General features: G+C 43.7%; 7 protein-coding genes and 3 long non-coding RNA genes across 23 annotated transcripts; 4 read left to right on the top strand and 6 right to left on the bottom strand.

The window, feature by feature from the left end:
• The first annotated feature begins 4,354 nt into the window (after positions 1 to 4,354).
• On the top strand, positions 4,355 to 11,950 carry LOC124190573 (kinesin-like protein KIF3A). 2 transcript variants are annotated; one of them, XM_046583325.1, is made up of 15 exons: positions 4,355 to 4,705; positions 4,766 to 4,971; positions 5,044 to 5,234; positions 5,300 to 5,427; positions 5,491 to 5,700; positions 5,770 to 5,944; positions 6,004 to 6,104; positions 6,161 to 6,276; positions 6,338 to 6,755; positions 6,825 to 6,950; positions 7,010 to 7,164; positions 7,235 to 8,279; positions 8,342 to 9,339; positions 9,400 to 10,318; positions 11,794 to 11,950. In XM_046583325.1, the coding sequence occupies exons 1-12, from the start codon at positions 4,475 to 4,477 to the stop codon at positions 7,242 to 7,244; spliced, it is 2,067 nt and encodes a 688-aa protein (XP_046439281.1). In that variant the 5' UTR covers positions 4,355 to 4,474; the 3' UTR covers positions 7,245 to 8,279; positions 8,342 to 9,339; positions 9,400 to 10,318; positions 11,794 to 11,950. The 2 variants fall into 2 exon arrangements, with proteins under 2 accessions (XP_046439281.1, XP_046439280.1); XM_046583324.1 differs by lacking the exon at positions 11,794 to 11,950 and having other exon boundaries at positions 9,400 to 9,661; positions 9,775 to 9,912.
• LOC124190319 lies at positions 8,605 to 9,645 on the top strand. The gene is made up of 2 exons (XM_046582943.1): positions 8,605 to 9,339; positions 9,400 to 9,645. The coding sequence occupies exons 1-2, from the start codon at positions 8,605 to 8,607 to the stop codon at positions 9,643 to 9,645; spliced, it is 981 nt and encodes a 326-aa protein (XP_046438899.1).
• Positions 11,951 to 14,239: 2,289 nt separating the features above from the next.
• On the bottom strand, positions 14,240 to 16,211 carry LOC124190575 (pancreatic lipase-related protein 2-like). The gene is made up of 8 exons (XM_046583328.1): positions 16,084 to 16,211; positions 15,938 to 16,013; positions 15,726 to 15,868; positions 15,516 to 15,633; positions 15,265 to 15,401; positions 14,938 to 15,165; positions 14,675 to 14,840; positions 14,240 to 14,549 (listed from the first exon to the last, which is right to left on the bottom strand). Exons 1-8 carry the CDS (start codon positions 16,157 to 16,159, stop codon positions 14,492 to 14,494), a joined length of 1,002 nt encoding a protein of 333 aa, XP_046439284.1. The 5' UTR covers positions 16,160 to 16,211; the 3' UTR covers positions 14,240 to 14,491.
• Positions 16,098 to 18,111, top strand: LOC124190579. The gene is made up of 5 exons (XR_006873013.1): positions 16,098 to 16,185; positions 16,675 to 16,885; positions 16,954 to 17,552; positions 17,641 to 17,899; positions 17,970 to 18,111. It is a non-coding gene; the product is annotated as an uncharacterized LOC124190579 (long non-coding RNA).
• LOC124190574 (pancreatic lipase-related protein 3-like) lies at positions 16,427 to 18,226 on the bottom strand. The gene is made up of 8 exons (XM_046583326.1): positions 17,959 to 18,226; positions 17,829 to 17,895; positions 17,624 to 17,766; positions 17,440 to 17,557; positions 17,230 to 17,366; positions 16,958 to 17,170; positions 16,699 to 16,867; positions 16,427 to 16,602 (listed from the first exon to the last, which is right to left on the bottom strand). The coding sequence occupies exons 1-8, from the start codon at positions 18,209 to 18,211 to the stop codon at positions 16,545 to 16,547; spliced, it is 1,158 nt and encodes a 385-aa protein (XP_046439282.1). The 5' UTR covers positions 18,212 to 18,226; the 3' UTR covers positions 16,427 to 16,544.
• Positions 18,227 to 18,303: 77 nt separating this feature from the next.
• LOC124190576 (inactive pancreatic lipase-related protein 1-like) lies at positions 18,304 to 19,988 on the bottom strand. The gene is made up of 8 exons (XM_046583329.1): positions 19,832 to 19,988; positions 19,692 to 19,761; positions 19,475 to 19,617; positions 19,293 to 19,410; positions 19,089 to 19,225; positions 18,814 to 19,026; positions 18,573 to 18,741; positions 18,304 to 18,497 (listed from the first exon to the last, which is right to left on the bottom strand). The coding sequence occupies exons 1-8, from the start codon at positions 19,899 to 19,901 to the stop codon at positions 18,440 to 18,442; spliced, it is 978 nt and encodes a 325-aa protein (XP_046439285.1). The 5' UTR covers positions 19,902 to 19,988; the 3' UTR covers positions 18,304 to 18,439.
• On the top strand, positions 18,566 to 24,572 carry LOC124190578. 3 transcript variants are annotated; one of them, XR_006873010.1, is made up of 11 exons: positions 18,566 to 18,697; positions 18,847 to 19,045; positions 19,114 to 19,243; positions 19,337 to 19,405; positions 19,492 to 19,600; positions 19,679 to 19,810; positions 21,344 to 21,460; positions 21,527 to 23,854; positions 24,121 to 24,237; positions 24,299 to 24,480; positions 24,537 to 24,572. It is a non-coding gene; the product is annotated as an uncharacterized LOC124190578 (long non-coding RNA). The 3 variants fall into 3 exon arrangements; XR_006873011.1 differs by lacking the exon at positions 19,679 to 19,810 and having other exon boundaries at positions 19,492 to 19,537; XR_006873012.1 differs by lacking the exons at positions 19,492 to 19,600; positions 19,679 to 19,810.
• Positions 20,016 to 22,653, bottom strand: LOC124190577 (pancreatic triacylglycerol lipase-like). Of its 4 annotated transcripts, none has more exons than XM_046583333.1 (8): positions 22,512 to 22,653; positions 22,368 to 22,416; positions 22,168 to 22,310; positions 21,920 to 22,100; positions 21,787 to 21,857; positions 21,530 to 21,711; positions 21,296 to 21,453; positions 20,016 to 20,245 (listed from the first exon to the last, which is right to left on the bottom strand). In XM_046583333.1, the coding sequence occupies exons 1-8, from the start codon at positions 22,585 to 22,587 to the stop codon at positions 20,188 to 20,190; spliced, it is 918 nt and encodes a 305-aa protein (XP_046439289.1). In that variant the 5' UTR covers positions 22,588 to 22,653; the 3' UTR covers positions 20,016 to 20,187. The 4 variants fall into 4 exon arrangements, with proteins under 4 accessions (XP_046439289.1, XP_046439290.1, XP_046439286.1 ...); XM_046583334.1 differs by having other exon boundaries at positions 20,016 to 20,290; positions 21,262 to 21,453; positions 22,368 to 22,425; positions 22,512 to 22,652; XM_046583330.1 differs by having other exon boundaries at positions 21,296 to 21,454; positions 21,531 to 21,711; positions 22,368 to 22,425; positions 22,512 to 22,652.
• An 849-nt stretch (positions 24,573 to 25,421) lies between the features above and the next one.
• LOC124190572 lies at positions 25,422 to 27,999 on the bottom strand. 7 transcript variants are annotated; one of them, XR_006873003.1, is made up of 6 exons: positions 27,879 to 27,999; positions 27,175 to 27,591; positions 26,958 to 27,087; positions 26,581 to 26,870; positions 26,374 to 26,518; positions 25,422 to 25,919 (listed from the first exon to the last, which is right to left on the bottom strand). It is a non-coding gene; the product is annotated as an uncharacterized LOC124190572 (long non-coding RNA). The 7 variants fall into 7 exon arrangements; XR_006873008.1 differs by lacking the exon at positions 27,879 to 27,999 and adding an exon at positions 27,690 to 27,865 and having other exon boundaries at positions 25,429 to 25,919; XR_006873005.1 differs by lacking the exon at positions 25,422 to 25,919 and adding an exon at positions 25,951 to 26,265 and having other exon boundaries at positions 26,380 to 26,518.
• A 3,245-nt stretch (positions 28,000 to 31,244) lies between these two features.
• On the bottom strand, positions 31,245 to 50,267 carry LOC124190571 (protein TANC1-like). 2 transcript variants are annotated; one of them, XM_046583321.1, is made up of 18 exons: positions 49,505 to 50,267; positions 38,797 to 39,243; positions 37,492 to 37,793; positions 36,761 to 36,854; positions 36,228 to 36,680; positions 35,989 to 36,147; positions 35,815 to 35,925; positions 35,294 to 35,745; positions 34,990 to 35,208; positions 34,718 to 34,911; positions 33,785 to 34,646; positions 33,121 to 33,702; positions 32,878 to 33,049; positions 32,629 to 32,810; positions 32,374 to 32,543; positions 32,099 to 32,303; positions 31,926 to 32,026; positions 31,245 to 31,852 (listed from the first exon to the last, which is right to left on the bottom strand). In XM_046583321.1, the coding sequence occupies exons 1-18, from the start codon at positions 49,575 to 49,577 to the stop codon at positions 31,627 to 31,629; spliced, it is 5,004 nt and encodes a 1,667-aa protein (XP_046439277.1). In that variant the 5' UTR covers positions 49,578 to 50,267; the 3' UTR covers positions 31,245 to 31,626. The 2 variants fall into 2 exon arrangements, with proteins under 2 accessions (XP_046439277.1, XP_046439279.1); XM_046583323.1 differs by having other exon boundaries at positions 36,761 to 36,856; positions 37,500 to 37,793.
• Positions 50,268 to 50,788: the final 521 nt, after the last annotated feature.

Below are 50,788 nucleotides of genomic sequence, written 5' to 3'. Positions count from 1 at the left end.
CGAATCAAAAGCCAGTCAAGTGCTCTATACTATGTACATACTCTCTCTAGCTGCTGTGCTGCCGGGCCTGTGTGCGTGTAGAGTTGATATGATTCGCTTTTGGCTCTGCACATCCATCCATCCTCATGTCAAGGACTTACTGCGTGGATGTCGTTCCGGACATCCGGAAATGGCGGCATCCACAGCAATCGCCGAAACGGATGAAAATCTCATTGTGTTTGTGTTTATGCCATCGATTTTGATCGACGTTCATTCATTATATTATATTATAAATAATCTAGTACTATATCGAATTGAATTGAGCAATATCGGTCAGGTTGATTAATGTTAAGCGGGAAATCAATAGTTTGCGATTGGGAATGATTTCGGGAGATGACGTCAGTTTGTGATGGAGGGAAGACTATTGGCTCCGAGCTTCTTCTTCTTCTTCTTCTGCTGGCCGTCGGCCGAGATATAGACTAGGATTATTTCCTCTCCCCCCTTCTTCTTCTTCTTCTATCAGACTTTCCACTTGGTTAGACGATCCATCTTTCACACACCCACACACACAGATCCAGCGAGAACCTTACCGCCATCCAACGGATCTGATTTTTCCTTTTCCTTCTATTTTTTGAATTTTTTTTATTTTTATTTTTGTTGTGTATTTTGGTCATGTGTATAACCCCACCCCAACCCTAGCCCGCTTTAGTGCTCTAGGATGTGCTGGTGGACCCCGCATAACCCACCCCGATGGAATCAGCCGTGATATGTGCCGCCCGATTGGATGCGCTGTGCTGCCCGGCTGATGGATTGCGCTAGCAATCAAAAAGCCTTTTGGGCCCTCTCGTTTTCTCTTCTTCACCGTCTACACTTATAAATTCTTTCTTATGTTATCGCCCCCAAGGCCAATGTCAATTTGGTGATTGACGATTTTTTCTTTTTTTTTTCAAAAAAGGCGCCTCAGCTAAAATGTGCGGAATTTGTTATTTTTTCCAAACGAAATGAAATTTAGATGGTCATCCTCTTTAATATCTTTTTTTCTGCTGGTCGTTTAAGTTTGATGCCAGTATTTTGAGGGGGGGGGATTATATTCATAAGGATCTATATAAAGACGTGAATGGCGTTTTTGAATGACTCCCTTTTTTCCTGCAGGATTATAGGAGCTGAGGGTGTCGAACGTCCTTAACTTTTTTCTTCTTTTTCAGCAGCAGGAGCTTTTTCTTCTCGCTTAATCTCTGCGTTCAGATGGAACCTGAAGAAGAAGAAGGAAAAAATCGGCGATGAAAACGAACGGAAAGCGTGCGGGATTGAAATCCTTTTTTAATGGATCCAGTCATCAGTGACCGAAAATCCTGCGATAGGAAAAAGAAAAAAAAAAGCAAAAGATGAGGAGGAGCACAATGGAGAGATAAAAAGCAGCGGATTGTAAATTCTTATTCCTCCATTTTGATTCCTGAATAGGTGAATTTTTTCCCCTCCCAAATACACACGTACAGAATCGAAGGAATATGTTGCAGCCAGAGAGGCTCAATATTCAACGGGGGATTTAACGGCGCCTTTACTTTTTGTGCCCATTATCGTCCCGCAAGACCGTATACTATGCAAATCTCTGCTGCTGCTGGGGTGGGGGGCCACTCTGTGTAGGTAAGTATATGTGTTTATTATACCTCAGAGTCTCTCAGTGATATGTATACTTTCTGGCTCTTTTCCTCCTCCTACTCCATAGGGCCGCCGCAACAATCGACACTGGAAATAGAAAAAGTCGTCGGTGAAAAGAACAATAATAATAATAAAGACGCGACGGCGGCAGCTCAGCCATCATCCAGCAGCAGCGATTGTTGAAACTCAATGAGGCAATATATATCCAGTTGCCGTCACAAAGAGCATACGCTCCGCCTAGCATTTATATCTCTCTTCCGCGCTCTATTCCATCGATGTTGTGTGTCTGTGTACTGTACACACACACAGCAAAAGCTCTATATAAATATCCATATTTATACTCTAGCTCTCTCGGCGAGCTTCTATTATGTGTCTTTCGGCAGGGACGGATAGAGCCTTTATGGCGCAGGCAAGGCACGATTCTCCACCACAGCTCCAGTGTGTCCACATCCAGTGGAAGCCCGTGATGTCGCCAGGGCTGGAGGAGCTATATAGTACATAATATTCCGGAGGATAGACCGCGAAAGCGTCCAGGATTTAAAAGAGACCGAAAAAAGAAAAAAAAAACTCAACATTACATAAGTTTCAACATTTTTCGTACTACTTTCTACCGCTTGCGCTCTTGTGTGCTGCCAAAGTGTTATATCGCCGAAAGCTGCAGCTTAGATACTACTACATTTTCCATCGGGTCGTTGCTTTGGAAACGGCACACCAGATCAGCAGCCTTAAAGGCCTATATCCGCCATTAGAAACTCTCTATACAGTGAGAGAAACACGGGTTGGGCTGTGCTGTGCTGTGCAAAGGGTAAAAAGAACGGGGGGATTAGACGAGATATTCTTTTTGAATGAGCACCAGAGGATCCCGAACGTCTTCTTCTCGGGTTTCGTTGCCGTTCCAATATTGACATGGTCCCGCTCGCCCAGCAGCACCCGCGGCCAGTGATCAACAGTGATGAAATCTCAGCTGCTGCTGCCTCCGCCCACCCTTTTGTTTGCTCTCCGGCAGTTCAGAGAACGTAGAAGAAGAAGAAGAAGAAGCTCGGCATTCAAAATCGTCTCCAACTCGTTTTCCGAATATTTGCTGACAGCTCTCATCCCGCCCGCTTCGCATACAAACAGTCCCGACCGGGATCGATCGGCTTTCCCTCCCCCCAACCAATAGAGTCGAAAAGAATTGGCTCTCTCTCTCTACTCCGGGAACTTTTTAGACTTTTTCTCCCCCCTTTATCTCTGCGCCAGCCTCTTGTCTCTCTCTCCGCCATATCGGCCGACAACTTGATGACTCGTTCAGAAACGCAAGAAAGAAAAAGATGAAAAGATTTGACAAAAAGACGATGCTGGCGACTGGCGTTCCACTGCCGGCAGGACCCCGCCTCCGATTATACACGCTGACACGCGCTTCTAGTACACACACACACACACACATGTAGTACTGGAAGCATTACGTAGATCTTCTTTCCCGATGACGGAACACGCGGAGGAGCTTACACGGGAAATATCGACGAGGACTTTTTTTTTAAATATTTTTCAAATGGAAAAAGAGGGTGTGGCAACAGTGAAATTGACTGGAACACACTCGAGACTTTTTTATTTTCGGGTGGGCTGTTGAGAAAAAAGTGCGGAAGGGGGAGGCAATAAATGCTCCACTCCCGCAGCAGTTTTCGGTGAGATGGACGAGTTACTAGAGTGGCTGCATTCACGCGTGTCAAACTGATCTATATTGCTCTGATGTGTACATCCTAGCTCGATGGATCCTCGCAGCAGAAGCAGCAGCAGCAGCAGCAGACTTGTTCTTTGATGTGCAGCTGCCACTGTTGGTCGACCGTGAATCGACTCTGCCGCTTTTATTCTCCAATCCCGATAACCGCTTTCCCATCTTACAGCGTTCACGTTCGTATCTCTCCGCGCATTTCTCGTGAAGTTTGGCGGAGCCCCCCGTCCCAAACACGCTTTTTCCACCTCATGAACGGCACCCGGGAAACGGCAGTCACCTGGTGAACCAAAGAGGCTCACATAGGCAACAACAGGGACCCCCCAAAAAGATAATTGTAGTACACGGGCGATGAAGGAAGAAGCTAATATAAGCTTTATAAATTACACATGTGCACAACTTAGTCACTATAATGAATAGACGACATATTCCCGTGAACGAAACTGTACTGTGAACACACACACCATGTAGTACATAACCAATCAACGGTTCGACTTGTTTCTTCTTCCGTCCCGCGATGACGACGACGATCGAGAAAACATATTAGAGAATCTGCAGTGTGCATTATTGTGTTGACATTACTTCCCTCCTCGTGCTCATCGTCCAACCCCCTCGAGCTGCAATAAACGATATCCGTTTTCCCTTCAATGTTGATTCAAGAGATTCTCTCCTATTATTAAACGGCTAATGTACTCACTCGCCGTTTGACTTGGAACTTAGGGGGACGCCAGGGAACTCATTTGACGAGATTTCCTACCCAGCAACGTCGTTTTCAACCATCAGCTCCAAAGGCGATTTGTGCTGACCGTGATTTCGGGTGAAAGAATATATACGACGACAATGTCGTTCCTTTATTTCCTCCGAGAAGACGACATCCAGCGTTCGTGATTGAACGATTTCATTCCAGGAGAATTGCCACAATATTTCGCTGTCAGATGGCGGCACCGATCAATTACTTCTGAATCTCCCATAGCAACGCAACGTCAACAGTATCGATTAATTTGTCTTCTGCTAGAATCTGGTAGAAACATGCGATTCTCAATTTCAGTGATCTAAAAGGGTGGGGTTTTGATCTCATATAGATCTCATTTGAGAATTGCACCAGTTATTTTCATGTACTGGTAAATGATGGACACCAGCTCTATATCGGAAAATGTCAAAGTTGTGGTCAGAGTGAGACCACTGAGCGAAACTGAGAAGACTGCCGGTTACAAAACCGTCGTCAAAGTTGATTCAGTTAATAATACTATTATTCTTCGAGCCCAAAACAATGGTGCTAATGGGACTGGTCAATCGTACAATGATGTGGACAGAAGCTTTGTGTTTGATTCTGTATTCGGACAAGAATCTTCTCAGGTATTGTCGGTTCTTTTTTCAGACTGAAACAATGTTCTTACTACAACATTTCCATTCTAGATGGAAGTCTACAACCATGCTGCAAGACCTCTAGTTCAGAATGTTCTGGAAGGATATAATGGCACAATATTTGCCTATGGGCAAACTGGAACAGGCAAAACATTCACCATGGAGGGCAACCCTCAAGCCCCTGAACTAAGGGGAATCATTCCAAATTCATTTGCACACATCTTTGGCCATATAGCTAAAGAATCAGAAAGAAAAAAGTGTGTAGTAGATATAGCTCAATTAAATAATCAGAACTTTTGATTTTATGAATTGGCTGGAATTTTCCACAGGTTCTTAGTTCGTGTCTCTTACCTTGAAATCTACAATGAAGAAGTCAGGGATTTACTGAGCAAGAACCAAAATGTCCATCTGGAAATCAAAGAAAGGCCCGACGTTGGCGTCTATGTCAAAGATCTGTCTACTTATGTTGTGAATAATGCCGAGGACATGGAGCGTATAATGACGATGGGAAATAAAAATAGTAAGATGCTTCCTTTTATATTTACATTGAAGATTATAATCTGTAACTTTGATCGAAACTATCAGGATCGGTGGGTGCTACCCAAATGAACATCCATTCATCGCGTTCTCACGCCATTTTCACGGTTGCCGTCGAGTGCAGCGAGAAAGGAATAGATGGAAACAGCACTCTTCATGTCGGTCGACTGAATCTGGTTTGTAACGCATCATCTTTGTTCCTCGGTTGAGAAGAATTTACGATTATTTTGTCTTGAAAGGTGGATTTGGCTGGAAGTGAACGACAGACCAAAAGTGGAGCTTCAGGTCTCCGACTGCGAGAAGCATCCAAGATCAATTGGTCATTATCTACATTGGGAAATGTAATTTCATCTTTGGCTGATGGCAAGGCCTCTCACGTTCCATACCGCAATTCCAAGCTAACTAGGCTGTTGCAAGATTCTCTTGGTGGAAACGCCAAAACCCTCATGGTATAAAACCTGAATCCTCAACACGTTCTCTCAGTTTAATAATGACACCTTGGCACTTGTTGGAGATAGTGCGCAAATATCGGACCCGCATCTTTCAACTTTGATGAAACTCTGAACACACTTCGCTATGCAAGCCGAGCCAAAAATATCCGAAACAAAGCTCGTATCAACGAGGATCCTAAGGATGCGTTGCTCAAGCAATTCCAAAGAGAGATTGAAGAGCTTCGTAGACAGTTAGAAGAAGGTTTGAATATTTAAATGAGAATTATTGTTTGTTGACGTAATCTTATCTAATCCGTACAGTTGGTAGTGCCAGTTCGGACGAAAGTGGCGAAGAAAACTACGAGCTGCGCAAAGATAAGAAACGAAAACCGCGGACGGAGAGTGAACGAGCTGCCATCAAAGTAATCCTATCGTCTATCTGATAAATATTTGGCAACTGAGAATTCATTATTTACAGGCCAAGATTGATGAGGAGCGAAGAATGGTTATGGAAAGTAGCCAACTAGCGGAGGAGGAGCGCAAAAAAGTGGCCCAAACTTTGGCGGAACAAGAGAAAGAATTGCAGACTGCTGCGTAAGTTTCAGCGTCACAGATTTTCAAATAAATCCCCTGATTCAATATCTGTGTCAAACAGGGAAGAAGAAATGCGTCTGAGACAGAAACTAGCTTCACTTGAAAGCAAAGTCATCGTAGGAGGTGAGAATTTGCTTGACAGGGTGGAACAACAGGCCAGTTTGCTAGAGGATGCGAGAAAAGAGCTTGAGAAACGAAAGGCCAAAGAAGATTTGCTGCGCCAACAGTTGCAAGAGAAAGAAGCCGAGCGGATAGATATGGAAGAGCGTTACAGCTCGTTGCAAGAAGAGGTGCAGGGTAAGACGAGAAAGCTGCGCAAAGTCTGGACGCTACTTCACTCGTCCAAGAGCGAGATTGAAGATATGAGGCAGGAACATCAGACACAAATGGAACAACTCCTCGAGGGTGTACGACAGCTCTCTAAAGAATTAAAGCTTTCTACTTTGGTCGTCGACGAATACATCCCGGCTGCGTATCAGGTATTCCTCACATTTTTGTCATCAAACTCTTGTAAGTTGTCAATGATAAAATTGCAATGTTGTCATTAGCAAATTATCGAACAACATGTCAACTGGAGTGAAGAGTACGGTGAATGGCAACTGAGAGGCGTGGCCTATGCTGGAAATAACATCAACCAGTACAATTCTCCTCGGCGATCTGCTCGCTCCACCTACGTACGTCTTATTACCAAGCTTAGCGATCTGATTTCACTAATGAATTTGGCGATCCACAGAGACCTGAACTGGATCTCAGTTACGTGTATCTCTCATATGACGACATCATTGGCTTATCTGATCCTGTTCGTCCTAAATCAGCGAAAATGAAATCTCGGTCGGCGACCAGTGCGCGCCTTACAGGAAAAGGTGCTCGCACCCCCTCAGCTCAGCGGTAAATCGATTTGTTGACCTCATTGTTCCACTCGACTTAAAAGGAACCAACTAAATCTTGTGCATTTCAGGACAAAATAAAATTTTCCTTGAATACTCGCTAGTCAAAACTACACCCAAATGTGCTACAAGTCTACAACTATAATTTGATATGCCTAACTTTTCAGCTTATGGAACAAAATACAACGCAATTGTTCCGTGACAGGCAGTGCAGTGCCTTTTTTATTTGAATTGCCATCTGTTTACGTAAGTAACAACACATGGGTTCTAATGAGTTGATTTCTACGTGTCACCTGGCACGTTCACCGTTTGTTGACTTTTATCACGCTTATCGTGAATTGTTGTGGAAAACAAATTATAGAGATAAAAACCCCGAATATAACGAATTTCATGCTGGAAGATCCCGATTGGTCAACGCAAATTCATAAAAAAAAATGTCAACAAATTGTCGATTCATTGTTGGTATTCATTGATGACGAAGCATTCTGACATCAGATCAAGAAATTTCGACTTGTCGCTTGTTGCATGATATTTTGTGCGTGTTACATTCGGAAAACTACAAGGGAAGTCCCTTGTTTGTTTGAATTACCACTGGAAAACTATCCACCAATAGGAATTGGCTTATGCAATTGTTTTGACGTCATGATGCTAAACAGCAACTTTTCTTCAAGGGCTTCCATTCCAAATCCATCATGGCCGACACTACAGACATTCTCTAGCATTCAAAGAGTAACATCATAGCACACCATCAGAAAGATTTCCTTGATACAAATTAGTGTTCTTCCCAATCGTACCTACTTTTTAAATTAATCAGAGAATCTGGTTCGACCAATCAGCAATTTTAAATCGGAATACAAATCCTGGTTTTTGTGATTTAACGTTTTTCAATCGACATAGTTATTTCAAAAAGGAATGGCTGTATCACAGAAAGTTTCGAACGTTATCATACCAATTGCGGACAAAAAATTGGCTGCCGTTTCCATGTTTCACCTTGTTGATTGTGGTTATTTCTGTAAAGACTTGATTGTTGATGTATTTGTTGCTGTAGAACCGTGGCATTCTCAAAAGTACAGCACTGTTTTGGGACAAAACAAAACCTTCCATTAAATTGATAAGGTATGTCCAATTATTTTGTTTTTTTATCAGGTTTCATTTTCTTATGAAATTCTCTGCTGTAGATATTTCCATGGATTACATTAGAGGCCCTGATGCCCGTTTCAGGGCTCCATCATTCAGTGGATGTGTGAAATCAGCCTCCAGTAGGCCTAACAGAATGTTGTCTCTAAACAACTATGGGTTTGATGACTTAACATTTCATGTGAAAAAAGGATTGGATCCTGGTACAAAGCTCTTTCAGGCTCCACCTTTTGTTGTTGGCGGTTTTGTTGGCAGCAAAAGTTGTGAACAAAAAAGTATATGTATATCGTTTAATTTCAAGGATATGTTTGAAAGTTTAATGGACACAGTGATACCTAATGTCAAATCATCTAATCATACTCAAACTAAACCATTTGGTGAAAAGTATTGTCAGAAACAGACAGTGACTATTCCTAATAGTTGTGCGAAAACGAAAACATCGCCAAGTAAAAGTGAATATCTACCACCAAACGTAGTGATATCGTCCCCCGCAGTGACGCAAGTCGTATCTGTTTCATCACCTACTATGCCGAATCAGCAAGAAAATCAACTGAGTCCTGCCCCTTGCCGGACCGTTAGTGAAAGCTCGGAAAGCAGTTGGGCTAGTGTGAGTCCGGAAGCGAATCAAGATGTGCTCTTATCTAATCCATGGCTGAGAAACATTGTGGTTTGTGTTGGGGACAGCGACGACTCTGATGAATCTGACTCAGATTGGGACTGCGTCGAGGATTTCCAAAGCGAAAACGGCGAAGTTATTAGTGACTTTAAATGGAACGGTGATTCACTTTCTCCAATTTCGTCACCCGTTAGTCAGACGCCCCCAGTGCCTGCTGCTGCTTTGGACGACTACGACAGCGACGAGAGTGATGGTGTGTTGATCTCTTGCGGAAGCGGGTACGTTTTTGACGATGAGGAGGAAGCCAGAGAACGCAAACTGTCTGAGGAGCGTATCCAGGATGCTAATCGCAGATGGGATCGAAATTTGTCGACAGCTGTTGACGAAACGGACGGAATTCGGAAAACCAGTCGATCCAAGCAGGTACTCGGAAGATGTCGGTTGATTTGTTGCTCTTCTACTAAATTCTTTATTCGATCATAGGTACATTTCCCTGTCGATAGCAAACTTACTCGCATCCGTCCAATGCTCACCTGGACCCACGCTCATCGAGCTGCCCGTAAAGGGGATTGGGAGAGGTTTGCTCGTGATGCAGACCGATTCCGGGAAAGAATTGACTCTACTGCTGCCATTCTAGCCCCTATTCTCGATCCATCGCATCGCGATCGTGTTCGCCGGAGAAACCTAAAATACGATGCCGATCATACAGACGCGAGCCATTTGAAATGAATGTTGGCTTTGTAAGGTATCCCCCGATGCTGCACATGTGTCTAATATTAAAATTCGAAAAGCATTTGTACATTTCTTATTTTCTTTACGAAAAATTGAAATATGCAATTCTTGTATTATTACGTGTAGGACCATTTTTGGAATTTGATTCCAACCCCATTCAGATTTCTAATGTTTCTACGCATCTTGAAAACCCCGCACTCTTATGAAACAAACTAAACATGTTATGGAATTTCTTCACCTTCCGAATTTAGCTTCTGTAATAGAGAGAAAAAAAACAAGTATCACAAAAAAAAATACGAAAAAACCTGTATTTATTTCAAATGTATTCCATTGGGTCAAATCATCTAAACCTTGACCTTAATGATTCTCCTTTTTTTTTTTTAGATTTGTGATTCCCAAGTGATTTGTCAATAGGTCTGTCGATTTCAAAATTTGAAACTTGTTCGGAATGAAGACCCATGAGATGGAGGCGGTTCCTTTTAGATTGGACCGTTATTGACAAAAAAAGAAGAAAACAGTTATTCCCATTTTGGTCGTTTGTTCTGGTGTTCTTCTCTCACTCTTTTTATTTCTTATCCAACCCCAGACAGATGGTTTTTGAATGCATTTCTAGCATGAGGGGAATTACGTACGAGAAGTGCACGCACCTGACGCCAAACTACTTCTCAAGGTGAGTTTTTTTTTCTTCTTCCTTTGTGTACGGCGAAAGAAACACGCGCACTAGTCGAATACTGTGCAAAATACCGTGACAAGATGACTTATGGAGACGATTTGAGAAGAGGAGAAAGTAACTGTTAAAAAAGAGAAAAAACGTGGTAGTCATTTATTTGTGGACCAGCCAATTCATTCTGACATTTGAAATTGTTTTAATCAAACTAATAACGTAACTGTTTGGTGTCTGGTTTCAGCCAACGCTAGACGCCACCGTGATAAACTGATAACGGGTGGCGATCTTTTTCTTTTAAATTTGGTTTTTAGTGTTTTTTGCTCCCTCTTCATTACGCGTCGTTTTAACGGCACGTAGGAAGGTGCCGAGTGAGTTCTGGTTGGGAGGACTAGGGAAAAAGAGCCGCTAGTGTGGATGCGTGCCCACCTGAGGCCACTCGGCTACTGCCTAGGTACGGAGAGAAAAGAGCGGGCCGTGTGTTAGGTTCAGTCTTGTCTCGCCAGTCGTCCTCGATGGCCGTGTATCGAAACAGCTGAAGAAAAATCATCGAAAGAGAGGGAAGCTCACCGGTTCATCTGGTTGATGCCCTCCGCTCTTTCTATCTTCTATCCCCAAGAACGACAAGGACGTCATCTCATCACTTTTTATATATGTATCGGATTATTCGACGGCTTTCTTGGGTGTGTGTGTGTGTACCTGTGTACGGCGATTCTTCGTTGCTCTGTGAATGGTTCTACTCGGATTTATTTGGGCCATATGGTCCGGATTACAGGTTACTTGTAAGTTTTATTTTTCTAATTATTTTTAAACGTTGTCCTCTTCTTTTCTTTGAACCTTTTTTTTTAAATTGCCTTAACCTCTCTGGTGTAGCTTCCATCCTCCAAAGTATACAGGTAAATGGCACAGCGGGAGTCATTTAAATTGCTGATTTAGAGAGAGATCGTTGAGATCACCATTCGTATGTCCTGTTAAGGCGAAACATATTTCGACACTCGCATGTCGCTTTCCAATCATGCTTTTTAAACGTTGCCTATTGATTTCAAGTTCCCCTTACTATATCCAAGTGGTCAGCTCCAAGAAATATGAATGGATAAAAAGAGAGAAAACGTGATTGGAAAGCGGCATAGGGTTCGGGTAAAACCGTCTTTTTAGTTTTTACTACCCAATGCCCCTGACCCAGCCAACGGAATTTGCCAAGCCCTTATTGTTCCGACAGTCTGGCCCAAAGCAGAGAAAAGTGTAATGGTTTAGCCATTAGATACCACATATAGCGAGAGAAGAGAGAGTTACGACTATTATTCAACTGTACTATAAATGGGATCTGACCCAGACATTCGCAGTAAATTGCGTATGCCCTTGTCTTTTCTTTCATAAAATTTCACTTTCCCTGCCAAGAAAAAAAAAATTTCCCTTTAGTTTCCCTCCCAAATCTTTTGAACAAGTGACGTGTTCTGTAACGCTTTGAATCTTTGAAACAGTTTTAGCGTTACGTGGCCAAGTCAACCCAGCTACCAGCATTTTTTTCGTTCCTGATTCTGATGGCTGGGTCTATTATCCTGCCGTGATGGATGACCCATCAATGGATCTTCGACCCTCACTCACTCGACGCAACATTCGCTTTTTCCTCTGGACCAGGTAAATTTGATATCAGATTGAAAGACGTAATAGTGTATCCTTCGGCTTCTTCTTCTCTTCACACTATCAGATCAAGAGTGGAAGGTCAAGGTTGATGGACGGAAAAGGAAGAAACTGAATTGACCTTTTCCGCTTGACCGACTGACGAATTTTTTGTTTTTTCTTATCGCCAACAGACAAAATGCACACGTGGCCCGCGAGCTCTTTGTCGACGAGCCTCGGCTCCTCCAACTGTCCACTTATTCGCCGGCCAGGTACACCAAGATACTCTTCCACGGGTTTACTAACGACGTTGTGTCGGAGTTTGTCATCCAGACGCGCAACGGTATTTCAAACAAAAAAATCTTCTTTTCATCTTGTGTCAGATCTTGTCGGATTTGAAGCGCCGCATTTCGTATGCAGAGAGCAACATTTTCCTGATGGCTTTTTATTTTAATGGGTCGTCACAGCGTACCTGTCAGTTGGAGACTACAACGTCATTGGAGTGGATTGGAGTGAATTGGCCCGAGCTCCGTTCTACAACTCTGCTGCAACTAACACACGTGACGTTGGCAAAGCAGCTGCCGGTCTGGTGGATTTCCTCGTTAACGAAGGGACGCCCATCAACTACATTCACTTGCTGGGATTCAGTCTGGGTGCTCATGCTGCCGGATGGGCTGGAGCAAGTCTCAAAGTCGGTACACTGCCGCGAATAACTGGTACATAGTTTTTCACGATTTTTCTTTCTTTCTGTATTTGCGGTTCGACCGCCATTCTCTCTGCACTCCAATTTCCGTCTACTACGCACTCGTCTATCCGCCCTGTTTTCTTCTTTTTGATTGGTGTCAATTTCCTTTTTTTTACCCTCACGCATTTCATAAGCATTTGTCACGGTCACGATCTTCAGTGCGTCGTGATGTCTTGCCGACAATCACAAGAGGTTTCTTTATTCTTTTTGTTTTACTTTAGTGTCATCTTTTGTTTGTTTTGTTATTCAGCGTTTGATCCGGCGTACCCTGGATTCGATGGGCCTAATGCCCGACGTCGGTTGACCAAGTCGGACGCCAAATTTGTCGACGTCATTCACACGAACGCTCGCACCGGCCTCAGTAATGCGGTTGGCATTGAAGCGCCTTTGGGACACGCCGATTTCTATCCCAACGGTGGCTCCCGGATGCCTGGTTGTATCGGTTTCTCTTTTCAAACAAGTGAGGATATATTCCCTTCCGTCAAAAAGTTAATTTGGGATTTCGTGCGAAAAATGTCGGTGATTAATGATGGGATTTGATAGACAAATGCAGTCACGTGCGATCCAGGCAGTACTTTGTGGAATCGATCGTCCAGCCATACGCTTTCGCTGCAGTACCTTGCTCGTCGTACAAAGAATTTTTGAAGGGAAGTTGCGGTAATTGCAGCACCAATTCCACGACGAAATGTGTCTACATGGGTGAATATCTCACAACAAGGTAATTCGATTCTTTCGAATCAAATGAAACAATATTTTTTTTATTATTATTATTTTACGCGAGTCCGTTTGCCTTAATTCTCTTCTTTCGGTACTATTTATTTATGATGCCCTTATTCAGTGCTTCCGGGTTGTATTATCTAAGGACGCGGTCCTTTCGGCCTTACTCGTTGGACTAACGCAGCCCATGAGAGGAGAGACGACGAACGGTTTTTTTTTTTTCCTTTTTTTCCCTATTATTTCATTTTTTTTCCGTTTACACTTTCACACATCCACGCATTTTGTTATTCTAGTCAATGACCATGTTAGTAATCTCTCTTCTTTTTTTCCTATTTTTATCTTTTTTTTCTTTCAATGCTGTCATCCGAGCAGAAAGCATTCGGTGACGTAGTGGGGGGCCGTTTGCGCACGTCTGCGTTTCGTTTGCTACTTTTTTTTTTCTCATCTTTTCTTTCTCCCGCAAGTGAAGTGTTCGTTTTTTTTTCGAATCCATTCAGGGCTCCCGTTTTGCCATGTCGACGACTGCTCTCCGCACTCTCTATTTTTTAAAAAATCTTTACAGACCCGTTCATTTTTTTATGATCGTGTTTTTTTAAACAAATTGACGAAATGACTATGCAATCTGTTCGAGTGCGACAGTTCTTTCCTCTCTCTTGAAACGTGTCACGATTTTTTTGCCACTTGATGTTTTTTTTTTCATCTTCAAAAGTGTCCATAAATAAAAATGCCAATCGAGGCCAGTTGCAAAAAAAAAAAGAAAAAGAAAATCGCGTGCGTGACTCGAGAAATTTTAGGAAATCCCACGAGACTTGCGTCATAGTTGGAATTAAGATCGGGTCAAGCCGTCAACGAAAATCCAGATGTATACGTACGTACAACTCTCGTCAAAGGTACAAAAAAAATGAGTGAAGCAAACTCTTTCCTTTTTTGACATGTACCTAACTGTTTATTTGATTTATTCCTCCAGTCGTTTTCTCTCTCTCTCTCTCGCTCTCCTTTCTTTTTTTGTTCTGTTGTAACAGTTTGTGTTTTGGGACGTTTGGTACGGTACGTTTATCTCCTGCAACGCACGGACTTGTGCAACGGACGGGATTCTTCTACCCCATGGCAAACGGTTCCACGTCGTTCGTTATCAAGTAGAAGATGCCTCGGGTTCTATACATGAGAAATAGAATGAGAAATCGCACATTAGTGCGGTAAATAGAAACAGCCATCGGCTGATTTAATCACAACAAATTAAAAAACTTGTGGAAAGAACTTTTTTTTATTTTTTTATTTACGTGACTGGAGTTGGCTCTCCCATCAAAGCTGCGGGGTTGCTGTCACAAAATCCCATTTGATATTCTTCGAGAGAATCGCACTGCAGGGCTCGGAAACCGATCCTACTGTTGATGGATTCGTCAAAGTACATCACCGCCCGACTATGGTTGCAGTCTCTCGTTTCAGCTAAAAGATGTTTGAATATTTATTTGTTTTGTTTTTTAGGTTTAAGAAAGAAGAGAAAGGTAAGGTAAAGTTTCTTTTTGACATATTTCTGGCTTACCTTCTTGGAAATCTACTTCTTCTTCTGATTTGGTTAACAGACAGCCGGGCTGCTGTTGACCTCCGTTCGGGTAAAAGTCTGCATGTCCGATGGGTTCTATCATGGACTCCCCACCTTGAATCAGCGACCCACTGTTTGTGTGTACAATATCAACAAAGTCCCCGTCTGTCGGATCCAATCGCGTTTCTGTGTCGTTAACGGAGAACCCAGGGGCGGCCGGATCCAGTCCTTTAAATAACACAGGTAGTGTAGTCAAACAGTGTTCTGTTCATCCCTGGAGTGTCGTCACTTGTCTCGAATTTCCATTGTGTGCATTTGCAGACTTACCTGTAATGCGAAATACTTTTCCCAAACCTATTGCGGCTCCGGCACCGCCTGCGACGTGAGCCCCCAAGCTGAATCCAATCAAGTGAAACGATTTCAACGACGCACCGGTATTTTCACAGAGAAATTCGACAAATGCTCTGCAATCCGACAAAGAAGGTAGGTTCCGCGTGTATAGAACAAAAACATATTGTTCTTGTTTGTTTTACAACGGTAGAAATTATAGATATTGCGTCTTGATAATGTTTACGTACCCGATTTCCGAGGCGGCCAGTGGAATATTGCGAACAACAATCAAAGGGTAGTCGAATCCAGAAGCCAACTCAGTCCAATCGATGGTGATGAAATTGCAGTTCTCACGCCTAAGGAACGCTGTTGTGTGGGGGGGGGGGGGGGGAATGTTTGTCCTTTTAGAGAGCGGGTCTAACAGTTGGCAATGCCGGAGAAAAAAGAAAAGAGGTTACCATTTTTGGTGGAATTAAAAGTTCCCGGATCGCCGTTATATCCGTGGGCAACCATTTTTGTCGGAAGAAAAGATTTGTAATTCGACTGTTGGAGTGATTCCAAGTCGCCAAGTCTCAGAATCTCAGGCTCGAACGGATTATTCCTATCGTGTTTCGTAGGGGGCTAAGAGATTGTACTCCCGAAATATGCAAATGTCGTTTCATTTTATTACCTCGTATACAGGTTGAAAAAGACCGAACTGGCATTGGCGAGATACGAGCCGGGCACTTGGACGGATACATCGCTATCTGAATAGATTTAAAATTAGCATTTATAGCACGAATACTCGTGCCCTTATTACAAACGAATGACAATTACCCATGACGTAGGATCGAACGGGACTTGCTCCAAGAAGAAAGGCGCAGGCTATAAACCAATGCGGGAATGGAGCCATGTTTTTCCCGTGGTCTCTCCCAAAACGTAAGAAATAAGGTCGTGGTTTTTCACTTTATAACACGAAAACAAAATTCAATGTTTAATATTTTACATTGCTTATCGCTTTCTAGACACCCTAATCGTCTGTCTGCCGTTTACTATCTTTTATTTTTGTTTGAATAAAGAAAAACGACGCATTTTTTTACATTTTGATCAAACAGTTTGTTTTGACGGCAGTCATTTCTTATCAATCTAAAAATAGTACTTCGATTAACGAGTTGTCAAGACGGGTTCAAACTAGTTTATTTGTAGTTGATTTGAACTGAGTTGCTAACATATGCATTCTAAAAGGTATATAATTTTAGTCAACGATTCTATTTTGGTTTTTCAAACGTAAATAGATATTATCCCAAAGCGAACGGTGGTGTGTCGCTCGTCGCCAAGTAATAGATGCCTCGAGCTCTGGACAAAAAAAGAATTCGTTAAAGATTGAAAAACGGACGGCGCTAATGATTTTCAATATTTTTTTTAAAGAAGGAACAGTTTAAGATTGCTTACGATGAAGGAGTTGGATCGCCCATGAGAACGGCTTGATTATCATCGCACAGTCCAGCAACAAAATCCTCCTCTGTTGCGCATTCAACAGCTCGGAATCCCACGTCACTTAGGATAGATTCGGCAAAGTAAGTAACCGATCGTCCGTGATCGCAACCACCTCTCCCCTGGGCTACGTTTAAAAATAAAGGTATTATAACAAAACTGAAGTTGTAGCTGACTATCGATTAATGGTGTTTCTTTTACTCCTTTTACTAGGTACCTGTCAATCCAAGGAAATATGCAGAGCAACCAGGTTGGAATTGACCGCCGTTGGGATAAAAGTCAATGTGCCCGATTGGTGGTAAGAAACCAAGCTCGTCGCCCAGTAAAGTGCCTCCGTTTGTGTGAATGATATCGACAAAGTCACCGTCGGACGGGTCCAATCGCGTGTCCGTGTCGTTGAGTGAGAAAAAAGGCCCAGCCGGATCCAAACCTGCAAGCGAATTTACAGTAAGTTTGGTCTCGATTCATACGATTTCAGTTTTGTGTAACCAGTGATGCGAGGCACTCTTCCCAAAGTGACTGCCGCTCCTGCACCGCCTGCGACGTGAGCCCCGAGGCTATGGCCCATCAAGTGAATGGAGCTAAACGGCGTTCCCGTATTCTTGACGAGAAAGTCAATGAATTGTCTACTCCGAAAATTTTTACAATCAGAATTGTTTTATGAAGTTATCGGAAGAATTGAATTTTTGATTTACTGACCCTGTGTGGATCGCTGCTCGGGGTACGTCGCGTTCAACAATCAGAGGATATTCGATACCCGAAGCCAATACGGACCAATCAACTGCTATGACATTGCATGACTCTCGAGTCAGGTAAGCTTTTTTGAAATCAATTTAATCAAATTTAATTTGTTTAATGATCAAATTTTTTGGAAACGGTTTACCATCTCTTGTGGAATAGGCCGACCTTGGATTAGCGTTCCAGCCATGGGCAAAGATCTTTGTCGGCAATAACGGATCAAAGTAGGACTGTTGAAGCGATTCCAAGTTATCGAGCTCGAGAATTTGAGGTCGAGTCGGATTAAATCTGAAATTGAAATGTACAGTCAAAGGGTACAGACTGCTTAACTAATGACAATTTCTTCTTACGGTGTGAATAGCTCGAAGACAACCGTGGTGACGTTCGGTTCCCGTGCTTCCAACGGTTCTTCATATTCTAAGTATTACAAATGATTCAATTACATAAGTAATCGTGTTTAAAAAAGATTATTTGATTTACTTATGACGTAGGACCAAGTGGGAGCTAATGCGAGCACTAAACAAGCGATCAGCAATTGAAAGGAGCCCATCTTTGGTTGTCGTATCTCTGGAGCTGCAAATATCTGGACTAACTGGAGCAGCACTGCTGATTCAAGACAAACATTCGCCTGCCTCTGCTGCTGATCATATAGGCAAGTACAATCGAGGTTTGATTGTTGCAAGAGGCGTATTCTCTTAGATAGTGATCGCTCGATAAAATATGTGACGACCATGATAATTATTTGGTCTTGGCTATTAGGTTCACATTATTTGATAAAGCAACGATAACTCTAGTTTTCTTTTTCAAAATTTTGATATTGTGGGATAATAGGAATAGGCATGATTTTATTTAGAAGCGTTTTGAACTATTTTATGACAAGGTTTCCACGAACGTATGTTGCGAAATATGGAAGGTATACATTCAATTAACGAGGCTATTATTTTTGTATCGATTTAGGGCGTCATCCTAAAGCAAATGGGGCTTTGTCGCTTGTCGCCAGATAATAGACGCCTCGAGCTCTGTTTATAAATAAAACCATAAAACAGGATGTGTATCCCCAATAGGAAATTGCATGCAAATGTAAGTATATTTACGATGAAGGAGTTGGGTCGCCCATGAGAACGGACGGATTATTGGCGCACAATCCAGCATCAAAATCGTCCTGCGTTTCGCACTCAACGGCGCGGAAACCTATTTCACTGTTGATGGACTCGACAAAGTAAGTTATTACTCGTGCGTGATCGCAGCCACCTCTTGATTGACCTTTTCGATAGGGTGTCAGCTGTAAAATGAAAGTCATATTTTGATTGGATTTTTAAAGCTCGTCTTTTCTACCTGTCGATTCCATTTGATTCGCTGTGCATCCAGGTTGAAATTGACCGCCGTTGGGGTAAAAGTCAATATGTCCGATAGGTGGTAAAAAGCCTTGCTGGTCGTGCAGCAATGTGCCGCCGTTTGTGTGAATGATATCGACAAAGTCACCGTCTGTCGTGTCCAGTCGCGTCTCCGTGTCGTTGAGGGTGAACAAAGGTCCGGCTGGGTCCAGTCCTGCCATGCGTTTATTTCGGTAATTCAAAATTATGTAAATTAACCAACAAGTTGTTACTTACCGGTGATACGAGGCACTCTTCCTAGACTGACTGCCGCTCCTGCACCGCCTACGACGTGAGCCCCAAGGCTATGACCCATCAAGTGAATGGAGCTAAACGACGTTTCCGTATTCTCGACGAGGAAATCAATGAATTGTCTTTTCCAGCGCAAAAATGTAAGTTTTATTTGGTCATAAGCTTTTTCAGTACTATTGATTTACTGACCCTGTGTGGATCGCTGCTCGGGGTACGTCACGTTCAACAATCAGAGGATATTCGATACCTGATGCCAAAACGGACCAATCAATGGCGATGAAATTGCAATGTTCACGTTGTAGGTAAGCTAATGAAATTTACCCTGTTATTTTTCTTTTTTTGGTTGGTTTTTCTAACTTTAAATCACTTGCCATCTCTGCTAGAATAGGCTGCGCCAGGCGTATCATGCAGGCCGTGAGCGAACATCTTCGTGGGTAATGATGGCTCATAAAAGGACTGTTGAAGTGATGTCAAGTTGTCGAGTTCCAGGATTTGAGGTTGCGTCGGATTCGATCTAAGTTTCGAAATTGCAACTAACAGTAGTTATAGGAGATTAGTTTTTAATTCGTTATCAGACATTTTTCTTACCGTGTGAAAAGTTCAAAGACTACTGTGCTGACATTCGGTGCAGCTCGTCCCTCGATGGAATCGCCCATACCTAGACGGAGATGTTTTTACATTGATAACGAAAAAGGAATTCAACTCGGGTATAATTGGTTATTTAATACTTGTGACATGACACAAAGTAGGAGCAAGAACTAGCACTAAAATTGCGCCCATCGATTGAACAGAGGCCATCTTTTTTTTTACGTATTTCTCGAGCAACAATCCCGCAACAATCTCCGCTTACTGAGGTGACACTTTTATTTAAGATGCAGCCCTTGGCGTAAGTGTAACATTTGATAATTTCGCTTTATATTATCACTTGAAGTTTTTATTTAATGATTGACAAGTGATTGACAGTAACGCACGATAATAACGGGATCTATATTGTATGGAAACATAGATAGCCTCAGAATTTCTGAAGTAGAAAACGTTTTTGTTTTTTTCTTTAATTTGCGATTCAAAAAATAATTCTGTTGGCCTATCCCATTGCGAATGGAGACACTTCGTTGGTAGTCAGGTAAAAGGCGCCAATAGCTCTATAACATTTTAAAAAATGTTCCATTGAATATAAGTATGTTTAACAAGCGATCTCCCACTCAACCGGACCGAAATGGTGGGGGTACTTTTCGGATCGTAATCCGGAAAAGAACTTTACAAATCCGGACTAGGTCTAATCTGTTCAGAATCGCAAGGCGATTCCAACGGAATTAAGTCCGGATTTTTATCTTTTCCCGTTCACGAGATAATCACGGTTGAAAATCGTGAAATATCACGAAAACCCAAAGTCTCCACGTCCGACTACATCGCTTTTAGCCGTATATTCGGCTTGTAAAAAAAAACTAATTGTTACAAAATGTAGCCCTTTCATCCCTCTTTCAGAATCCAAAAGGATTTTCTATAATTCTGTGAGATGTCCGAGATATCACGATTTTCGTGATACCCCCATTTCGACACATTTTTCAAGCATTTTATTCGGCGTTGCCGATTGCCGTATATGTGACTTCGCCCCCACTCCTTCGCTTTTTCCATTGTTTCCTATGTATCAAGTCCCATCTGTATCGATATACAAGGCCTTGATACATAGGAAACAGGGGAAAAGCGAAGGAGTGGACAGGAAAGGGGGCGAAAAGCACATATACGGCAATCGGCAACGCCGAATAAAATGCTTGAAAAATGTGTCGAAATGGGGGTATCACGAAAATCGTGATATCTCGGACATCTCACAGAATTATAGAAAATCCTTTTGGATTCTGAAAGAGGGATGAAAGGGCTACATTTTGTAACAATTAGTTTTTTTTTACAAGCCGAATATACGGCTAAAAGCGATGTAGTCGGACGTGGAGACTTTGGGTTTTCGTGATATTTCACGATTTTCAACCGTGATTATCTCGTGAACGGGAAAAGATAAAAATCCGGACTTAATTCCGTTGGAATCGCCTTGCGATTCTGAACAGATTAGACCTAGTCCGGATTTGTAAAGTTCTTTTCCGGATTACGATCCGAAAAGTACCCCCACCATTTCGGTCCGGTTGAGTGGGAGATCGCTTGTTAAAATAATCTACGACTGATTGATTAATTATTGTTACGATGTATCGACGTATTCTCCCATTAAAACGGATTCATTTTCATCGCAGGCGCCAGACAAGTAATTATCCCAGGAATCACAAAAAATAGAACGGAATCCTATCTCGGTTGTTATGGATTCAGTAAAATAATCGACAGCTCGGCAGTGGGCGCAGCATCCTGTAAAAGTAAAACCAATAAGTTTAAGATAAAAGCTTTTTTCTTTAAATATTTTGAACAATTTTTTTTAACAGAGCGCTGACACCGTCACATCCAGGTTGGACAAGTCCGCCATTTGGGAAAAAATCTATGTGGCCAATGGGTACCGTGAAGCGACCTTCCGTGTGGATGATGTCGACGAAATGAGCGTCAGTCGTGTCCAGCCTCCCATCAGTATCTTCTAGCGGATAAAACTCGTCAGTGTGAGAGGGATCTAGACCTGTATTAGTATTTTAGTTATTTTGTACCTTATTTTGCATTTGCATTAAATTTAATAAGTACGATTATTGATTACCTGTGATTCTGGCTACCCTCTCTCCAGATGTAACTGCGGCTCCGGCAAACCCAACCACATGCGCCCCAAAACTATTTTAAATATTTCAAGAAAAACTTTTTGAAGTCCGCTAACATCGTAATCGGAGTAATACCTGTGACCAATAAGGTGAAAATCGTCTAGTGTTGCCCCTTCAGTCACGAGAAAATTGATAAATTTGCCGGTGAGCATTCCAGCTAGCGGCACGTAATTGGTAGAGACATAAGAATAATTCCCTGTTGCCATGGTGGACCAATCGATGGCAATAAAGTTGCAGTCCTGCCGCTCCAAATATCCTTTGAAGTAGGTTGGCATCATATTTTCAATAATCTAAATAGATTCCCTGCAATTAAGGTCTATTACCGTCTTTTGTGGGGTAGCTATACGTGGGAGAACCGTTGAGTCCATGAGCAAAGAACTTGGTTTTCAGACTGTTGTTGTAATTGGATTGGTGCAGTAAAGTGGCATTGTCCAGTTCAAGTATTTGAGGCTCATTGGGATTTTCCCTGTTGAAAACTACCGTTTCTTAGGGATGAACGATTTTATTAATAGTTTTTCTATACCTTGTAAACAATTGGAAGTGAATTTCCTCTATTAGTTCCTCGGTTGTTCCTGCTTTCACTTTCAATTGAATGTTTCTCCATTAATTTCACTTTTCCCCTTTTTTTAAATTGTGGTAAGTTTTGTAAGTTGAGAAAGGAACTCACCAGAACCAACGCGAGGCAATTCAATTAGCCAAAAAAGGGAACTAACACCCAAAAGCCATCTGTTGATAAAAAGCATTCTTTTATTAGTTTATTTATGCTGTTAGGTATTGTGATTTAGGGTAAAATAAAGAATTTTCTAATGAATTTCAAGTTGGTGTTAGACTTCTCGTTACGGCGTCTCGGTAACAGTTGTCATTGACTGAAATAATAAAGTTCAGCAAAATGGTAAAGAATTCTTATCAGTAATGGAGAGACGCGACAAGTATAGATTGTGTGAATTGACATAATCACATCGGAGATAAAAGAACGAGATCACAGACGGGACAGGGATATATAAACGCTACGGGACAGGGATATATAAACGCAGCTCCACTTAATCGTCAAATTAATTCGTTTTAGCCTACTTTTCAAATTGATACTTCATTCAAATTTTGTACTTCATGGTTTGACTGTTTGAGACACTTTTGCTTGCAGCATGAGGTACAGTATGAAGTATGAAGTAAGCAACTTACCCTTATTAAGATGTGTATTGTGTAACTTGGGAGCAGACAAAGTTTCCCAAGAGGATTCCATTTAGTAGGGCATTTAGCCCAAACAAAGCTGTCACATTCTTAATGCTGCTCTCCAACTATCAATGGCCATCGAAACCTACAAAAAAAAAGAAAGGTTTATCATAGGTAAGGCACAGTGCAGAGTAACAGGGATAAAGTTAAAATGGTGATACGTAGAGGTAGCAGAAGACGATATTTCGTCAACAATCTGGAATCACTAACAGGGATGGAACTGGAGGTGGGGCCAGGTGAGGCTTGAAAGAAAACCAAGATGGCCGCCCTGGTTTGCGAACCCATCCCCCTCCTTTTCTTTGTCAGTGATTCCCCCTCCCTTTCCATGCAGAATGGGCAATGTGTGTGTTGACAATTCGTCTGTGTCGTGTCTCGTGTTATTAGTTCCTTCGTGTTAGTTAGTTCCAATAGGGCGCCATTGGTTATAGACTTATAGTTAAGTGTTCCTAGTTAGACTACTTTGTAGTCTGTGGTTAAAAGTTAAAAGAATAGCAAACAAATGGTGAGTTACAGTGTTGACTGTGCAAGTGTCGTCGGCCAGGAATTTGGTCACTTTTACGCTTGGTGTTTCTTGCGGATTGTGAATAACGTTCGTGTCTATTATTTGATCGAGTGTACGATTGTCAAAATCTCAGTGACGATATTCATGCTGCGATGCAACCTTACCTACTTCCCTCAATTTCAGTGGAAATTATTCAGAATGGTCACCGCCTAGAGTGTCTACACTCTACACTTGTGGTGGTGTGATTGTGATGGTAATTCTCAGCATTTTGCATTTTGGTAATTTGTTTTATTTTTCATGGTTATTAACACTATTGAAGTATAGTTGTCTATCGTGTATTAAATTTTACCATGACACATTTCAACCAACTTGAAATATAACTTGAATGGTGTTAAAGCAGAGTATCAAGAGTTGTTCACGAGATAAATTATTGGTCTTGATTCATAAAGTTGGGTGGGATAAACTAATCATTGAAAATTTTAATGATAGATAACACAACCTTAAGCTAATGACTCTTATTACCTTCTTGAATAAATGTTTTCAGATAATTACAGCTGAAGTTTTAATGAGACCCGGTGGTCATGACAATAGAAATAAAATGGTCTAATCCAATAATGCAAGCTAATTCTTCTAAAGCTCAGGAGTTTCTATTTATTGCGAGGTAGTTATTTTGACCAACATTTTGAAAAGCACTGTGGCATTTAATATGTAAAACATTTCAGGTTAACTTTTTGCTGTAAAGGTTGTAGTAAATCTCCAAGTTATTGATGCCTTCCCCGGATCCAATACTTTACTGCTACCTGCTATCTGTTTTACAAACAACATGAGAAAGCTGCCGCTCAAGAAGTTGTGGTGACTATCGCTTAGTTCAGATTTAGGAAAATGTAAGATTGACAGATTTGAGGTATTGTTTGCTGTCAATACATTTGAAAATGATATCTAAATATAATCTCATTTCAGGTTAATCCCTCGCCGCTGTGATAGTCGTTTGGAAACCGACGAGAGAATGCTGTAATTCAAGACTGATAAATTGTGTAGACATAGATAATTTACAAGTGCATATCTGGGCTCCCTTCTTTTCTGTGGCCCCGTTTCCCTAACTAACCACTAACCAACGCCCGCCGGTGGTCACTCACCCGCTGTGATAACCAGGAGGAGGGGAGGACTCTGGTCGAACGGTGACTTGGAAGGCCCATGATCCGATGAAAACTTTTGGAGGGTCATGAGTCTAACCCGGAAGCCTAGTATGACTACATCTCCCCGGAAAAACTTGCCTCGTACTTCTCTCTTCTTCTCGGTCCAGATACTATCTCTGGGGGCCGTAGACAAATCCTATAACAGCATGTGCGAGTAAAACAAAGCAACCCACTACCCAATGAAACAAAAAACCGTGGTTTATTATTTGCGCAAATCTCCATCAGTCAAGTTACAAATTTTTCTAATTCAACAACTCGCGTAGAATTTTGCATCTAGTCTGTTAGTGCAAATCGCGATTCCATGTGTTTGGTAGTTAAGAAAATGGTCGTTTAAAAAACAAACAACTGTTCTGAGTAACCAAAAAAACTCACCATTGTTTGTTTTTTAAACAACCATTTTCTTAACTACCAAACACATGGAATCGCGATTTGCACTAGTAGACTAGATGCAAAATTCGACAGAAGTTGATGAGTTTGAAAAACTTGTAACTTTAATGACGCAGATTTCCGCAAAACTAAACCATCGCTTTTTGTCTCATTGCCGCAGCGGTGGTGGCGGGTTGCGTTTAACTCGTACAGAAGAAAAACGTCTTGAACCGGACGCTCTGTTTATTGAATTTTTTGGACATTTTAAAAAGAAAATAAAAAATTGGTTCATTTAATATATTTATTTTTATTTATTACAGATATTACATGGTTAAGGTTTAACATTGGTTTATAGGGTTAAGGGTATAAATTTAAGGGTTAGTAGGTGTATGTTTTCGTGGTTTGAAGGATTGGAAGGTATATGTTTGTGGGGTTGGGAGATTAATTGGTAGGGCAACGTTTGTAGGGTTATAGATTAACTGAATTTTTATCCATATCCTCCCACCCCCCTCCAACATCCTCCACTTTCCTATCCCAATCCCAGAAACATGTTAATTATTTGTTGACATTACATCCCATATTTGTTTTTGTTGCTTCTGAACTTATAAACGGTAAACTGCAAGTCACGATGAAAATTTAACAAAATATGATACAACTTCAGTAACACAACATCAGCACCAAGAAACGGCCAATTGAACTTGATGCAGAAGGATCTATCACCAGCATAGGCTGCAACAACGTACCACAGCGGACAGCAACTACGCGAACATACAAGATAAACCTGTAACCAAAATGGAAAGAATTAATCTTCAACATCAATGGAAATGCTGTCTTGAATTCTGAAATGAAAAATTCATGTCACTATGCTGTTTTCAATAGTTAAGCCAAATATTCTGAAAACATTATAAATCTGATAGCTATTGTTGAAATAAACTTTTAATGAAACTAGACGACTCATTTAAGATTAAATACAAATTGGAACATTTTACTCTCCACTGCTGTAAGAAATATTCTTTCTGTATCAACCTATCGAGAAAGCTACAACTGCAAGCTTGCAAGAGGAACACCTTTCGCCAGCTGGCAACAACAAATCCATGTCCACGTTGGACTGAATGAAGAAGCTCAGACTTCAGGTTGTTAATAGAAAAATAGAAACACAATTACTATCAGAAACAAACCATCAAATAACGAAATGTGTGAAACCTTAGGGTTAAAAAATTGATTAACATAATTACAATTACTGTTCTGAAGTATTTCTGCATGAGACGAAACGTAGAGCCGGTACATGCAGAAAAGACGACATTTTGGGTAAATGAACACCAGTTTCAGGCCATGATCAGATGGAATTGCCAAGTATAGATTGTAGGGTAGTTATGTTACCTGTTAATTTACCACACAAAAAATTACATTTGATAACTTTAAAGAATACAAGCAGGAATTACCATTAGTATGACGACAAATTTCAGGAAAAAGAGTATCCCGTAATAAACCACATCGAACTGTCAATCAAACATCGTCTTCTAAAAGAAATGGCGAAATATCGTCTGCTCTAAAGAAGAGACGGACTTAATTTTAGCCACCAGCAACCTAGTGACAGCCACGGACGGCATCCACGGACGACTGGGCTGGACGGAACGGATGGATTTTCAGCTTAACTGCGTAAGCACTTAGCAAGATAAGCTGAAGGGCTGTTTGTGATTTTTTTCCATTTAAAATCCAAATAGCATATGACCTACAAAAGTTGAGAAAAAAAAAAAAATACATTAAATTAGAGTAACAAATAGCCTTTTCATTAAGGTTTAGTTCACAGTTAAAATACCAAGTCTGTGATTTATATCTACATAGTTTTCCCCCAAGAAACCACCATCACAAATCACAAACTGCCAAAGAAGTGTTTTGCAATGAACCAGCATTCGCTTCCAAGATGGTCATAACTCAAAGATTACAGTCTGAAAAGAGAAATAAGGAATTTCGTTAAAACATTTAAAAAAGTTATTTTCACCAAATCACACAATCACGAGTTGTTGAATTCTTACTCAATAATATTGTTGTTCACATTGTAAGGGATGTCTGTAGAAGATGTTGAACGAATATCCCGATTTTTTCCCGTTGAATCTTAAACACGTAAGCAAAACTGGGTTGCCTGTATCGACGATTCCACACCAGCATTGACGTTCTTCTCAGTGTCTTTTCTTCAACAGATTTTGTTGTTGTTGCCGATAGTGGAACTGTAATCCACGCCAATCACCATGTAGACTGGAGATTGGAATTCTTCTTGTTTCAGGCAAACATCCTGCTGATGGCAGTCCACATATAGATGAGTGTTGGTGTAGCTTTAAGTATTTGTTCTACATTGCTGGCGTCTCCATGGGCAGAGGTAACTTTGGCAGTCACACTGCACTTGAAAAGCTTAGATTTGTTTCATTGGAGCCTAGTAGTAGGATGATTTTGACCTAATGAAAACACACAAAACAAAAGTAAATCTACTTGTAGCACAATTTCAATAGGGGAGATTGGAGATCCAATCCAGGAAAAATAATCCATGCCTCACTTTTAGCACCAATGTGATCTAAAAATGGGCTGTTTCAAACATTTACTTCATTTGGCTGCTTTGTTACAATCACGTTAGAACTTAGAAGGTATAACGAGACACCCGTGGCCGCGTTATACCAAATGCTCACTAGAATCATACAACTCAGATTGCAACTTGGCAGCAATATAATACTCATGCCAGCCTTACCGTCAATGCTGTTTGTGTTGACTGTGACACCTAAACCTTACAAAAACAGCTTTTGCAGTCCTGCAGAGTGCAGACGACCTTCCGAAATCCGAACTGCGAAATGCGAATGTCGTTAATAATGAGCGGTGTTGTCCTATTACCAATTACCAGACTGTAGAAAGCAGGCATGTGTGAATGTGTGATTAAACACACAAATTTGTTTCTACTTTCTTATAATTAACACAAAATTTTAATCGCTTTCTGTTTGAGTAAATTGGAAATGCACATGCACTGACATAATGTCGTAATTGTTGCACAATTCACCCCAAGCGGCCATATTACGCACTATAACGATCGGCGCGAATTAACTGAACGAATCTTGAATCGAAACGATAATTAAATAAAACTGTATTACTCTGCCTTAAATAAAACAACTGATTAATATTTGAATAATTCAAACGGAATCACTGCAACAAAATTCAAGTTAATTGGTTGACACAATTTCGAGATATAGTCGTAATTGTAGGAGAAAGTCGACTTGCAAACAAATATTTGCCCTTCTTTTTCATAAATAAGGGATCGCCACCGCATATGATCCCATTGTACACCATCTGTAAGGTACGCCTTCTAGATAAAGTTACTGTGATTAAAACCAGCAAGCAAAATGGAAGCGAATGTTGAAATGGTAGTGAGAAAGGTTTGGAAAAGATTCTGGTACGACGACGATGATATGGGAGTGGTCAAGAAATGGAGAAGAGTGTTGACACAAGTTCCGAAAAATTATTCGCCACCATCCTCGTACCCGCACCCCGCGACGAATCCTCAGCTGATAACTTACGCGGACTGCGAAGCATTTTTCGAATCTGTAACCAGAGGCTCCAGGGAGGATTTGATTAAAACTCTCAACATCCACGGACCGAAAGTGACTACCGAATTGTCAAAATCGTACAACGAACATGGGCAGACCCCTCTTCTGGTGGCCATCCGCCGAGGAAACTTGGACATGGTCAAATTCTTGGTCGGCAAACTGGGCGTTCCCATCGAGCAAATTGGACGAATGGTGTGGAATGGTGTCGAATACCTGGACGTTCCAGCACTGTACGCGGCTATCGTTTGCGGAGAATTGGACATTGCCGCCTATCTTCTTTCCATGGAAGTGGAATCGGATCAGCAAACCGCCCAAATGATCGAATCCATCGTCTCAAGTCCCAACGGCCGACAGGAAAAGATCAACATTCTGGAACTGATGGGTGCAGTCAATTTTTACTTTTACGAAACGCATCCAGCCCCGCAAAACGGCCTCATGTACTGGAGGGCAGCCACGCATCTTCGCCAGTCGACGGTCGATGGTGAACCGGACCTAATACCTAAAACGATTCTTCCATCGGACGCTTATGGCACGGCTTTCGGCTTGACTTCCGAGTTTACCACATTAGAACAACTGGAGCAGCTGTCTAGACTCGAGCTCTTCACCCAAGCAGTTTTGGTCAGCCAGCGAGTCCTGGACATGGTCCGTCCTGGTGTCCATATCTTCAATCTCACCTTCTTGTCCCAATGGGCTTCGATGTGTTCCTTCCGCCAAGGGCAGAGCGGCCGCGCCATCCACATACTGACGCTCGTTCTGCAGCAATCACAATCACTTGAGTGGAAGGGATTAAAGACGAGTCGAATCATCAACTGGGCCCTGGACATCATGTTGTCGAGCATCACCAATCTGCAAGAGAATCCGGAACAAGAAGAGTTTCCGTTTGCCAATCTGATGGCCACCTTCGATTTTGCCACTCAGTACATGGCGCATCTCCAAGAAAATCCCCGACAGCAAAAGATTGACCCAAGCACTCGGCTCGGTCTGGCAAGTTTCATCGTGGGATTGATTTATTGGGCCCACCAGCTGGTGCCACAATGGAGTGTCGTGGATCGTCAACAGTTCCAGCGCAGCCTGTCCCTTTTCATAGCCAAAGATCACCGATGGGGAAACGCCAATCAGAATCTTCTCCACGCGATTTGCCATCTGGAGAGTACGAGTCACGCGTTCGCTGAAATTCACGAGTTGATGTTCAGAGACAGCGACTCTGTGACTAGCGACGACATGGGCAGCAGTGACCTGGATGAAACAAGCGACTTGGATCATGGCGAATTTGAAAACAACAGCGACACGGTGAACGATCTGCTGGACAGCAATGACGACTTGATTGATGACCCTGCCGGCGAGAGCCAATTTGACTTTGACATCATTTGTGCGTCCAAGGATGAAGATAGCTTCAGTGATTTCAGTGACGACAATAGCGTGTGGGGATGTCCGTCGTGTGGACACGGCGAAGACGAAGTGATGTCTGCGGACGAAATGGACGACGTGGACTTTGAACTGATTCGAGATTATCGCGACGAAGACGACGAAAGCGACGATGATTCAGACGAGGATTTCCAGCTGTCTGTGACCGAGTGGATCCTTCGACTCGGAGCCGATCCTAACGCGGCCGACTCGCACGGAGCGACTCCTCTCCACTTGGTGGCCTTGAATCGTGGCAGCGTTGCTCAAGCTCGGCTGCTGCTGGAATACGGGGCTCACATAGACCAGACGGACAACAGAAGTACGACCCCCTTGATGACCTTCCAGGAATGGCAAAGCCTGCTCTCCCAGGAACGGCCAGACCGAATAATCGACCGTGATGAGGATAACGAGCTTAACCTTCATTCGCTCAACAGAGACGCTCTGCCACTGCCTCTGAGCTGCTTGGCTGCTCGAGTCGTACGCCAAAGTGGAATTCCATTCGACGATGCAGAGAAGGTTCCACCGACTCTACAAACCTTCATTCGGCGACATTAATAAGATATTTCCGATGGAAGATGAAATTTCATGTGTTTGATTCTTTTGTTTCACTTTTGATACTTGTCGCCACTGTTCTGTCAGTTGATTTCAATAAATTTCATTAAAATAAAAAAAATTGTTTCGCCTATTCATTTGTTTGATTGTTTAAGGGCTTTGTTTGCCAAGTACCAAGTTGATTGTAATGAAGCTGTTGAGCTAAAACAAGGTTCAAATTTGCTGCTTCTTCGCTAGTGTCACGACGACCTAAGGCACCTTCATCATTACCGTACATCCAAAATAAGTTCAAAGTTCGCCTAAAAATAAAATAAGAAAATTAGACTGAATCCGAGAAAAAAAAACAAGTAAATTGTAAACTTACCTTTACTAGTAAGGCAGCACCGGCAACTACACCCTTTATAAAGTAATAACCGTAGCCTTTATTCTCTGAATATTTGATCAACAGCAATCATCGTAATCAATGATTATTGTTCGAAATACACTTTTTACTACGATCCGATTAAATCTTTTAATCAACTTGAAAAGGCTGCTGAGAATAACTACACCCGAGTCCATTCTACTCAGTTCTATAGATTTCATTTATTTCTTTTACATGTCACTTAGTGAAAACATTTTGTTTCTATAAACCGTCACGCTTTTTTAATAGAAGATACCTTTTACAAATGTCATTATTTGATTGAATCGCCAATAAGTTAATAATCATCAAGAGCTGGTTCTAAAATTGATAGAAATGAATTGAATTTCAGTTATGAGACGTCTACTGAGAATTTGATCCGACGCCAAAGCGGATGAAAAAAAAAACAAATTATCTCGGAAGAACGAAACACGCCAATTGCAAGACTTACGGTAAGTTAAAAGACGAAAATTACATTGAACTAAATATTTTAACAATTATTTCACTAGAGGCACGGTCAAACGAACAGTGGTGCCCAGCAAAGGGGGTTAACCTCGTTCGGAAGTGGAAGTCAAACTGGAACCAACTCCGCTGCTGCAGCAGTCTTGGATGGTGTCAGAAGATGTTTCCATTAAGGCCAGGGTGGAAGTTCCAGGGAGCCGTTGGGCACTTTCGGTCTCTTCGATGGCCTTCAGCAAAACCTTTCGCACATCCCTACCAGGTGGGGCTACTTTCATGGCCTCATTTAAATCCGACAACGCCTGTTCAGTTTGTCTATTTTTTAAAAATAAAAAAAAAATTATGAATTGGAATTCGAATAGAAACTTGAACGACAAGGTGAACTTACCCAACGTCACGCCTTGCCTTGGCTCGGACATAAAGAGCCTCAAAGGAATCCGGTCTCAAGGCTAGCACTTCCGACGCAATGGTGATGGCTTCATTGGAATCCTTTTCGGACCAAAAAGAAAATGTTATGCAATTTCAGTTTCAACATACGTCTCTTTCTCTCGTCAATCTTACCCCCATTTTGCGCTTGCATCGAGCAAGATTCAGCGTCAGATGAATCCGCAAGTGTTGGAAGGCCGACTGGTATTCGGCTCCGCCATAGTCTTCCGCCGGAGGGAATTTTTTCAGGGCGTACTGGAATCGTTGGGTGGATTCCTGCAGTCGTTGCTTCTTGTACAGCGTGTTGCCGTCGTCTAATAGTTTGCCCATCAGAATCAACCTGTTGCATAACAATGTTGCGTTAAATCTTTTCGATAAACTGCCAAATCGTTTTAAGACAAAAGACTTACAATATGTCGTGTTTGCCGGCAGCAAGAGCCCAGGTGGCCGGCCCAAGTTTAGCACCGCGCCGTAAAAAGGCCTGAACGACGGGCGTGTTGCGGCAGCTGATGGCTCGATCGAGCGGTCTCATTCCGTGCAAATCCACATGTTCTAGAATTGCACCTTTCTCCAAGAGAATCTGTTTAAAAATTTAAAAAAATTAATCAAATAACCCGCCAAAACTCGTACTATTTAAAAAAAAAAATGATTGAAATTTGTTTTACCTGGACAATTTTAGGGTCGGAGCAAGTGGCGGCGAGATCCAGCGGCGTACGTCCGTTTTTATCAATGGCATTGACACTAGAGCCTTTGTCCAGCAGTGTCATTACGGCATGACGATGGCCTTGATGACAGGCCCAGCTCAACGCCGTCAAACCTTCCTTGTCAGTTTTCTTGACGTCCGCTCCTGTGTGGTTAATAATTTGATTTAAAATAAAATCCAATTAAAAGATCAACGTGAAACAGGTACACACCTTTGGTAAGCAAAAGTTCCATAACACCTAAATGGCCCTCAGCGGCCGCCACCATCAAGGCGGTGCGGCCAATTCCGTCCGTCTGGTCGACTGAAGCCGTCGATTCTTGCAGAAGCGACTCGGCCACTTCCCAGTGGCCCTCCTGTACGGCGCAGATCAACGCGGTCACATCCTGTCAACAGAAATCATCAGATCTCTTGTCCATTTGTTTTAAATTTCAATTCAATTCAATTAATAACATACCGTGAGATTTGTAACAGCGGGACTGGCCCCGCGCCGAACGAGGATGCGGCAGATGTCGAGGTGGCCGGCTGTGGCAGCAGCTGTGAGGGCCGTGTGCCCGCGCAAACTGTCCGGCAAATTGACTCTGACTTCGGCCATGTCCAGTAGAAATTCCAGGACCTGGGCGTGCCCTTGCCCGGCGGCTACAATCAACGCTTGCTGGGCCGCTTCGGACAGCGTCAGCTCGTTGTCGCTGAAACCGTCGGCCGGCCAGTCGCACGACAGCAGGTAGCCGACCACGTTGAGGTGGCCCATCTGGGCGGCGTAGAGCAGAGCCGACGAGCCGCCGTTGTCCACCTGACTGAGCTGGGCGCCGTTCTGGACCAGCATGCGGACAATGTCGCAGTGGCCGCGCTCGGCCGCCAGCGACAGGGCCGACACTCCGCTGTTGGTGGTGACGTTGCAATTGGCTCCGAATTCCAACAGGAGCGAGACCATTTCGGTGAGACCCTCCTGGGCGTAGAGGCACAGCAGCGGACTGTTGCCCCGCATTTCCGTAATGTGGTCGGCGGATGCACCGCCAAGGAGCAGCAGTCGAGAGACCTGGGCAAAATAGACAGAACCAAAAAGTTTGAACAATTTGGCAATTTTCTTTTTGACGGGATCCGATCAAATTTCAAATTACCTTGACGTTAGGACTGAAGAGGTTGCGGATGGATCCGAGAGAAGCGGAAACATCGTCGGCGCTCAGGGCGACCCAGACGGCCTGGAGATCTCGGGGGGGAACGGCCATCTCTGGGCCGCAGCTCTTGTAGAGGTGGGCTTTGAGAATGTGATGGCCCAGCTCCATGGTTTTCTCGGCATCCAGCGGAGCCTCCAGACGTGAGAGCCTCAAAGCAATGGCAGCGTGCCCGGTACGGGGATCGCACAAGAACTTGGTGTTCTCGCCGTCCTCACGCCGGACCAGCCACTCTCTAAACGACGGATGGAAGAGCATGTACGTGTCGTCGGAGCGCTGGACTAGGAGGCCCTTGAGGAGTTTGACTCGCTGCATAAACTCCTCCCAGGTGAGCGGCTCGGCGCCCAGCAGGGCGTTGACCGAGTGGTAAATTTCCAGGAGGCTCATGGGATTGAGGCTGGCCAGGCAGACGCACAGGATGGGCTGGACTCGCTCGTAGGCCCGCAGACTGGCGAAGCGCAAATTAAAGTTAAGCAAAAAGATCTCGGAGAGGGTGACGGGCAGGACTTTGAACGAGGCGGATTTCGTCACCAGGTGGCCTTGCTCGATCAAATCCAGGGCCATCTTGGCGTGGAGGAAATTGCCTCGAGACAGGCCGCTCAGGTGGGCGGCGAAACGGGCCACCTGACCCTGCGAGCCGGTCCCGCTGATTCCGTTGCCGACCGTCCCGTAAATCTCCGAGCCGGAAGAACTCTTGACGCCGGCCATGGCCACGTTACTTCGAATGGTGGCGCAATTGTTGACTCGATGGCACGTGTAATCCATCAGATCCTTGTTGGGCCAGTCGCCGGCACCGGGTGCATCCAATCTGGAGCAGGTAAATCAAGAAATTAATTTAAATGCCAATTGAATTCATTTTTAAATGGCGAATAAAATTACGAGATCGAAGCGTATGGCAGGAGCTGGGTGATATTCTGCAATCCAGACCGGACAGTGACGACAACTTTCAGCCAATTGGGGAACTGGAGGGCGTGTCGAACCAGGAAACTGCTGACGGTGTCGCCGTAATCCGGCCGGTGGTACTCGGCTTCGCACAGGCCGTCCACCACCATAAGGCACGTTGGAAAACCGCCCTGGAAGAAAAATAAATCAAACAATTTAAATTTGGTTCATTTATTTTCTCTTTGTGAATGAAATCGGCAGTCGATTACCTCTTCGCCGGATCGTTTCAAGGAAGACAGCGGCTCCAGGATGCCGTTGACGAATGAGCTGTGAGGATTGGCAATGCACTCCTTCAGACTGAGCAGCGATTGCAGGTGAGGATCGGAGAGGAGCAGCTGCCGGAAGGCCACCAACTGGGGCGCCTGGCACAACTGGGCCGCAATCGAATGAACGAAATCCGGAACCAGACACGTGCTGCTGTTGTCAGCCTGTGGCATTTCATCAAATTCAATCAGATCCAGTCAGAAATTGCGTTGAAGATCAATTAGATAATCATTAAATTAAGTTTCATACCTGGCAAAAGTGGTAGGCCACCACTCTGGTGGCCAATGACTGGATGGTTTCGGCAGCCGGAGGGACCGGAGTGTGAATCCGGCCGTAAATGGATTCGCCGGAAGTGCTGGAGTAGGGATTTTCGTAGATGCACTCGGCCCGAGTGGGAGCCGATGCGATGGGGATCCGCGAGCGGCCGAAGCAGCTGTATTCGACCAGCTGGAGCGCTACGCAAGTTTTCCCGCTTCCGGTAGCACCGCTGAGGATGACTCCGCGACGATTCGAGCCGGCCATTTCCATCGGCTGTCCGCCCGACGACGACGACGACGTTGGCGGAAGCAAATGCGACGCCATGTCGCGGAAAATCCAGGATCGACCCCAGAAGAATTGCGACTCGATATTTTCTTGCTGCGGCACCTGGAAGAAAAGCGGCTTGAGGGCCAGCAGCGGCGGCCGGAATTGGGCGAATCGAACTGTCAAACAAAACAAGGTCAAATGACAAATGATTTTTAATTCAATTCTTTTGGTTTCGATCGACTTACTCTTGGGATCGATGGGGCCGAGAACAGTTCCGTTGCGGGCGGATCGGCGAATCAGGGCCTGTCGCTGGCCAAACATGTGCGAGTCATCCGCTTGTTGGCCGGCTTGAGAAACTGAAAGCCAAGCAAATATTACAAACTGTTTGCTTGTTAAAGAGGAAAAACTTGAAGTTTTACCGGTTAAAGAATGGCGTCGTGACGCTGCGAAACACGGGCCGGGTGAAACGGAAGCGCTCCGGCCGCCCAGCGACATGGAAAGGGACGAGCCCAAGCTGTCGGAAGAGTGGTCGTGAACCTCTCTCAAAGCCTGCGACTGCATCTCGGCCTCAGACGATCCTGTTCGTCATGGAATACAAGTTAATGTAATGGCGGGAAGAAAATTCAAATTTTAAAAAATGAATTTGAAAAAAAAATACCGGTGAGCGTGGAGACGGGACTGGCGTTGGACGAGGTGACCCGATTGGCCGGAACGTCAAGACTCTTCATGGACGAAGAGGAATCCTGGCTGCGGGCGCTCATGAGCGTGGCGCTTCCGCGTCCGCTGGATGGGCTGCGTGAATTGCGGGCCTCGGCCCCGAATAGGAGCCCCAATCGGCTCATCATTTCGCTGCCGGCCGACGGAGACGGACTGGCTCGACGTCTCCTCGACGACGACGGACCCTGGGAACACTGTCCGTAGACGGACTGCTGCTCCTGCAGCTGCTGGTGGTGATCGGAGGCATCGGTGGCGGCCGAAGAGCGGGCCGGCGACGGCGAGCTGCCGTTGTGACGGACCAGCCGGCGGGAGCTCCACATGGAGCGGCTGGAACGCGGAGATATGGAAGGACTAGAAGGCATGGTCTTGCGACGGACGAAAGGCGAAGTGACAGCTAGAAAAATTCAAAAATTAAGACAATTGATTCATTCCGGTTTAAAATGAAATAAGAAACGGAAATGTCAAATCTCTTACCACTGCTGGCAGGAGTCGGGGAACGGCAGGAAGTGCCGGGAGCTGGAGGCAATCCGGTCACTCTCTCTGAAGCGTTTCTCGTTTCGACGTAAATCTAAAAACATTTCCAGTTAAAAAAAAAAAGATAAATGAATTCAATGAAATCCACGACCTGTTTCTTTTTTTTATCATGAATGATTAAACATTCGTCTAGTATTTTTCTCATAGTCATTTGCATAATCTCCTTCCGTTTTCTACCACACACACACAGACGGGAGGAGGGGGGAGACAACGGATTCCTCCCAAAGGACCCACTTATGGTCAACGATAGCATCAACAGGTTTTATTTTTATTTTTGAAAATACTAATAATGAATAGCTATTCCCAGGGAGAAAAAAAAAAGTCCAGGAGCAGCAGCCAACAAAAACAAAAAAAAGGAGTGCGGATGCATCCGAGAGAGAATGAGATATAGTACTCTCCCGTCTGCCCCCATCGATTTAGAAATGCATGACACAGATTGAGGAATATCTCATGCGAGCTCAGCTGTGGGGGATTTCTCCCTCCTCGCCCAGTCTCGACAGTCTTCTCCCGTCTGCTTGTCGAGTGGGGGAGAGGAAAGGGAGTAGAGGGTTGTTGTATAATGGATGAGCTCAGATGTTATTTTGATTAGTATATTTAAAAATAAAGTTAAAGAGAAAGGAAGGAAGAAACAAGAGGCTAAACACGTGACTCGACTGAATGATAAAAGTTACCTGCTGCTGCTGTTGCTTTTGCTGCATGTAGGGGATCAAATGGCCGTTGGTTTTGACTTTGGAGCGCAGTGGAGGCGGCGGCGACGGCGCATGTTGTTGCTGTTGTTGCTGGTGGTGGTGGAGGGCGAACGACGGGTGATGGGCGATGACAGTTGCAGTGGCAGCAGCGGATGCAGAGCCCTCGTCGTCGTCGTCATGTTTAACATTCAACTCGTGGCTGCTGCCCACCGTCCTGGATTTCAACAGGGCCAGACGGCCATGATGCTGATTGCCGCCCACCAATTTCTTACCCGGTGGATGGCCTTCGCATTGATCCAGCCCAGTGCACAGAAGAAATACACCAAGGCGGACAGAGCCAGAATCAAAAAGAATAAAACGAAAATCAAAATGCGATTCAAACCCCAAAAAAAACACGAAAAACATAATCGAGAAAAACACAAATTAGCATTCAAAGCGAGTCGTGTGGCCAGCCTGAGAAAGGAAATAGAAGAAAAACACTCTCGTCGATGATCTGATAGGTGCCCAGCACCACCTGTCGTCATGGCGACAGCGTCATATGGCGAATTCAAAAGTCCATTACACGACAGCTGAGCCACTCATTTATTTTCTCGGCTTTGATGGAAAGATTGCAAACGAATATCAGGCCATTCCCATTTTGTTTTTATTTTCTGACTCGATTATGTTCTTCCAACTGGACTAGCTGGCCGGCAATAGCTCATTGGGTATGCCATGCCAGCTGCTGCTGCTGCCGGGCCGGGCCCTCGTCTAGAGCTCTAATAAGGGATCATCCCAATTTTGGATAGTCCGGCGTGTGTGTGTGTGTGTGTCTTGTTGTTGCGGCGCAAAGTGCGCGCGCGCGGGTCTATCAAACTCTTCAATGTCCCTCAATGGCCGCCTCTAAGTTGTGCGTGTTGTCTGATGCTAATCGCAGATGCCGGCCCACACTCGCGCGCCCAAAAACTTTTTTCTAATCGATTTCTCAAATCTTCCCGCGCGCCCAACTCCGCCGTTGCCAACGACGGGCCAAATAAAAAAATAATAAAATAAAATCCACCGCCGACGGCCAGTTTTCTCAAAATGACTCAGAAAATAATAATAATAAAAAGAGACGATAGCTCCTAGTAAATGCAGATTGCACACAACCCAATTGACTCTCTCTCTCTCGGGCTTTTCCATCAGCTACCGAGATACCCCGATTCGGCCCGGTCACTTTCGTGACTCACACCTGCCCCCAGGTGGATGATGAAGGTTCTTTTTTTTTCAATTTGATTGGATTGAGGTTGTTGTTGTTGTTGTTGTCTATACCTGGCGAGCAGAGTGGGCAAAGTTCACTGGAGAAGAGACAGGCGTAGCATCGCTCGTGTCCGCAGGAGTCGATCAATCGGCGCTTGCGGTTCTTGTCGAAAGGCATCAGGCAACTCGGGCACAAGTCGTTGGGCAGCACCGATGGCGGCTGGGACTGGGCCGATCGCTGGGCAACTCCGCCAGAGTTCAAGCCGAGGCTGCTGCCGCTCAAACTGCCGGCCAACGGGAGGTGGCCGTTGCGCCGGAAGCCCGACGAGGTGGCCGACGATGAGCGCTGGAAGTAGCTGCTCAATTTGCTGGCCGGGCTGCTGGACGATCGCGACGACGACGGAGCGGCGGATGCGGCTGCTGCTGCCGACGGTGATCCGTTAGCGGTGGCACAAGTCCCATGCGCCGCCGGCGAACTCGATTTCGATCCGATCAACTTCCGCACCGAACTACCGAAATCTTTTTAAATGAAATGAAAAAGAGAAAATTTATTTTTAATAAAAAGGTTAGAAGAAAAAAGACAAGCGGATGATGGATGAGCTTTTGCATTGAAAAATTTGAACCAAAAAGGAAAAAAATCGTATTTGGGTTTTGAACGTTGGACAAGTTCAATTTCACGGTCGAAATGACAAGTAGAATGTGAAGAATGTTCACATCCAGCGATCGGTCAAAAGCGATAAATGCGGCGACTGGATCGAGAAAATAAAAAATCCGAAAAAGTTGTTGTTGTTGTTGTCGGGGGTCGAATAGCCGAAATGAGCCCCCAGTGAGTGTGTGTGTGTGTGTGTCGAATGAGAGAGGGATGGAAAATAATATCAGTGGCATCATCGGACTCATCCATTATGCGATGGCCGGATACAGATAGACGCCCCAGACGCATCGCCGGCCATAGTTAGAGATCAGCTGACTCCAGTCCGGCTCTCTTTCTCTCTTTATCCACACACACACCGTTTATCTCTACTCTCTTCTCCATTTCATTCCGCGTCCTCCTTATTCTCGTTTCACCTCCTCTCCAGTTTCTCCCTCCGCTGGGGCTGGGCCGACTCCTTCCACACCCACCCGTCACTCGGGACGCATTTTCTCCCGTTCCCAAAGCAGCGCATCTCCTCCCCAATACTATAGACTTGTTGCGTTGAATATTTTATGCAGATTTCTCCTTCTTCTTCTTCTTCTGGTATAATATTTATTTATATGTATTTGTGTGGTGGTGGACTGGTGGTGGTGGTATGAGCCGATGGAATCATATCCACTGGGTGATGGATGTTGTAGGAATATCAATCGATTCATCTGATTCCACAACCTCCTTCTTCTTCTTCTCTATAGACCCCACGGCCAAAGGGGTCTTCTTCCCAGGGCGGGTTAACTAGCAGCTAAGCTCCTTTCCATCTGATTAGCGAGCGGGAAGATGATTAGAAAATCAAACCCCTCCACACAGAAAGAGAAAGAAAGAAAAAGAAAATCATGTCTGCACGCACACACCTGGCATATCTATAAAAATACAATTCGTGATCTTTTTCTTTCTTCTTTCTTCTTCTTCTTCTTCTGAACGAAACACGCCACAGCAACTAAATAATACACCGAGAGAGCGCCATCCGGAGCTGTTGGTAAGAGAAACACGGCCCGGCTCTTGGCAATGTACAACATGTACATAAATCACTAATCAAGGGACGCATTGTGGCAAGCGAAAAAAAAAAGACAATCAGAAAAACGTAAAAAAAGGGAGGAGATCCAGCCGGATGGCGGCCGAGAGAGAGAAAGGCGTTCATCTACTTATTATTAAAAACAACAACAACAACAACATAGAAAAAGAGAAATGAGGGGAAACGAATCGTGAAAATCATCATTTGATCATTTCCCATTGATTTCCAGTGTCAAGTCAAATAATAATAATAATAATAGAAGAAACAATCAAAGGGAATTTCGCTAATCAGCCCCGAATTATCTAATAACTCGGCAGGTAGCCAATTAATGAAAGGTATAAAAAGAAACAGACAAAAAAAAGGTGTGAACCATTCGACGACGACCTGGTTGACACGCTCCCGGTGTTTGGACTCGGCGGGAGGGCCGTTCAAATAACCCAAAAAAACAACCACGCACACACACAGAGTCTCGTTTTCTATTATGTTACGTGTGTTGTACCGTCTCTACAATGGGGCCCGGCTGTTTCTTGGATCAAGAGACAGAACAATTCACACAAATAAGGGACTCTCGAAAAGTTCACGGGTAGGTCACGACGACGGCCTGTGGGCCCGGGCTCCACAAGTCGGGATCGACTCCCGTCCTATACCTTGTGTATACAATGGCAACTTGGCGTGATCCCCCACAGTGAAATAAGAAAATTTTTTTTTTTTTTCCTTTTTTTCTTTCCATCTGAAGAGGTATACGACGCCGTTGGGGTTTCTTTTCGGCCGGCCCCCAACGTGAGCCAAGACACGTTTCTTCATCCTTGGGTCCGTCCGTCTCCTTCTCCTCCACCAAGAAAGAAAAAAGAAGAAGAAGAAAAGGGACGAGAGCCGCTCTGAATTTATGATATGAGTCATAGCGTCTGCAACGCTCCAGGCCAGTTGGGGCGATCCAGCCAAAGTAACAGCAGCAGGCCCTGAGAATATATTTTTTTATTTACAGTGGGGTCCGAGCCACTCTATAGCTGCCTCCTGGCCTGGGCCTGGGTAAAAGAACAAGAAATCTTATGGCTCTCTGGTTGTTGTTGTTGTTGAGCTGCTGCTGCTGTTTTCTGCTCTTCTTGTGGATTATATGATAGTCTCTTGTGTGTGTATATAGAGAATAGAGATAAATAAGACACACACACACCGTGTGTTTTTCATTCCACATGGGGCTGGGCTCAATGAGCTTCAACAACAACAAGTCCAGGGAAGGAATAGAACCCAACCGAAAAGGGGTCCATATAGCCTATAGGGAAGTAGAAGAAGAAGAAGGAGACCATAGAGAGAAGCGATTCAATACCGAATGACCGCGATAAGGAAATAAAATATAAAATATATAAAAAACAAGCCCTGGACAAGAGTAGGAGAAGAAAAACAAGTGGAAGAAAAAAAAAGACAACGTGCATTAGTATATTCTTTTTATTGGTGGGCCGCTTAATTGTTATCGTCCCGCGCTGTCCTTTTATTACACTTTTTCTGCTTCCTCCTCTTCTACCCCCAATTGCATTTCCATGGACCGTTGGCTTACAGTCTCAATGTACACCATTTTTATTTTATTTTTTCAAAAATTTAAATTAATGGAAAGACTTTGGCCCTGGCTGTGTCAAATGACCGAAAAAGGTTGGGAACAATTCGAAATTTCTATTGGGCCAGCAGCCCAGCTCTACACAATTTCCGTCTCGTTTTCTTTTGTGCGCGTCGCCCGACTTTCCAAAAGTCAAAGTGAAGAAAACGAAGAGAATCAGAGATGGGAGGAGACCAAGAAAAAGAAGAAGAAATCCACCAAAAAGTCCAAATACAAGAAAATGGTCGTCTCAGACTTGTTGTTCCTCCGCTTTTATATTATATCCCTTGAAAAATAAAATAAAAAGTTGGGAAAAGAACGAAAAAATAAGAAAAAGAAAAAGAATCTAAAAGGAAGACGAAGAATTCATTGGGTATGCAAAGCGCAACGGTTGAAACTGGGAATTGTCTGCCTTTGTTTCGTCCTCTTCTATTCTTAAACGTGTCCGTCATCCTACCTGAATCAACCCCTCCGGCTTTCTAAATGAGAGAGAGAGTCTGCTATATACACTATAAGAAAGAAGAAGTTGAATCGGCATAGAAAAGAAGAAAATTCAATCATCAAAAAGATCATCCAGTTATTCTTTTGATTTGGGAAATTCACGACTTTTCTCCAATAGAATTTTGTTGAAAAATTCCCAGCACAGCAGATGCTGTACACAGTATCTCAGTCAAAACTCTTTCATCATCTTTTAAAAAACTCGACGTCCAGAAAAAAAAAATAATAATAAATGTGGCTGGCCGGGAATAATAGGTTTTTTTCGGCCGGCCTGATCTCTCGGCTCCCATCTCGCAGATGTCAATAGTAAGAGAGTAAGGCCGTTCATCAAGTCTTCCAGGCCAGCCACCAGATTGTTGATTGCCATGCACAGCAGCCATTGGAGCGCACACGTCCCTCTCTTCTTCCCCCTTTTTTTCTTTATATGCTGGGCCACTTTTTTTGCTTTAGTTGTCGAGTTGGCAGGCCAAATAGGAGCTGGGCAACAACTTCTTTTTTATTTCTTTATTACTCGGCCTCCTCTTCCAGCACAGACTTTGTGTGTAACTTGAAATTTTTTTCTTTTGTAGAGAAAAAGAGATGGACGGACAGATGCTGCAGCGTTCCTCCCCCGCAGCTACGGGCCGCCCCTGACTCTACAGTAATATAATAATATACAACAACAACAACAACAACGGGTCGAAAAGAAAGTTGTTTTCGGCCTCCCGCGGGATAAAAAAAAAAACCCAAAGTCGATGGGAAAATCTCGGCTCTTTGTGTGTGTACATTTCTCATGGCTTACCCCCGGCCCTGCCCGGCTTTTGTCAAGTCAGAATCGCTCTGGCCACTTTTCGCTACTGCAGCTGGACCAGCAGCAGCAGCAGATGTTGTCCAAAGATTAACGAAAAAATATATTAAAGTCGTCCAGACTACTAGAGGCATTTGTTTTAAGTGCTGGTCTCTACTACTCCCCGCAAACTACCGTGTACCGGACAAAATCACGCCGAAAAATCTGTGCAGCACAGTCTCAAATAAAGGCCGCAGGGGCCGTCCATTAAGGGTGGCCAAATATTCGTTTGGCGTCCGCCAATGAAGCGGGCCATCGCTACTAGATAAATGGCAAATGAGACACACCGAGCCCACCCAACAAGCTTGGAACTTTTCGGGCAATTTCAATGAGAATTTGGCCGTAATCTTACGCCACTCATTTTCGTGACGTCATTTTAAAAAAGAGTTGGGGGATAATAGACGATGGAGAGAATTAAAGAGAGAAAAATGTTCCACCAAAACTTTCACTCGTCTCTTTTCAAATCGAAAAAAAAGTCTTGACTCGGCGCATATTTAAGAAGATTGCCGGCCTGCCCACTTTGGTCGCCCGTTGACACGCAGTCGACAAAAAGGGGGGAAATCTTGTCATTCGCTGGTCGTTTTTTTGTTTTGTTTTGTTGTTTGTCAGCGGGAACAAACGGCCACCCAATGCCAAGAGAGAGACGGGCAGACAACAACTCGGTTCCAAACGAATATAATGGAACCACGTCTAAACACTTTCCAGGATAAAAAAAAACGAAAACATCTCGTTCGCGAGACTTTCTAATAGCCATCCATCGCCCAACAGTCACCGGGGTCTCCACTTGGTGGTCCAGCAGCAGCTGGAAAACCCAAAAAAGGGAAAATTTTCTTAAGAAAGAAAAAAAAGGACACGAGAGAGATACACTGGGGGTCCGTCACACACAAACATTTCTGCACTTGTCATTTGAATCTACAATTCAAAACGTCTAGAATGAAATCACGCGGAGGGGAAAAAATAAAAATTGTCCGTCCCTGACTGACTGGCTGGGCATTGTTGTTTTCTCTGCGAACAAACGTCGGCCATGTTGCCCGTTCCTTGCAGCGTGAAAAGGAAGAGAGAGGGTGAAATTTTTCTATTTAAAAAAAGAAAGAAAAATGGACGTGAGTGCTGGACTGAGCCAAATAAGGAAATGAAGGGTCTCTCTCTCCTGCTGGCCGCCCCATAGATACGGAGAATTGTTGCCGGACTCTTTTTTGTTGTTGGCGCTGATCTGTTGCAGGCCCAGAAGCAGCTGCTAATGTCACACCTGACATGTTGAAAAAGAAAGAGAAACCTGTTCGGGGTGGACATCTCTACGTGTTTCCGTCTGCCCAGCATTTAAAATAGAACTTTTTTTTGGGTAAGACAAAAAAAAAACGACGACACTCTCCAGAGGCAGAAAAAAAGGAAAAAACTTTTAAAAAATAAAGGAACAACTAAAAAATCTTTAAACAAACAAAACAAACCCCTTGGCCGTCCTTTTTTTCTTTCCTTCGCCCCTGTGTGTAAAAATCAGAAAGAAAAACAAAACAAGAGAACAACTGCTGCAGTGGAAACCCCTTAAAAGGCCATAGCCTTTTACGTCGTCCGAGTTTCTTCTTCTTCTTCTTGGCCGTTTTCATTGACAAGTTTTTTTTTTGTTCGTTTGCCGAGAGTCATTCCATCCGTCCGCTCTTATAGCCGCCGGGATTTGTGTGCGTCTATAAAGTCTCTTTCTTCTTCTTTCTTTTATTTTTCTTTTTCCCTTTTCGTGTGCGGGGATGATATAATGAATGGATAGAAACAACCAACATCACTCCGTCCACCATCTCTTCTTCGTGCACGTCGTTTTCGGGGTTTTTTCTACATACAAGGATCACATTTTCCCCCCTTTCTTGGCCCTTTTTAGCTTCTTCTTCTTCTTCCCCTACAGTCCCCCGTCTGTCCGTCTGTGTTACCTTCTTCTTGTTATTGTCTTGGCATTTTCACCTCGGCAACAGACTTGTAAAGCAGGTCCCTATAGCTCTCGCCTCCACTCAACTCTCTGCTGTGTGTGTTGTTGTTGTGTATATCATACATGTATTTATACACACGTCGGGGTATTTATTTTCCGTTTTATTTCTCCAACAAAAACCGAGAAGAGATGAGACGCACGAACACACTTTTCTGCCGGATAATTTCTCCTCTTTTCCTATAAGCAACTTCCAAAAACAGTCGAGACATTTTTCGTAATTTTCTTTTTTAAGTTTTCTCTCTCTCTCTCCCTGCCGAGAGCACCGGATAAAGGTAATGAACAATCAACCAGAGGACATATAAATTAACTAACTTATGGCTATAAGCTAACTCTCCCCTCTCTGGTATAATCCCCTCCTTCCTTCCTTCGCACAACTACCGGCAGACACTTTTCTCTTTTCTTACTGGGAAATTTGACCCTTTCTTTCTTTCTTTGAATGATAATAATATCAAGAATGTGGTGACGATATTATAAGGGTACGTAGAAAAAGAGTCGAAGGATATTGTTTCTCAACATCTCATCCAATATGGCCGTGTGCGGATTACAACACAACTTCGCTCGGGCGGAAGTGGCGAACCGTTGGGGGACCTCGGAGGAAGAAGCCCCACACAAAACATTTCTTCTTCTTATTTTCCCCCTGTATCAACTTGAGCATTTCTCGAATGTAGATTAGGCTCATTAACACAGTCTGATTAAGTCGGGAAAAAATTACATCAAAATGGTAAACAAGTGGAAATTCTAATCAGAAAAGAAGGTAAACCAAGTAGCTGCTGGATAAGACAGCCCCTGCTGGATGACTTTGGGTGTTGGTTTTCATCTTTTCTCCCCTCCACTTTCTTTTGTATGCATATGAGAAGATATACAAGAGAGGGCCAAGAAAAGAAAAAAAAGAATGGCAGAACAAGATCAAACTACACAGACAAGAGTCCCCCCCCCCCCCCCCCACTATCCAAGACTCTGGTGTGGTGGTGGTGTTGCCACTGCTTTATTCCTATCTCGTTTTCCTCCACCATCTTTTTTTCTTACCCCTCATCTCTTCTTCTCTGCTCAGGCAAATATAAACGACGACGACGACTACACCCCCGTTGTTTTTTTTCCCGACCCTTTGACTTGTTGCCTCGGTGTAGTAAAGACCAGCCAGCAGTTGACAAAACGTGTCAAGACTTAACACAGCAGCCCGATGCCCGTTATCTTCTTCTTTTTCTTCTTTCACTGGGCTGGCCCATCTCTTTTGTTTTCCTTCACCCCTGCGTTCTTCTCCTTCGTTCTGTCTCTTTTCTCTTTTCACAACTGCGGATAACAAAGAAACGCCGCTGGCCTCTACTACAGCCCATGAAGAAGAAGAAAGATCTTTGGGGAATCTAAACGTAACCCGAGTCGAATTTCCCACCTTCTTTTTCAGCATTTTTTCAAACCCTCCTCTTCTTCTTCTTCTTCTTCTTCTGTTCCATCATCTTGGCCGTTGTTCTTCCCTTTTTCTCCCAACGGGAGGCGTAAAACGGCCTTTTAAAATAAATTTTAAAAAAGTGTCCAGTTATTACATACGGTAAGGCTCACAGGAAGAAAGAGAATTGTGTGACCCAGGCCGCCACAAGAGTTCAGTCGGGGGAGGGCCGTCCACTCCGATAACGGGCCCATTGACAACTCGCCAGTGATCGATATCTTAACCTTCGGCCCGGCTCTAACCCAAAAGGTAAAAGAAAAACGTAAAAGAAAAACTCGTCCATCAACTCTTAAGCGAGGCCCAAAAACCCAGTCGGACAAGTAACAAAAATTCATCCACACATTTCCAGCATCCGTTGACATATGAATGGGGGACGGCCCGAGACGTCCAAAAAACTGGGCCCGTGTCCAAAATCTTACACGACTCGCACACGCAAGACACACAACTACTAGACTTTCACGCACCAAATGTATATAAAGAGAGTCTCTATTTTTTGTGTGTGATTCAATGACGTCCATCACGAGCGAATGAAGCTGGAAAGGTGGGGGGGATAAACTTGTGTGTAAATGTTCTTTTTAAAAAAGAGGTGGGCACTCCGCCCATCATTCAGCGTGCGGTAAGAAGAAGAAGAAGCTCTTTGATGGGCCGTGTTAATGATGCCATCACGATCTCTTTTGATACTTATGGGAGGGCGCGGTAGATTTTGATTTGGCCGTTTCTTTTTTCTAACTCTTTTTAAAAAAAATATAAAAAAGAGTTTCTTGAAATGATATTTCTGTGTTATTGGCAATGGGTTATGTGATGGGTCCCTTTTTAACGACGTCCAGCCACTCACAAAAGATTTGAATGGGAAAAGAAAAACAGAACGAAAATGTTATTTTGGGTTTCCCTTTTTTATTTTTTTATTTCTCTCAAAAGGGGAACCAATCAAACATGGGTGTTGCCCGAGTTGGGTAACAAGACGACGACGACGAACCGGCTTCTCTCTCCGTCGATTACCGATTAAAACTACTACAACAGGCCAGCTGAGAGAGAGAAAAATCCCGAAAAGTCGAAAGTTCGACCGGCAATCGAAGAGAAAAAGGAGCTTAATATACTACAACGGCGCCGACCTTTGAGTCTATTCAACGAGTCCATTGTCTTTGATTGAGGTCGGTCTTTTAAAAAAAAAGAGCCGGACGGATGGACGGGCCGGCAGGAGCCGTTGTCTAACCACCCCCGCAGTGTTTTTTTCGTGAGCAATTCCACCGTCACGATCCGATTCGAACTACAGCGGACACGTCGTGACGTCCTTTCAATGACTCTGGGAATCGATCGAATGATTAGCTCGTTAACGATTATACAGATGAATCAAAAACAACCTTTCTCCAGCAGCTGGCCTCCTTCAGTTAAATTATATAAATATAAATTTCTTTTCAGTCCGTCTTGTGTGTGTGCATTATCTGCTCACTTCATCAGCCAAAAAATTGCCTTGGCTGTGAGAGAGAGATTCTCTTTCTTTTTTTCTTGTTCGCCCGGCCATTTCGTGTCGTAACCGGTTCGTGATCAATCTCGTGACCCGAGTGAATGATCAAGCAATTTATTTGCTCTTTTCTCTTTTATCTAGTTGCTGTTGTCATTCCCAAATAGCTGCCTGCATCTTTATATGATAAATAAATTTAAAAAAAAAATGTTTTTTGAGGGTTCTGGGTAGACGATCTTTCATAACGACCCGGCCGCCTCCTCCTTCTCTTGTGCATCTTCGTGATGACCGACAAACAGCAGTGATCCGTGTGATTGCACACGCAGAGAGGATTCATCTTCTCTTCTTACCAACAACAACAAAATAAAAAAAACAATTTTGTGTTGGGGGGAATTAAACCAGAACAGAAAAAGAGAAAACAAATACCCCTACACTGTACATACACACGTCTAAGAAAAAAATAAAAAAAAGTGGGCGGGATTGCGTGCGTGCGAATCCGTGACGAGATGCGTTAAAAGATAGTCCAACTGTTAAAACGTTCGTTTTTCTTCAATTTGGACGTTTTTTGTTATCTGCCCGTGGGAGATACTAGCCAGCCCCCGTATCTTTCTACAGGAGAGAGAAATATTTCGTTCATAAAAAGTCAAACGAGGAGGATGACGACGGTCGTTGGAGAATGCGGGAGCAATGGCGATAAGAAAAAAGAAACCCCCTCACTTCTTTGGTAGGAAATATACAAACAAATTTCATTGAGCAACTGGACGTGGGGGGATATCAGTGGCCAGTTTTGACTATACACACTGGCGCCAACTTGGAGGAGAAAAAAGGGCCAGCAGACGTGTGTACTGTCCAGCCAATCTCCAGTTTCTCTTTTTTCCCATGGGCGACATTTGCCGGACACTAGTGCCGGCCCGGGAGCGACCGATAAGTCATTCCCAGTGCCATTTTAGGTGGGGGAGATTTCGTGGAAAAATATGAGAGAAAGAAAAAGGACATTTTTCGCATGCGAAACGACCCCATAAACACATACATTTTCCACGAAATGGCGATTCAAAAATAAAACAGTCACCTGTTTCAATAACAACCTTGTGCGACAACCATCGAGGTTAAACACAAGAAAACATGGCCGTCAATGACCACGTATATACCAACAGGTAATAAAGAGAGGCTGGATTTTCTCGTCAGTCCAGCAGAAAACCATTTGATTCTTTTTGTGCAGTTTTATAAATAAATAAGAAAAGGAAAAGAAATTCGACGCCAATTGGTTGTTGGACATTGGCTCCTTACCGACAGTGCGAAACGACGACGGCAGAGACGCTCTGGCCGGTGGTAATCCAATCCTGCGAGTTTCGGAAGGCATTTTCTATTACTTAATTCGACGACGACGACAATCTGAAGAAATGTAAACCCCCCCACAGTCGGGATGGAATCAACTTGATGATCTGATTATCACTTTGGCCGGCTCCTGTTTAGAATTTCACCGATCCAATTTCACTCGAGGAATTTTTTTTTCTGTTTTCTTGTTATATAATGCGATGGCAATAATAAACCAAAGCACTTTGCCCTCTCGCTGCTGCTGGTGCCATCATGGCGGGCGGCTGGCCACTCGATCGTGTTGTTTGATTCAATTCAATACATATAATATTTAGGTTGGAGAGATATTTTGACGGGCAACTAGATTTTTTCTTTCTTCTTTAGTGATTGAACGGCGTTGTAAAAGTCAATTGAGCGTCAAACTTTCCCAAAGAGCGTGAGACGGGGGCGCCAGCACCGATGATGGATTGTGCGAAATTCCAGTTGCAGACGAATGTTGCCCAAACAACAACCGGTGGAAAAATTTATCCAGAAATTACACACAAGAATGTTTGAAACGGCTGTACATTAATTTCGATCAAAAAGTTAATTTGCACGTGGCGGAATCACTAGTAATAAGTTCCACCTGAAGCAACACGAGGCACTTGATAAGAAAAGAACAAAAATTGTTTGGGGGAGAGAGCCGCACTTGGACACGTGTTGCCTCGGACTCGATCGAGCTGAACTGACTCAGCGTGAACCAGCAGACGGCCCTTTTTGACACTATAGCACCTCCCACCGGCTGCCACCTCCTCCTTTTTCTTTCTCTCCCTCTTTTATTTTTTGATTTGGGGTTTTTTCTCTCCCTTCCCCCCTTACGACTTTTAGGTCTATCCGCCATTTTGTTTTTCCAAAGCAAAAGTGACCAGAGAACCCTGCTGAGACCTTTTTCTCTTCTCTCAGAGGAATAAGATGGCGGGGGGAAAAGAAATGAAATTCGAAAATCTCCTCCCCTCATGTAGAATTTAATTCTTTTTTTCTCTACTCTTTTTTAAATAAATGCATATTCTGCCTGTGAGCTGTGATTATTTTCCATTTTTTCTTTAAACAAAAACTGACAGTCCCACATGGCCCCGGGCGGGGTTTGGCTGCGCCCTTCCAAGCCTCTCCTCTTCCCTACAACAACAACAACAACAGCGAAATCAAACAACAACGGCAGTAAATCAAATCCAAATGGACGAAACTTCCAACGTATCGGAAATGGAAACCTTAGCAAAA

This window comes from Daphnia pulex, chromosome 3 (genome assembly GCF_021134715.1).
Source record: "Daphnia pulex isolate KAP4 chromosome 3, ASM2113471v1".
In the NCBI taxonomy this organism is placed as follows: domain Eukaryota; kingdom Metazoa; phylum Arthropoda; class Branchiopoda; order Diplostraca; family Daphniidae; genus Daphnia; species Daphnia pulex.
Note: the sequence above shows the minus strand (reverse complement) of the source record. Positions and strands in the feature narration are given on the sequence as shown.

Bases quoted from the DNA above. Each gene is read 5' to 3' on its own strand.
- LOC124190573 (XM_046583325.1), top strand. From the start codon at position 4,475: ATGATGGACACCAGCTCTATATCGGAAAATGTCAAAGTTGTGGTCAGA. The intron at 6,277-6,337 runs GTAAGTTTCAGC...TGTGTCAAACAG, and splicing joins AAAGAATTGCAGACTGCTGC to GGAAGAAGAAATGCGTCTGA. The intron at 6,756-6,824 runs GTATTCCTCACA...TGTTGTCATTAG, and splicing joins ACATCCCGGCTGCGTATCAG to CAAATTATCGAACAACATGT.
- LOC124190319 (XM_046582943.1), top strand. From the start codon at position 8,605: ATGTTTGAAAGTTTAATGGACACAGTGATACCTAATGTCAAATCATCT. The intron at 9,340-9,399 runs GTACTCGGAAGA...ATTCGATCATAG, and splicing joins AAACCAGTCGATCCAAGCAG to GTACATTTCCCTGTCGATAG.
- LOC124190571 (XM_046583321.1), bottom strand. From the start codon at position 49,577: ATGCCTTCCGAAACTCGCAGGATTGGATTACCACCGGCCAGAGCGTCT. The intron at 35,746-35,814 runs GTAAGTCGATCG...TTTGTTTGACAG, and splicing joins CGGCCCCATCGATCCCAAGA to TTCGATTCGCCCAATTCCGG. The intron at 31,853-31,925 runs GTAAGTTCACCT...TTTAAAAAATAG, and splicing joins AAGGCAAGGCGTGACGTTGG to ACAAACTGAACAGGCGTTGT.
- LOC124190576 (XM_046583329.1), bottom strand. From the start codon at position 19,901: ATGGCCTCTGTTCAATCGATGGGCGCAATTTTAGTGCTAGTTCTTGCT. The intron at 19,618-19,691 runs GTAAGAAAAATG...TTCGAAACTTAG, and splicing joins GTCTTTGAACTTTTCACACG to ATCGAATCCGACGCAACCTC. The intron at 19,027-19,088 runs GTAAGTAACAAC...AACGCATGGCAG, and splicing joins AAGAGTGCCTCGTATCACCG to GACTGGACCCAGCCGGACCT.
- LOC124190577 (XM_046583330.1), bottom strand. From the start codon at position 22,587: ATGCTTTTTATCAACAGATGGCTTTTGGGTGTTAGTTCCCTTTTTTGG. The intron at 22,101-22,167 runs GTAATAGACCTT...CCTACTTCAAAG, and splicing joins TAGCTACCCCACAAAAGACG to GATATTTGGAGCGGCAGGAC. The intron at 21,712-21,786 runs GTAATCAATAAT...ATACTAATACAG, and splicing joins GAGGGTAGCCAGAATCACAG to GTCTAGATCCCTCTCACACT.
- LOC124190575 (XM_046583328.1), bottom strand. From the start codon at position 16,159: ATGGCTCCATTCCCGCATTGGTTTATAGCCTGCGCCTTTCTTCTTGGA. The intron at 15,402-15,515 runs GTACGTAAACAT...GTCGGATTGCAG, and splicing joins CTGGCCGCCTCGGAAATCGG to AGCATTTGTCGAATTTCTCT. The intron at 14,550-14,674 runs GTAAATAAAAAA...TCTCATGTATAG, and splicing joins GGAGAGCCAACTCCAGTCAC to AACCCGAGGCATCTTCTACT.
- LOC124190574 (XM_046583326.1), bottom strand. From the start codon at position 18,211: ATGGTCGTCACATATTTTATCGAGCGATCACTATCTAAGAGAATACGC. The intron at 17,171-17,229 runs GTTACACAAAAC...ATTCGCTTGCAG, and splicing joins AAGAGTGCCTCGCATCACTG to GTTTGGATCCGGCTGGGCCT. The intron at 16,603-16,698 runs GTAAGCAATCTT...TTTTTTGTCCAG, and splicing joins GGCGATCCAACTCCTTCATC to AGCTCGAGGCATCTATTACT.